Genomic DNA, 64,827 nt, shown 5'->3' with positions numbered 1-64,827 from the left:
AGAGAAAACTCTTCTGGTGGGCATGGGCAGGGGGTCAGCCAACAGGGAAGAGAGGAAAGAGACTGACGTGAGAGTGTGAGATTCTCCTGGAGGAGGACAGCAGAAGAGGGGAGGCCCAGGAGGGAGACTCATGGCCCCCAGGAGTGGGGGACTCCTCACTGCAGCCAGCTGTGCAGACATGGGGGGACCTGGTGTTCGGGTTCCTGCAGCACTCAGAGCCCAGAGCACACATGACAACAGCCCTCAGGACTGCACAACCCTGTGGGCAGAGCTGTCCACACCCTGGAGCCAGCTAGGACTCCCAGAGCCCGAAGGCTGATGCCCTCTCGTGGTCCCCAAGGTAAGAACGAGCAAACTGAGCTGGGCTGGGACACTCAGGGGAAGGCAGCCTTGGAGAAGGCACAGGTCTGCCCCCATGGGGTTTCCACAACCCTTGCCATGCATTCCAGGTAGGTGCCAGCAGGAACCCCCATTTCTTCTCCACATGCAGGGGGTGCACATACTGCTTCCAGCTCCCCGATTCCATCAATAGTTCCTGCTGGGGGGGAGTCTTAGCCTTCCGGCGAGTCAGGCCAGAAACAGACCCTGTAGCAACACCACCACAGCACACCAAGGAAAATTGCACGACACAGCAGGGCCAGGAGGAACAGCACTCCCAACAGAGTCCCCGATGCCTAGTGTTGGCTGTCTTCCTTTATCCTGTAACATAGCGTCAGGTTAGCACGTGGGCCCCGCCCCCTGCCTCACCCCCTTTAGATTCTACCAGGAACATCTGACTGTGTTTCTTGGCTCATGTGGTACCCATTCACCCAGCCATGTATCAGGATGTTTGTGGTGTGCTTTAGAGTCTACGGGAGCAACTGCTCCCTGCTTTCTGGTCCACAGAACCGCATATCCACACCTGAGCATCTGGAGGTCTGTGTCCCAGAGGAGCCCCTGCTTGTAATAATCTTACGATGGCTGCTTTTCAAAGCCAGTCATGAAGGGCAACATCCTACAAAGTGGGAGCTTTCCCTGACTTCATCTGTACACACATGAGGGACCTCCACAGTGCTAAGGATGTGTGGGATGGTCACTGTACACCCCGGCTCACTCCTGGGAGGCTTCTGGAAAAGGAGGGCTCTGAGCTGGCTTTGAAGCATGCAGGAGGCACGGCCCTGTCCAGGCTGGAGGCCCTGTCTGCAGTCCACTCTGCTAGGACTGTCTTGTCTGTCTCTCTCTCTACCCAGGCTCACATCCCCCCTCCGCAGCAACAGGTGAACCCTTGTCCTTGTCTCTCATGCCTTCTGATCCTCACAGCACGTGTGACAATGTGCAATCATATTACAGATGGCGCATGCTTGATAACCATCTGCACCCAGGACTAAGAGGGTCAAGGTGTGAGATGTAGGCCAGGCACCAGTGGTAGCTGGCAGCAGCAACACTACTGGTGTGGGCCTTGGAAGAGGCGTGGGCAAGAAACAGGCTGTTCTGCCCAAGGAGGCAGGAATGAGGCTTGGCAGCAGCTGAAGGGAAGGGTCCGTGCTCACTGGTGCTGATGACCAGGGAGAGGAGTTTAGGAGCCACTGCCTGAGCCATCTTTTACTGGCCTGGATTGAGCACACACACAGACATGATTCACTCCGGCCTCAAAACCACCCAGCAAGCAGGGATGTGAGGAAGATGAGGCTCCTGGAAGATCAGCATTGCCCGAGGCCACACAGGAGTAAGTGGTGCAGGGCAGGGCTCCATCATGGGAGTATATCCTGGCTGGTGTTCTCCGAGGGTGAGACAGCAGACGCCCCTCTTGGCCAAGTGCTTTTTGCAAAGAAGTTTCCGCACATGGTCCCTCTAGGATGTGTGTGCATGTGTGTATGTCTGTGAGTGTGATGGAGAAACAACTGCCTAGCACTGCCAGGAGTACACTGGGGTCCTTCTGTGTGCCAGGTGTGTTTCTAACTCTTCATGGCACTGTTTCAGGTAAACCCGCTCGAGCATGGACATCACTGGTGGTGTGAGCCTGCATGGGCTGGCTCAGGCCTGGGACCACCCCGCCCCAACACACACAAGGGGGCGGAGACATCAGCCAAGGCCTCATGTGCCCATTGTCCAGCTTTTCTTCTCTTCTCCCTCACCTCTGTCATCTCTAACCTTCCAGAGTCTGCTCCCCCGGAGGAGCCATGTTAGCACTTGCATCAGTGCAAGGGCCTCAGTCGGCTCCACCCCACTCAGTCTTCACAATGGTCTGCAAGGCCATCATATCAGACCCCTTTACCTTGATCTCATCCTACTTCCTCCTCCCACCAAATGGTCCTTCCACAGCAGGCCGCTGCCTCAGGCGGTGCCTTTGCCCTGTCCCTCCCCATGCTTGGAATACTCTGCCCCCAGAAATCACCATGACTTGCTATCTCACCTCCTTCACCTCTTAGCTCCCAGGGCACACCCCAAAGAGCCCTTTCCTAACTACCCTATTTTCTTATTTTCCTTATCCTATATATACGTATATATATTTAATAAGGTACTGCATTTCCAAGTGGTGGTGGTTTTTGTTAACACTGGTTAAAAAAATTTTTTTTTTCATTCTTTATCAGCATTTTGAGGGCTGGCAAAGCAGTGCAGAGTGCCGGAGCCCAGCTCCAGTCGAGTTTGGAACTCGAGAAGTGTGCATGGAGTAGGAGTAAAGAGAAAAGAAATGGACCACTACGATTTCATGATAGTAATGGACAGTGGGGGCAGCAGAGACAGAGACAGCATGAATTGTAAAAGGGCCCTTTGCAAGACGTTATCAACAACATCAACTTCCAAGCTCACACTGATAGTAAAAACCAACACCGCAGTGGCAGACAATGCCTCAATAGATTATAGAATTCTCAGTGGGGTGGTCCGGTGTCCATGCAAAGGGAGGTGGAACTGCCTTCAGGTGGTTGCAGAGACATCCGCTGGGTCCTGCCATGCAGCAGGAAATTCCTTGCGGCCCTGCCTGCAATGGAACAATTCTCTTCACACCTTCATGTCCTCCACACCTACTGCACGATTCCAGCAGCAGAGGGTTAAGCTGCTGGCTGAAATGCTAGTATCTCAAGTTTAAGTCTAAATGCTCCACTTCCAATCCAGTTCCCTGCTAATGCACTTGGGAAAGCAGGTGAAGATGACCCCAAGTACTTGGGCCCCTGCCACCCAAGTAGGAGACCCTGATGGAACTCTAAGTGCCTCCCTCTGTTCTGGTCTAGCGCTGCCCATTGCAGCCATTTGGGGAGTGAACCAGTGGCTGAAAGATCTCTTTCTCTCCCTGTCTTTTTTTCTCTCTATCATTCTGCCTTTTAAATAAAATGAAATGAATTTTAAAATCATTGCCATTTGGGGGTTAGTGTTGTGATGTAGTGGGTAAAGCTACCACCTGGGAAACCAGCATCTCATATGGACTCCAGTTTGTATCCGGGCATCTCCACTTCCCATCCAGCTCCCTGCTTGTGGCCTGGGAAAGCAGTCGAGGACAGCCCAGAGCCTTGGGACCCTGCACCTGTGAGGGAGACCTGGAAGAGGTTCCTGGCTCCTGCTGGCCGAGTCATGGCCATTGAGGCCATTCAGATCATCAGAGAGAAAATCTTTGTCTCTCCCTTTCTCTCTCTCTGTAACTTTCCTTTTCAAACAAATAAATATGAAAAACTAAACAACAACAAAAACGACACAACAATGGAAGTCTTTACAATATGTATTTTTTAGAAACTATGATCACCGTTTTCAGGGTGTTTGCAGAAAGCACCCTCCCTTTGGAGCAGACCCCCTGACAGTGCTGTGAGTCAGCAGTCACACTGACTGCTTTTCCTGCTAAGGGAGAAATCAGAATAACAGGATCATTTGCTGAGTTACACAAACTTGCCAACATACAGAATGACCCTAAGGGATCGCAATCAGGAGCTCCTACTACAGACGAGTGGTCTAAGAATGGTGGGAGAAAGAAAACAGGGTCTCTATGCATTACTTCAAACGGAGAAGTGAGAGCAGGACGGCTGTCACTCGATTGGATGCAGAAGTACTAAGCATGATGACAAACGACACGTTACCCCTGTGGGCTGTTTAGATCTGAACCAAGCAGCTGATCTCACTGTAATTATACCTGAGAAAACATCTTCTTTTTTTTAAAAGATTTATTTTTATTACAAAGTCAGATACACAGAGAGGAGGAGAGACAGAGAGGAAGATCTTCTATCCGATGATTCACTCCCCAAGTGAGCCGCAATGGCCGGCGCTGTGCCGATCCGAAGCCGGGAACCAGGAACCTCTTCCGGGTCTCCCACGCTGGTGCAGGGTCCCAAAGCTTTGGGCCATCCTCAACTGCTTTCCCAGGCCACAAGCAGGGAGCTGGACGGGAAACGGAACAGCTGGGATTAGAACCGACGCCCATATGGGATCCCGGTGCGTTCAAGGCGAGGACTTTAGCCGCTAGGCCACACTACCAGGCCCTTCTTCTTTTTTAAAAAGTGTAGCCAGTTTCAAAAGTCACTTCCTTACGAACAAGTCTGTTTCATGCAAAGGAAAGGCTCCTGAGAGGCAATTTTTTTCACACTTGGAAACTGTATGTTACTATCAGGTCAATTCTCCTAGATAGGACGCTGACGACAAACACCAAGAAAACTAACGTCTGACTGCCAATGCTGACTTGGGTTTGGTATTAACAACTACACTTGCCAAACCCCTTTAGCCTTCAGTTCTCTGCTGTCACACAGTGTAGTTGACTCAGCTAACATTTCCTGCTCTGAACTCCACACCAAGCATTTATCACTTTATGGTACTGTCTTGTTGCCCTTAATGGATGGCAAGCCCAGGAACACGCACGCACACACACACACACACACACACACACACACACACACTCTCATTGTTTGGCATAGGAAACTCAAAAACTTGGCTGAAGGGCCTGGCTCAATGCCCTAACTGACTAATCCTTCCCTTGGCAAGTGTTAGGATCCAATATGGGCACTGCTTCATGTCCGGATGCCTCACTTCTCATCAAGCTCCCTGTATGTGGCCTAGGAAGGCAGCAAAGGATGGCCCAAAGCCTTGGGACCATGTGCCTGAGTGGGAGACTTGCAAGAAGCTCCTGGCTTCAGATCAGCTCAGCTCTGGCCATTGCAGCCATTTCTACCAGCAGGTGGAAGAGCTTTCTCTCTGTTTCTCCTTTTCTCTGCAAATCTGCCTTTCCAATACAAAAGGGACAACTTGATGTATACACAGCATGTGTTATATACTACCCCAGGAAAAGTTGTCTACCACGGTCTACACCATACACTTGCATATACTATACATGAATTATACCACTTCAGGGCTCAGGAGATCCAGTAATTATAAGATGATATTTAGCTTCTATGCTGTTGACAACTTCAGTTGCAGTCAAAGAGCTAGAACAAAGCATTATAATTAGAATCAAGAGACAGAACTCACGTCATCCTGCTGTGCCAAGACAGAGCCATCAGTGGAGTGACTCAGCCACCGGATTTCTCCCACTGGTTCCCCACTCTTTAGTAATAATATTTTTACTAAAAGAAAAAGAATTTTAAAAGATTAATTTATTTTATTGGAAAGATTTACATAGAGGAGAGTCAGGGAGGAAGATCTTGCACCTGCTGCTTCACTCTCCAACTGGCCACAATTATTAGAGCTGTGCCGATCTGAAGCCAGGAACAAGGAGCTTCTTCTGGATCTCCCATGCGGGTGCAGGGTCCCAAGGCTTTGGGCCATCCTCAACTGCTTTCCCAGGCCAAAAGCAGGGAGCTGGATGGAAAGTGGAGCAGCCAGTACACAAACTGGAGCCCACATGGGATCCTGGCACATGCTAGGCGAGGACTTTAGCCACTAGACTATCACACTGGGCCTGAAAGGAAATAATTTAAAGTGGGCAAGATTTAGAAGGCGCCAACTCCAATCACTAACAGATAGCTCTACAACTTTTCCTAAAAATTTCCCTTCTGTGGAGTTTGTTGTTGTTAAGATTTATTCTATTTATTGAATGACAGAATTAGAGAGCACGAGGGACAACGACCTCCTGGTTCCCTTCCCAAATGGTGGTAGAGCAGCTGGGATTTGAACCGGCACTCTTTTACGGAATGCTGATGCTGTGAGCCGTGGTTTAGCCTATGGTGCCATGTTGCCACTCCTCTCTCTCACTCCCTCCAAGGAGTCTTTCGGGCTCAGGTGGAGCAGACTGCAGAGGCCCAGTGGCAACCTAGATAGGTTCCCAGTGTGTATAGTAAAAGCTTTTCTCAGGCCTGGTACTGCCGGAGTCCAGCTCCAGCCTGGGTTTCGGAACTCGGGAAGGGTGCGTGGACGAGGCGCAGAAAGAAAGAGACGGACCACTAGGATTCCATGATAATAGTGGACTATGCAATAAAGCCGTCAGTCAAACTCTGGCTCAGACTTTTTACGTCATGATCAAATGGGTGTTGCTAAAGATAATTCTGCCGTTTGTCTCACCTAAGGAAAGCTCAACCAGTAACACATACCTCTTGAATCAGCTAAGGGAGGAATGTGTCCGGGAGGCAGGACCCAAAAGATCAAAGAGAGAAAGAATGGGTTTCCCCTATATCTGGGAAGTTAGCACCCTTGATTAGCATATCGTCAATGGGAGAGGAAAGGCTGTGAACAAGTCCCCGCCACCTGGGGATGGGACACCTTTGATTAACATCGCAATGGTGGCAGCTGTAGCAGCAGTAGATAAAAACCTTTATGCTAAAGGCGAATATCAGTAACATCAACTTCCAAGCTCGCACAGATACCATACATCAACTGTTAACTCCGCAGGGGCAGACAGTGCCTAGGCAGATTACTGAAAACTCAGTGGGGAAGTCCAGCAATGGAAAGCGGGCTGCATTCAGGTGATCAAAACAACGTCCCGCCGGAGCCCTGCTCGACGGGGAGTTCCTTCGCGGCCTTGCCTGCAATGGAAGCAATGTTTCTCACACCTTCCTGTTTCCCTACATCCATCACACGGCCCCCGGCATGGTACGGTATCCTAGTGCCTGCAGTCCTCATCTTGCATATGTCGGGATCACATATGGGCACCAGCTCATGTCCTGGCTGCTCCACTTCCCATCCAGCTCCCTGCTTGTGGCCTAAGAAGGCAGTAGAGGACGGCCCAAAGCCTTGGGACCATGCACCCACGTGGGAGACACAGAAACCCCTTGTTCCTGACTTTGGATCAGCTCAGCTCCAACCATTGGGGAGTGAACCAGTAGATGGAAGATCTCTCTCTCTCCTTCTCTCTGTAAATCTGCCTTTCCAATAAAAAATAACAAACAAGAAAGCTTTTCATATACAATTCTTCCTTTGACTCTAAAGATGGAATTGAGTATTGAATAAAAATGTAATGTTCCTGATCTCTAATCAATTCAGGTGCATAAGAGCAAGGATTTTAGTAAATATTCAGGGAAAGGAAGAAGAGGGACATGAGTAGCCCCTGTAGAGATGGCAAGAGGCAGGCAGATTCTACACATAGCAAAGGAAGGTGAGAAACCACTGGGCGGCCCAAGTCCGCAGTGGTCTGGGAAGTGAGGCATCCCAAATCGGTTCAACGTGGGTGATCACGAGGGGCAAACACAGCGAAGAAACAGGGTGCAGGGCCCGAGAGAGGGAGAGCCCTGGGGTGTGTAAAGGGTCCCTGAGCAGCTCGCAGGTTTGCAAGCCAGAGAGAGAGCCCAAGAAATATGGATCCCCAGGGACTTCCCTAGTAGCCTAAGCCACTAGCGCCATAGCCTGGCATGGCCAGAAGCTGCAGAGACCTTCTGGGGCAACTGCCGGAAACTGACTGTCTTTGAAGATCATTGCGCAAAGATTGGAGATGGTACCCAGTTTGTCTTTTCCTTTATTTTCTTAAAATTATTGATTTGAAAGGCAAAGTTACTTAGACTAAAAGAGAAAGAGATCTTCCATCCACTGGTCCACTCCCCAAACATCTGCAATGGCCAGGGCTGGGCCAGGTTGAAACCAGGAGCCCAGAATGTCACCCAAATCTCCCATAGGAGTGCCAGGGGTGCAACCACTCATGCCATCTCCTGTTGTTTTTTCAGATACATCAGCAGGGAGCTGGATCTGAAGTGGAGTGGCCGGGTTGAATGGAGGTTCATATGGGATGCCGGCATCACAGGTGGTGGCTGAACCCACAGTGCCACAAGGCAGGCCCAAATCTTTTTCTCTTGGGGTGAGCTCTGAACTGTTCAGTGTCTCGACTTGACTCTAATGGACCATGCTGGGGCTGCTGGCATCACCCTGGCCATCCCATTTCAACACTGTCTCTGCCTTTTCTCCTCTCTTCCTTGGCCCCCTGCATTTTCCCTCCCAGTGCTGGTTACTACTTGACACACTTGTGGGATCCTCAGGAGACCGTAAGGGTCCTGTGCTGTGCTCTGTCCCCAGTGCCTGGAACAGATGCTGCACAGAGGAACATGGAAGGCTGCTTTGTTGGGTGAGTGAAGTCGTGGGTAAGACACGAAGACAGACCAGTGGGCCTTGGACATGACGTGGTAGCTCCTGAGTGGTCTCTGTTACCAGGGACAGGAGCAAGAGTGGCAGGTGACATTGGAGAAATAGCTGCTGGGAGTCAGCTGCAGTAGGATCAGGTTTTGATAGCTTTGTTTGTCCTATGTCTGGTGTTCAATCACCCTGGGCCTCAGTCACCCCATCTGGCAAGTGGGAATCAAATGGAACTCTTGAAGTTACAGCGAGGATTAAAGGAAGCTGTGTAAGAGAAAGCCTCCAACATTCTAGTCCATTCACAACAGCTAATTGTGGACCCCATATGAGCCTGCAGCCTTCTCAACAGTGTAAACAATATTAAAGATATTTTTTAAAAAAGAGACAGTTTGTATCACGCATGTAAGTGGAAAGCAAGAATCACTTGCCTGTAGGTAGAAAGCACCAGTGAAACAGTGTACGAAGCAAATGGCTGTATCTCCTCAGAGCTGACTGCAGCTCACACACCCTGCGGCTAAGAAGAAAGAGGTGAGGTTTGACATAAGCATGAAGATGCACTGGATGCCCACGTCCCGTATCAAAGTGCCTGGGTTTGAGTCCCAGTTCTGCTCCCAATTCCCCAGTCAGCTTCCTGCTAATCCTGCAGGGATAATAAGAGAAACTCAAGTGTTTAGGTTCCCGCCACCTGCATGAAGATCCAGACAGAATTTCTGACTTCTGGCTTCAGGAGGGCCCAGCTCCAGATATTGCAGGCACTTGGGGGCATGTACAGCAGATAGAAGATCTCTCTCTTTCTCAATCCTGCAAATAAAATTTCAAAGTACATTTAAAAAAATTAAAAACACAAGCCAGGTGTTTGCGCACACTGGCACACAAATCAAGTCTCCTGAACATAACCTGAAACCTTAAAGGAAAACTGAGAAGAGAGTAAATGTCACACACATTGTTCAAAGCTATGTTCCTCCCAGCTAAATTCTCCCCAGCAGCTCCGCAGTCTGTATGCTGGGAAAAACTGTCTTTGGGCAGGCTTCAGGTTTGTCCCTCATCCCATATGGCTTTCATGCACACCCATGGGTGCTGCAGTTTGGCTCAGCCAGCCCTACCCCCAGACCTGGTCTGCACGTATGCCAACAGGTGCTGCTGTCTTGGGGCTGCCCCCAGCCCTGGCTCTCATAATTACCAATGGGAGCTGCAGCCCAGCAGGGGAGTATCCACAATTCCCCTACCAGGTCCACTCCCAGCCCAAGAACTTGCGCCTGTCAGAGGGCACTGTGGTCTAGCCTGACATGACTTGAATCCAATTCCAGCATTTGCCAGGGGATGGCCACACCCATTCTGGCTCTTGTGTGTGCCAGCAGGTGCAACAACCCAGACCAACCTGGCCTACCCCAAGACCGGTCCACCCCCAGTCCCAGCTGTCACACTCACTGGTAGAAGCAGCAACCTAGGGCCCAATGTAGTAGCTTAGTGGCTAAAGTCCTCACCTTGCACATACTGGTTTGTGCCCCAGTAGCATCACTTCCCACCCAGTCCCTGCTTGTGGTCTGGGAAAGCAGTCAAGGATGGCCCAAAGCTTTGGGACCCTGCACCCGCGTGGGAGACCCAGAAGAAGTTTCTGCCTTTGGATTAGCTCAGTACCCATCATTGTGGCCACTTAGGAAGTGAATCAGTGGATGGAAGATCTTCCTCTCTGTCTCTCCTTCTCTCTGTATATCTGACTTTCCAAAACAAACAAGTAAATCTTAAAAAAAAGTAGCAATAACACAGCAGGGAGTTCCTGAAGTTCCCCTAATAGGCCTGTTCCCAGACTCAGGTCTTGTGTGTGCCAGTGGATACTGTGGTCTAGTCTGAGATAGCTTCCCCAGGTTTTGGCATTTGTCAGCAGGTGCTTCAGCCAGCCTCAGCCTGGGATGCCCTAGTCCCAGCACTGGCTGGCAGCAGCCTAGTCCAGCCAGGCCTACCCTTGACCAGGCTCTCATGTGAACTGGTGGGTGCCATGGACTAGCCTGGATTGTTCCACACCCATCCTGGCTCCTGCTAGGACTAGTGGGTACTGGAGCTTATCCCAGCCCACATACGTGCTGAAGGGTGCTGCAACCTTGCCCAGCCCTGTTCACCCCCAGTTCCAACTCTTTTAGTCACCTGTGGGAGCTGCAAACGAGCAAGTGAGCTGCCAGAATTCTACTAGACCAATTCCCAGCCCTGGATCTTATGCATGCTGGCAAGTGCTTCAACCCAGCCTGGCATGCCCCACTCACAGTTTCAGCTCTTTCTTGTATGTGTTGCAGCCTAGCCCAGCTGGCACAACCCACACCCTGTCCTGGCTCTCGCACATGCCAGCAGGTGCTGTGGCCTGGCCCTGCCCCCAGACTTGGCCCACACACTTGATGATGATGAGCACTGCAGCCTGGCCTGGCCTGGCCTGCCTGCTTCCCCAACTGCTGTGCTCCCCCAGTGGTAAGGTGGTAAGGGAATTCTCCAAATTCCCCTGTCAGAGCCAGGATCTTACATGTGCTTATGGGTGGGGCTGCCCTGCTTGGCATGGTCTGTCTTCAGCGCTGGCCTTTGCATGTGCTCATAGGTGCTGCACCCTAGCCCAGCCTAGACCCCCTCCCAGTCCCACTCCCATTAGGTGAGCTCTTTGTCCATCTTGGCTCAGGCTGTAACCACCTCTAGCTCTGCACAAACCAGGAGTGCTGCACTCCCAAAGAGGCAAGCCCACAAAGCCCCTACAGCATCTGTGCCCGGATTTGGTTGTCTCATGCTCTGGTGGGTGCTGTGGCCCAGCTGGATGTGGCCCAGCCTCTGTTCCATTATGGGCAGGTACTGTAGGCTAACTCAGCCAGGAAAGAAGCTAGACCCAGCTTTTATGTATGGCAGCTGCTAGTGTGGGAGATACTATTTAGCCCAACCCAGGTCTCCCGCATGCTTTGGCCTGACCTAGACATTCTCTCTAGTTTCCTCTCTAAACCACTCTGTCCCAGCTGCCTCACCTGCCTGCATGTGCAGTGATGGAGTCTGAGGAATCCCCCAGAAGCTATTCCTCTCCTGCCAAAAAGGACCTCAATTGTTCCCACTGCAATACATCTCCAGAGCCCTTCCCCAGATAATCTGCAGTCCCACTGCCTGGGGGCCAGGGTTGTATGTCCTGGCCTGGTGTTCCCTGCCTTTTCCACGTATCTATTTTATTCATTAATTCATTTGTATTGAGAAGGCAGATTTACAGAGAGAAGGACAGAAAGAGAGAAAGATCTTCCATCTGTTGGTTCACTCCCTAAGTGGCTATAATGGCTGGAACTGAGCCGATCCAAAGTCAGGAGCAAGGAGTTTCTTCTGGGTCTCCCATGCGGGTGCAGGGTCCCAAGGCTGTGGGACCATCCTCTACTGCTTTCCCAGGCCATAAGCAGGGACTGGAAGGGAGGTGGGGCAACTGGGATACAACCTGGAGCCCACATGGGATCTTGGCACATGCAAAGCAAGGACTTGAGCCACTAGGTTATTGTGCCAGGTCCATTTTCTAGATATCTTAAAAAAAAGTAAAAGAATAGACAACTATGTTGACAAATAGTATAGTTAACACAGATTTGGCATTAACCAAGTCTAAATTGCCCACCACTGCTTTTTTCCCAGCAATGTAACACTTCTCCAGGTAGAAGGCAACCTAGGCAGTTGCCTACATTTGGGGATAAAGTGTTTTTTTTTTTAAATACAGCTTTATTTTATTTTTCTTGGGAAGGCAGATTTACAGAGAGAATGAGAGACAGAGAGAAAGGTCTTCTGTTCACTTGTATACTCCCCAAATAGCTACATTGGCCAGAGCTGAGCCAATCTGAAGCCAGGAGCCAGGAGCTTCTTCTGGGTCTCTCATGCAGGTGCAGGGTCCCAAGGCTTTGGGCCGTGCTCGACTGCTTTCCCAGGCCATAAGCAGGGAAAACATACGAGGGAAGTGGTGGAACAGTTGGGATATGAACCAATGTCCATCTGGAATCCCAGTGCATGTAAGGTGAGGATTTAGCCACTGAGCCATTACGCAGGGCCCAAAGTATCTTCTTAGAACACAAAGTAGGCCAGCTTATTTTTAAAATAAATAAATAAATATTTACTTACTTACTTAGTGTTTGAAGGTGAGTGTTGGAGAGCACCAGCACTGATTCACTCCCCAAATGGCTGCAACAGCCAGGGCTGGGCCAGGCTGAAACTAGCAACAGGAGTTCCATTCAGAGGCCCAAGTACTTGAATCCTCCGCCACTGCTCTCCCAGGCATATCAGCAAGGAGCTGGGTTAAAAGTGGGGCAACTGGGACAAGAACCGGCCCCAACGTATGATACCAGGCACTGCAGGCAGTGACTTAACCCATGGTGCCACAACACAGAGAGATTAAAGACAGAGACTGGACAAGCTGGAGGTGAAAGCTGAGGAGGGGGCTTGGGAGGCAGTCTTGAGTCACGGAGCCCTCTGCTCTGGGCCCCTCCTCTGCCTCATGACCCCATTCTAGGGGAACAAGCTCAGGGACTCAAGTCTCCATCACCAATCCTGGGGGGATCCAGATGTGCTCCTGTAACTCTCTTCACACACAGCCCCAAGAGGAAAAAACCCAGAACCCAATCTATCCAGAGAACAAGCAGGGGCAGGCCTGAGATGCTGGAGTGACAGAGAAGGCCCGGCAGCTGGGGTCACAGAGCAACAAGGGGCTAGCCTCGGCTCTGGGCTCCTCTGAGCACTCACCACGTGCTCTCGGGCCCCAATTTCTCTGTCTCTAAATGGGGTAACCAGAGGGTCAGCCAAGCTTTTAAGTGTTCATTCCTGTGCCAGGTGTATAGAAATCTCTGCGGACTGTCTCAAGGCTGCTATCGTTTTAACCGCCACCACTATCACGTCATTAAGGACGCAGAGACAAAAAAAAACCAAAAAAAAAAAAAAAAACCCAAAAAAACCCCCCAAAAAACTCCGCGGAGAGTCAGAGTTGGTGTTTACATGGGGAGAAGGGCTGGATGTGCAACTGGGGTGCGGGTGTTGGGGTGGAGAGGAAGGCAGGGACTGACTGAGAGACATTGAGAAAGACTGATGGAAACTGCCCCTCCCCAGCGGAGTGATGAATGCAGGTGATACAGGGTGGGGCCAGGTGGGAGGGCCCCAGGGAGCAGAAGCAGCCACGCTGGCCCAGCAGGGAAGAAACCCAGGGAGGATCCGGAGGGGGGCTCTGGGAGAGGGTCACTGGCTCCGGCTGACTCTTGACCTCATGTCCATCCTTCCTCTTCTGCCAGGGCTGCCCTGGCCCCTGAGAGAGACTGGAGGTGGCAGTGGGGGAGCTGGTGCAGTCCCACCCCTCAGGGGCGGCTGGCTATGAGCTCATCCTAGGCACGGTCCCCCTCCAAGGCCAGGTAAACAGGATGGAAGCCTGGGTCAGCCTCTCCCTCTCCTGGCCTTTTCCTCCCACTTGTTCCCTGGGGCAGAAGGCCTGCCCAGCTCCCAGGCTCCCGCCCAGCCTTCCCTGGCCACAGCAGCCTGAATACTACCTGTTGCAGTCTCGGGGTTGGGGTCAGATCCTTGCCTGGTACCTCAGGTCCTCTCGGAGGACCTGCTTGGGATGCTCAGAGCCTTAAGTGTGACCCCTCTCTCTGCAGACGGGCAGGTATTGGGAGCAAGAGGGCAGAGTCACCTTTAGGAGGTTGTATGGGAAGGTAGGAGTAAAGACCTTCTGGGAACAGGCCCGGATGAGGCACCTGTCATGCAGGCTTGCGCCTAGCTGTGTCCTGCTTTTCGGAGCTTCTCTATCCACATGTCTCTGGGGGGCAGGCTAGATCTGGAATTCCTCTCTTGTGTGCCCCAAGCCCCACCTCCAGCAGACATCCACAACCTCAGATGCCCCATCCCCACCCTGCGCCCCAAATTCCTGGGGTTAGGCAATGGAGAGCCCTTTGCACATCCCAGTCCCCCTCCCTGCCTGGTACATGGGCTCCCTCTCTCTCTTTCTCTGTTTCAACACAGACGGGAAGACTCACAATTACAGCTCATTATCCTATCGGGAACTGGCCCTGAGTCACGGGGAGGAACCCGGGGCTGCCCATCCCTGTCACCTTCTTCTAAGCACAGTATAAGGAGTAGTGGCCAGTAGGTGGACTCCGGGCAGGCTGGGGAGTCTGGGGAGGGAGACGGAAGGCTGCAAAACTAGAGGGAGGGAAAGAAGAAGCAGTTGAAAGGAGAGAACCGTGGAGGGCACGCATAGGAAGAGAAAGGACAAGACAGAGAGTTGGGTGGGAAGAAGCCAGGCAGAAGAGCAGGAGGGAGCAAGCCAGCAATGAAGCTTCAGGGGTCTCTGACCTGCCTCCTGCTGGCCCTGTGCTTGGGTAGTGGGGAGGCTGGTCCATTGCCAAATGGAGAGGAGAGTGGTAGCGCAGGTGCCATCAGAGAAGGGATGGGAGATGCCGTTAGCCACGGAGTCAGGGAGGCCGTGGGCCATGGGGCTGGAGAGGCAGCCAACTCTGGAATGAAGGAGGCCCTTGGCCAAGAGGGTGGCAGTGCCGCTAGTGGCCCTGGCTTAGGGGATGCTTTCAGTTACAGGGTCGGGGAAGCAGCAGGGGACCTCGGAAGGTCTGTGGGTGAGGCCGGCAGACAGGCTGAGAACATCGTCCGGCAAGGAATAGATGCCATACGCAGTTCCGGTTCCTGGGTGAGTCTCTGGGAGGCCAGATGTGGAAACTGCAGTGGGGAGGAGGCTGCAAGTAAAGCCTTGGCCTGTGGTGGGTGCCGGTTTGAATCCTGGCTGCTTTGCTTTGGATCCAGCTCCTTGGAAATGTGCCTGGGAAAGCAGTGGGGGATGCCCGAGTGCTTGGGCCCCTGGACCCGTGGGGCAGATGCGGAAGAAGCTCCTGGCTGGAGCTCCTGGCTGTTGTGGCCATCTGGGGAGGGAAACAGTGGACAGATGATCTCTCTCCACTTCTCTGTAACTCTGCCTCTTCAAATAAATTAACAAAAGGGAGGGGAGGAGAGAGATGTGGGGAGCCTGACTGAGACTTTTGGGGACCAGTTGCAAGGATGAAGGATGGAGGGCTCCCTGTTGCTCTCTGAGGCAGCTGCCTCTGTGCTACATCCCTCAACACATTGCTCACAGATTTTCTATTGCGTCCCTGTCTTATGGCTGTGCTGTCTGCCCTCTCCACCATGGGTCAGAGATAGGTCCATTGCAAAACGGAGAGGACCTGCCCTAAGTGCAGGTGCGTTGTTCTGGCAGGGATCGTCGGGTGGCCATGGTGTCTCAGGTCTGGAAAGCTATAGCCGAGGCCACGCTGGAGGACCAGGAACCCCCTGGAATCAAGGCTACCCAGGAGGCTCGGAAGGCAGCTCTGGCACTAACTCTCTGGAAGGCTCCTGGGGTCCTGGGGCCAATGGGGTGCCATCCAACTTTGGGACAGATCCTCAGGTAAGGTTAACCAGCCCAGCCTGATCCCTACCACCTGCCTCCCTCAAGCCCATGCTCTCCACGCCCTCTCCCTTGCTTACCTTTCTAGATCTCACATCCGTTGTCATTCTCTCTCTCCCTGCAGGGAGCAGTGGCCCAGCCTGGTTATGGTTCAGTGAGAGGCAGCAACTCAAACACAGGGGTAAGAGGATGAAGAGGGTGTGTGTGTGTGTGTGTGTGTGTGTGTGTGTGTGTGTGTGTGTGTGTCTGTGAGAGAGAGAGAGAAAATGGGGTCAGACTCAGGGGAAAGAATGATGAGGCAGGGAGAGATGGGAGTAAGGTGAAGAATGCCAGCAAGACAGCTGTAGAGAGGAGGCTGGTGGCAAGGAGCAAGGTGAGAGGGGAGAAAGGCAGGCTGCAGGATCAGGAGCCTCCTGCTGGAAGCTCACCCATCCCCTCTCCTCTGCAGTGCACCAACGCCCCGCCCTCCGGTGCAGGTGGAGGTTCCAGCAACCCTGGGGTAAGAAGGGAGGAGGCAGAAGCTGGTCCCCTGCGACTGGGCTGGAAGGGAGGTGTGGGGGGATTGGAAGGGGTGGAGCAATCCCCGTTCCTGTCTTTGATCTATACACACTCTTGTCCTTCCCCCCCAGGGAAGCAACGGCCATGGCAGCAGCAGCAGCAGCAGCCACGGCGGCGGTAGTAGCAGTGGTAGTGGCAGCCATGGTGGGGGTAGCAATGGCGGCAGCAGCCATGGTGGTGGTAGCAACGGCGGCAGCAGCCATGGTGGCAACAATGGCTACGGCAGCAGCAGCAGCAGCTCTGGGGCCAGCAGGGTGAGTTTTGCTCCTTGGTTGATGGCAGAGGTGGGGTGAGGACCCTGGTGGTCCCTGATGGGCTCAGGGGTTCCCTGGTGTCACTGGAGGCTGACCTCCTGGAGCTCCCTCAGCCCCAGGCCAGCACGGCCTCTGCCCCATATGCTCCCATTTCCCTGCAAGAGTTGCCCTGCCTGGCCCTGCTGACTCTACTCCCTAACCTGCTGGCCCATGACGCAGCGGGGAGAGAGGAGTGGGGAGAGGGGGCGTAGTTTCACCTGCTGTCCAAATCTCCTCCTCCAACAAGTCTGAGTGGAGCTGGGGGTGGCAGAGGGAAGAACAGAGTGGACACAGAAGCCTGGGACATTTGTCCTGGGGCAGGGGGAAGGCAGGATACACAGGGGAGAACTTATGGATGGTACCCACAAGGCTCTGACTAGGTAGGGAGAGGCCCACAGGGGAGCCACGCCAGGGTCGATGGCACCAGGAGAGGGGCTGGGAGCCACTCCTGGCTTTCTGAGGTTGGGAAAGGGATCTTCTGACAAGTCAGTCATCACGTTGGTTATGACAAGTTGGTGCAATTCCTGCTCTGGGTTCCACCCCCTTTTCTCCCATCTAGGAACGACCTCTGGAAAGTTCTAGGGATGTGGACCAAAGTTTCTCAGTTTCCAAGGTAAGGATCCAAGAGATCTTGAGCTGGGACTAGGGTACTGCTGGAGGACAGAGTGGGGGCAGGACCCCACCTGTCCCCCCCTGCCCCCCACCTTTCCCCAACCTGCCCTGGTGGTGAGATCCCAGCCCACTTGCAGAGGAGTGAGGGTGAGGGTGCCTGTGCCCATTGGCTGCTTAGCATTCCCGCACAGGCCAGGCCTTCTGTGTTCACCATCATGTCCCTCGTCCCTCAGTGGCTCACCGGCTCAGGGAGGGGAAAGGTGGTGGTGGAGAGTGTGGGGAACCTCAGAGAGTCGCAGCTACTGCATACCTCGGCAGGGACCTTCTTGGTCCCTGGGGTGCGTTCTGTCAGGACAGCCTGTGACGTCTGCATGTCTTTGCAGGGAACCGATCCCAGCCACTCTTCAGGCAGCAGCGGTGGAAGTGGAGGGGGACACAGACCCGACGTGAGTGGCCATGGGTGCTCCAGCTGCAGCAAGAGGCATGGGCAGAGTCGGGTGGTGGTGGTGGTGGGCTCCCCTAGGTGCTAAGGCCCAGTGCTGGTATGGTGAGTGCTGGCCAGCGGATCAAAGCCTTCTCTCTCCCCACAGTGTGAAAACCCTGGGAATGATGTCCGAGGGGCTGGAGGATCTGGGAACCAGGTGAGAGGTTGCCTGTTTGTCATTGCCCCATCTCAGCCTTATCCCTAAGACTCCTCCCCGACTCCTGCCAATCCAACCCATGAGTGCAACTGTCAATTTCGCAGGAAAAACAGACAAACAAACAAACAAACAAACAAAAAACCCTGAGCATTTACTGCTATAAGGACTAAGAGTCTCCAAAGATGTGATTCTTGGTAAAAGCTCACATCCTGAGCCTGCCTGGAAACCACAACCGGAGCTGCCGGATGCCCTAAGCGGACCAGACAGTCCTGGGACCACACTTGGTGTCCCACATCTGGCCAGGGGACAGGTTTTAGTGAACTCTGACATTCCCTCCAGTTTTTCTGGAACCCTGGGCTCTCTGCCCACCCCTATGGCTCTGACATAATGTGATATTCATGTCCACACTTGTCACCCTTGGGAAAGTGCGGACCGTGACGAGCGGCTCTGGGATGAGACCAGCTCCCCAGGTTGGGCACTGGGGTGGTGCAGCCCACTCGGCGAGGAGCAAGGCCCAATGATAAGGGTGACCATGGCAGTGGGGTTCTGTGGAGTCTACTGCCACTGGGGACACTAGCCCTGCATGGGGACATAGTTTTTAAGATAGGTTCTTCTGGCATGTAGTTCTGTTTCTAGGCTTTTTTATGGCTAGATGGATAGGTAGTAAGAAAAATAATCAGTCATTTTCTCTATGGCTCCTATTCTTGGTGTCATTGCTTTAAATGCCTTTATTTCTACCAGCATTAGAATATTAGGAGTTTCACATTTTCAATACAGCTTTCTGACTTAGCTGAACTTTAGTTTGCTGGACATGGTCTAGTCCCCCTGCTCGAGCTAACCAGGCATACCCTACAAAACATGAGAGGGACAATGAGCTGTAACTAATATCCTACCTGCCTCTCGCCACCCCCATCTCTGAGGAGTTAGCCAGGACTCTGGGCCCGACATCTTGAACCGCTCTCACAATTGATTGAAGATGTTGCTTGTACATGATTTCCTATTCAGAGGACTTCTGCGAGACATGCAGGTGCCACCCTGTTTTATGCACGGAACAGTGCAGAGCGTTAATGTCTGCTGGCACGAGTGCCCCTTTCCATGTTTTCTGATCTATCCGTGGGGCTTTGATTATTCCAAAGGAATTTTGCAGTTATCTTGACAAATTCCAAAATAGAATTCCAGTAGGATTTTTAGAGGCATCTTATTATATTTACACATTCATCTTGGGGGATGGTCCCCGCATCCCAAACAGAAATATGTGTTTCACCATCTCATCACTCCGGGCTCCAGAGGAGGATAAGGAGGGCTCCAGCCCTGGGAACATCAGGACAGGAGTAGAGACTATGACAGTGGCACATGGGGTGGAGGTTGACTGTGTAGTAATGGTCCCAGCAAAGGCCAGTCAGTTCCAGATCGCCGCTGGTCTCCGCATGAGCCCTGGGCATACGGAAATGTTAGGTAGCCCAGGGTGCCACTGAGGCGGCAGGGGACTGGTCCTCTCCTGCTGATTTCGGGCCCTGGGCAGAGGTGGGTCAGAAGAGGGGCCCGCAGACTGTGTCTGTGAGCGGCGGCCAACCTGCAGGCGGCTGTAACAAGTACTGCCCCAGGGGACCTTTTTCGCAGGGCCTGTCTGGGTCGCCATATCCCTCACCTGTGTGCTGCTGTGCTCCCTGCTGACCCTGGCCCCCTTCTTCTGTCTCCCCAGGGAAGCAGAGAGAGCAGTCACCTCCTTGGGGGCTCCCAGAGCAACAGCCATCAGGTGAGCTGGGAGAAGCAGGGCTGCTATCGCGAGAGGGTCTGGAGGAAGCAAAAGCCGTTTCTCCTTGCAGGGTGTCCTGGGCCTGTCCTGGTATCACTGGGAAACCAGGATGGGAATCTGGGATCTCTGTTCCCTCCTTATTCATTCACAGGAGAACTGGCTGGTGGATGTTTTTAAAAACTGTATTTAATACATACGTATATTTAAAGGTTTATTTATTTTTATTGGAAGGCAGATTTTTAGAGAGGAGAGACAGAGAAAGGTCTTCCATCTGCTGGTTCACTCTCCAGGTGTCCCTAATGGCCAGTGCTGAGCCAATCTGAAGCCAGAAGCCAGGAGCTTCTTCTGGGTCTGCCACGCGGGTGCAGGGTCCCAAGGTTTTGGGCCATCCTCGATTGCTTTCCCAGGCCACAAGCAGGGAGCTGGATGGGAAGTGGAGCTGCCAGGACATAAACTCCATCTGTGTCTCCCACATGGGTGTCAAGGGTCCAGATCCTTGGGCCATCTTCCGCTGCCTTCCCAGACACATGAGAAACAGAACAGCTGGGACTTGAACTGATGATGCTCTGGTATGGGCTGCTAACAGTGGCGAGCAGTGGCTTAACCCACTGTGCCACAACCCCAGACCCTAACAACCTTATTTTTAAGAAGACAGTGTTGAGAGGTAGGCAGCTGCCGAACTCTGAAATGACAAAGGCCAAACGTCGGCTCTGTGACTTGTCATCTGTGTCAACCTCTTGACCTTGATCTTTCCGGGTGAAAGTGGGATGTGGAGTGTGACTTAGTCCCCTCCCACACCTGCTGTAGAGCTTTCTATACCCCAACCAGGCGAGGAGGTGCAGAGTTCAGGTGCTGGCACCGGCTGTGGGCTACCTGCCTCCTAGCTTCACTTTCCTCATCTGTAGTGGGGAGCCCTCCCACAGAGGAATAAGGCAGGAGACGCACAGAGCCTGGTGCTGCTCTCACTACCAGTGGTTTTCTGGGGTCAGGAGAGGATGGAGGCAAGAAGATGAACACGATCCCGTGGTTGGGTTGGACCTCCTGGCAGCCAGTCCCTCTGACATGGCTCTTGGAGGTGGGAGCTGGGTGCTGGGCATAGAGGGCAAGTGGCCTTCCGGAGCAGGGCCCAGGTGCTTGAGCCAAAGCACAGGCTGACAGGCAGCTGGCAGGACAGGATGGGCAAGCCGTGGACACTGAGCCCTTTCCTTCCCCCAGGGGCAAGGGTCTGACGGAGACGGCCACAGCCAAGGTGATGCTGTGAATGGACTCAACAACGTGGTGAGTGGGGTTGCTTCGCCTCTCCTGCTAGGCCTCCTGCTCCACCCCTGGCTCGTGGGGTGGGAACCCCTGGCTTGCAGGGTGGGAACCCCTGGCTTGCGGGATGGGAACCCCTGGCTTGCAGGGTGGGAACCCCTGGCTTGCGGGATGGGAACTCCTGGCTTGCGGGATGTGAACCCCTGGCTTGTGGGGTGGGAACTCCTGGCTTGCAGGGTGGGAACTCCTGGCTTGCAGGATGTGAACCCCTGGCTTGCGGGATGGGAACTCCTGGCTTGCAGGGTGGGAACCCCTGGCTTGTGGGGTGGGAACCCCTGGCTCGTGGGTGGGAACCCCTGGCTCGTGGGGTGGGTGCACCATCTCATCCTGTGATCCCTTGGTTCCTTAGAACTCTCCTCAGACAGCTCCTGAGCTCTTCAACTTTGACACTTTCTGGAAGGTGAGTTTTTTTGGGACCACTCCGCTCATTCTGTCCCTGCAGCCTCATGGGCTACCGTCCTCTTTCTTTTCTTTTCAAAATAATTTTTAGAGCACAAATTATTTATTTATGAGGCACATACACACACACACACACACACACACACACACACACACATACATATAGAATTTCCATTACTGCTTTACTCCCCAAATGCCTACAATAGCCAGGGCCAGCGCTATAAACTGGGAGTTCAATCCAGATCTCTTCCTGGGTGACAGAAACCCAACTAACTTGAACTATCACCCCTGTGCTGGCAGGAAGCTACAGCCAGGAGCCGGAGCTGGGGATCAAACCCAGGCATTCCGATAAGGGACGCAGGTGTCTTAACTGCTTGCTTCCCTTCAAGTGCTCTTTCTATACCAGCAGTCAACAGTGGCCCTGTATCTCTGTTGGCTTCAGACCCTGAGCTAACTACATGAGGATTCCATTTGGCCCTTGTTTTCATTTGCAGAACTTTAAATCCAAGCTGGGTTTCATTAACTGGGATGCCATAAACAAGGTAAGGGCTGGAAGGCCGTGTAACCCCAACCCCGTGTAATCCCAAGTGGGAGGGAAGGGGCTGTGGCAAGCAGCTAACCTTTGCTGCCATTAACAATGAAAACCAGCAAAACCCTCAAGAGGGGTGGAGTAGGGAGGGGGACAAATAGATTCGTGAAAAGAGGGAGAATTTGGGAATAGTTGGGAGTTGGGGAGCGGCAAGCAGAAGGAGGGGAAGGGCCCCTGTATTGCCTCAATGTAGAGAACTGATGGGTTCTTGGTCTCCCAGGTTCCATCCGGCCTGGTAGGTCCAGAGAGAAGGGAAAATGCAACAACCATTTGCCAAGGGTCGGGAGGCGGATGGGCACGAGTCTGTCCCTGTCCGTCCATTCAGAATCTGTGCGGGAGGCCCTTAGCCAGGCTGATGGACACCAGAATGATGGCTGCATGTGCAGGGTGGGGGCTGGACTGGAAAGGAGGGATGAGGACAGAAGATCTAGCGAAGTCCCTAGGTGGAGCTGCCTGCCCACGGTTGTGCTGTGTTGGAGTCCTCTCTCTCTCAGGAGTATGAATTAATTGCCGAATTTAAAACCTTGAGAGACTTCACATAATACCCTGGACTTCTGATTTCTTTAGAAAATTCTGACACGCTAGGGCCCTGCTTTCTGCAGGTGTGACAGGTGCAAGCTGAGGGCATCTGCATCCCGCCCCGGGCGCTTGCCCTCCAGTGGCCAGTCGCCCCTGCCCCTCCACAGGTGTTTTAGCTAACTGGCCCCTTGGGAGCAGCAGAGGGGCTGATGCTTCCTGTGAAAGTATACAGACTAGGGTCCCTGCCCTGGAAGATCCTGTGGTCTGTGTGGGAGAAGACCAGTGGCAGAGGTGGGAAGCAGGGGGCAGCAGAGCCCTAACTGCAGGAAAGTCCAAGACTGGCCATTTGGGAGTGAGAGAGGAGGATGTGGAAGGTCCCGTACGGCAGTGGATTTCTGGTTCGAATGACGACAGAACTACTTCCTAGAGGATGATTTCTGATAGGAGCAAGACTCCTAGGGTTGCCCCAGGCTGGGGCAGCTAATCCCTCCATTCCTACCCATCTAGGGGGGGCAGCAAAGGGAGTGACCAGAGGTAGGATTCACACAGGCCAGCTTGCTGCAGTGCCAAGACAGGAGGGTAGGGAATGCAGTGGTGAGGGAAGCTAATGCCTTCGGCTGACTCAGCAGTGGGCAGGGGCTTCGGGTGCTGCGGTGGGGTAGGAGTGGGGTGGGTTAGTGGGGGAGGTTCTTGAGCCACAGCCCGGACATCAGCATCTGTGTGGATGAAAGTGGTGGGGAGAGAAGCCTGCCGGTGATTTCTGGAGCATGTGTCTGCGCGACCCTGACTTTGATGCTGTACTGCCCTCAACTCATGCTCCTCCGGCTGCCTCTTAGAACCTATTTCTTTGCCCAGGATCAGAGGAGCTTTCGCATCCCGTGAACTCCAGACAAGGAGCTACCAGATGGATGAGGGTTCCCCACTCCCTTTTTAGAGCATCACTCTCACCATCAGCCTCAACCCTTGCCCTTGAAATAAACCTTAGCTGGCCCTGACTCTGGTCTCTGCTCCTTTCTTACGTCTCAGTGTTGTTCTGGGAGGGGGTTGGGGGCAGGTGGCTTCAGTCCCACAGCTTGGGAGACAGGATGGAGGTGGCATAGCAGGTGGAAAATTGGAGAAGCTCTGGGGCCAGGGCCAGGTCTGAGATTTTGCTACAGTTACATTTTGCACGAGGCAGGTGGCAACAGGAGAGAGAGAGAGAGAGAGAGAGAGAGAGAGAGAAAGAGAGAGAGAGAGAGAGAGAGAGAGAGAAATACTCTATTCTCACATGTGCTGGGGCAGGGCGGCTGGCCACGGCTCAGAGATCTAGCCCCTCTCTCCATCGACCCACGCAGTTTTCAGGTGTCCCTAATTCTCCCAACTTCCCTCTTTACACCCCTTTCCTCTCAACCCTGAGTTACCATGAAATCCCAAAGGCTGAGACAGAGCAGCAGGAGCCAGGGCTAACCCGCTCCCCACCTTTCATCCACAGGGCCAAATCCCACCCCCCAGCACTCGAGCCCTCCTCTACTTCCGGCGACTCTGGGAGGTAGGAGAACTCTTGCTTTTTGAGTAAATGAAGTGCCCCATTCTGCTGTCCCTACCCAGGACCTCCCTCAAGACAGCCACACTGTGCTCCAGCACCCCACCCCCTAGCCCATCATAAATTCCCTCTTGGAATTTTTGGGTCTCATAATCCTCCCTTAGATTTTATCACCGAAGATACCAGAGACCAGCACAAATTCTGCTGACTTTAACCTCTCATGGGCTTATCTTCACACCACACCCAGCCCTAGTGCCAGAGCCAGACATACTCGCTGCAATCTGGAAAGCTTCCCAGCATACTCACACTTAATGCCCCATGGTGGGTGGGTTTTGGCTTCCTGGGCCCACTCTTCCTTCTCTCCCTCTCCCCTCAGGATTTCAAACACAACACCCCTTTCCTCAACTGGAAAGAAATTATCAAGGTAAGAGAGTGGGCAGCACTTCTCATTTTGGGGAGCTGGGAGTTCCAGGTCCTGGGCTGGCAGCTGGCTGACTTTTGCACCCAGCTTCTGCCCCTCCCTGCAGAGGGAGGTACCTGCCTCCCTTCCACTGCCCTGGCTTTATGCAACCCCCAGCAGAGGTGGGGTGGGAGCAAGAAACTGTGAGTCATGAAGAAGGAACAGAGTGGGAGGTCTGTCCTGAGATAAAAGCCGGGGGCCGAGGGTTGGGGCCTCCACAAGGCACCCAAGCATGAAGCTGACCGCCGTCTCCGCTCTGCTGCTGTTCCTGCTGGGCTTGGCCTGGCTTGGGGGGAGCCACGGCTGGGTGGGTACTGCAGGGTGAATAGGTGGGGGACCAGGATGTGCGGGGGTCAGGGTCAACTCAAAGGTGCTGGGAGGGAGTTGTGGGGGAGGAAAGCTGAAAGGAAATAGGAGGGCAGCAAGTGGAGGGGGTAAGTCATGGTCAAATGCAAGCAGGTGCCAAGGGTCTAGAAAGGATGGGCAGGTCCTCTGGGTCCTGCAGAGGACCACACTGCACTCTGCATGGACAGTGGCCTTGGGGCAGCAGAATTCCTGGACACCAATTGAGGCACCTGAGGCTAGGCAGGGGGTACCATGCAAGATGTAGATCAAGGCCCTCCAGGTGAGTCTATACCTGCATGTATGTAGGTCCCGTGTTGCTAGGAATACTGACTTTTTTTTTTCTTTTTTTCCGTTCTTTTATTATATTTTTGACAATCTTTACATAGTTAATTAGGGTAAAAAGGAATACTGACTTTTCAAAAAAAGCTATAAGTCTTTTTTTTTTTTTAATTGCTCATAACCAACTTAATTTAAAAATGTCTGGAAGCCTGTGGCTACTCAGTCTGTGACCTCAGTATTGAGGCCAATGGTGAAGTTAAGGCTCGGGGTTGAGTGTGGATAGGAAGAGAGTTAAGTCAGAGTAGGACTTAACTTTCAGGCTGTGTGTGTGGTGGGGAGTAGAGGAGTGGGTAAATGGTGTGGGTTCCCAGAGCAGCGGTGACGGCAGGAACTGGCCTTCTTTGCTCACCTGGGTAGCGTATGCTGAGAGCACCTGCAGAGTGTCTTCTGTGGCTGGCAGCTTCCTCCTGTGCCCCGCTCGTTCTTTCCCTGCTCTGACCCAGAGCTGGGCTGATGGCTTCGCTTCTGTAGCAAAGAGTCCATCCAGCCTTCCCACAACTCTGGGGAATGGCAGTTACGCACAGGTGTCCACTCTGTGGGGGTGTGGCTGCAAAAGTGCAGGCAAAGTGGGGCTGGGGTGCTCGGGGTACAAGGGAGCTGTGTGGGTCTTACTGGTTCTATCTAGCGTGGACTCAGGCCAGTGTTGTAGGTAGATGGGGTGAGGTGCTGTTGCCACACCCCATTCTCTGCTCTCATCCCCCAGCCCTGAGTGTGGAAATGTGTGTCCTCCATCTTTCTGGGCCATCACTTTCCTGCAGGCTCCGGGCACTCAGCATGCACCACTGAGAAGGGTGGGGCAGGGTGTGTGTGTGGGTGATCCTGGGCAGAGCCTGGCTGGCCAGGCCTGCAGCACCGCAGTGCAGGGCAGAGCCTGGGCAGGGGCAGGCTGGCCAGGAGGCCTGGAGTGCCACAGTGACGCTACTCATGGTTGCTCTCTGTCGTTCAGGGTGCAGATGTGTCATCATTGCAGAAGAGGGCAGGTGGCGCTGACCCGGTGAGTCTTGCTGCCCTCAGAGCATCCCTCTCCATCGCCCTGCACCCCAGGGTGGGGGGCCTTTGGTGCCTGGGCTCACCCGGCTGAAAGGCTCTTTTCTACTCGCCCATTCCATAGTTCCCTCAGTTTGGCACAGAGAGGCCAGCTGTGACTATCCACTATCAGCCACCTGAGCTCAGGAGGGAGACTCTAGTTCTTTCCTGGGTCTCCTGTCCAAATAACATTTGAGTTGGCGGGGGGATGGTCCCGAGGGGAGGAGGAGGAGGCAGCAGGCCATTTGGGCTGGACAGTCAAAGGTGGTGAGCAGGTGGGCTCGGGCTGGCTGGAGGAGAGCTGGTCAAGAAAGTCACATGTGGACACAGGCAGGGGAAGCGTTAAGAAACATCTGATTTGGGCAGGGACCTGGGGTGTTTATTCCAGAACAAATGCCTTGCTCCCTCTCTTTCCTCCTCTCACCACCACTGCCCCACTCCCTCTTTGTCTCTCAGAACTACAGTTATAACCAGCAGGCATATCCTACCGCCTATGCACAGTACCCACCCAAGACGCCTGCAAAGGTAAGACTGGTGGCTGACCTGCTTTCCCACGGGGGTCTCTGTCTGAGGGAGAAAGAGAAAGGTGCTTTCTGTCAGGGTCCTCTCTGTTGGTTAGCCAAGCCTACACTCTATTTACCTGGAAAGTCAGAATTCCTGCGCCTTTTAAATTAAAGACAGATGACAGAGAGAGAGAAAGAGAGAGATTGAGAGAGAGAGAGATAACCTATGCTCTGATTCACTCCCTGAATGACCGCCGTAGCTGGGGCTGGGCCAGGCTGAAGCCAGCAGCTAAAACTCCATCTGGGTCTCCCACATGGACAGCCTGAGGCCCTCCAGGGGTTGGGAACCCGACGTGGAGACAGGATTCAAACCCAGGCATTCAGTATGGCAAACCTCAGATGGTGTCTTCTGCCTGTGCCCTCCTCCTCATTTGTAAGGGAGACTGAGGAATATTCTGCAGGTGAACAGAAGGTTCAAGGCTCCGCTAGCCATCCATCCAGAGGAAGTCCACAGGGAGTTGCCACGGTGTCAGATGCAATAGAGAAAAAACCAGAAACCAGAGTCCTCTCAAGGAGGACATCATCTGATGACGTGGCGAAAGGCAGCTTTAGTGCAAGGTCATTGTTCTCTGCCCACCTTTATTCGGAAGGTGGAGTGGTGGGGAGGCGAGTGGACTAGCTCTTAGAAGCCACTAACTGAGGGGTTGGCACTGTGGCACAGCGTGTTAAACCACGGACTCAGATGCTGATATCCCATTTGAGTACTGGTTCAAGTCCTGGCTGCCTCATTTCCAATCCAGCTTCCTACCAATGTGCCCGGGGAAGCTGTAGCAGATGTGCTTGGGCCTCTGTCGTCTGGAAGATCTCTCAATCTCTCTCTTCCTGTAACTCTGCCTTTCAAATAAATTTTTTTAAAAAAGCCCAGAAGGGAAAAGAAATGCTTGAACATTTTTGTTTCATTCAGTTGCAAATTAAGCAACATTATATAATAGTAAATTGAATCTGCTCAGTACTATTTAAATCGGCAAAGGAAAATGAGGCCTGCATTTCCCTGCATGTCCCTGAACAACAGCTTCTTTCTGTGGGGAGAGGACCTTCTAGAAGGGGATGAAAAGCCCTCCCCATGCTAATGAGCAAGACGTGGGAGATGTGCTTAAGCTTCCCCGCGCTGTCCGCTTTGCCAGCCGTTGGTGGCCAGGCCACAGACGGGATCGCTCCCCTCTTTTAATTCCCCTGGGTCAGCGGGTGCAGGGAACATGTCCCATGTCACCTGCAGAGCATGGACGCAGGATGACTCATCTGCTGGAAACCAGTTCTAGTGACTGAGTATCCATAGTCAGACCCAAGGACCTTAGCGAGGAGCAGGTGTGAGCCGCCCTGGCCTGGGGGTCCCGTGAGAACCCTTGGTAGTGGCAGAAGGCCTGCTGAACCCCACATCACCTCCTCTGTTCTTCTTTTTCCAGGGTGGAGTCACGCCATCTTCCTCGGTGAGTATAGGGGCTGGGGAAACCATGGCTGGACAGAGTCGGGGCCGGACATGGCCGGTGGGCAGGGGACAGCATGCTGCCCTGGCTGACCGTCTCCTGCTTGTGCCTGTAGGCTTCCAGGGTGCAACCTGGCTTGCTGCAGTGGATGAAGTTTTGGTAGGTGAGTGTCAGCGCCACCTGCCTGGTGGGCGGGGCTGGATCCTGGCATTTCCTTAGCCTTCAGAGCCACTCAAGGTCAGGTTGGCTCGGAGTGGACGTGCAAAGGGACCGAGAAGGAGGAGACCCCAATGTGGGATGATGGCGGAGGACACTTGGCAACCACCCAATGGGCAAAGGGCTGAGAAGCAGTGGGGCTGCGGGGCGAGTGGGAGACTGAGGTGCTAGGTGGAGGGCAGGCAGACAGATCTGGCAGAGTACACAGTTTGTTCTGGGGAGGAGTCCAAGCAGGGCAAACAGGAAAGCAGAAGGGTTGCTGGGACCTTGGAGCTGGATGTGAGGGTGTCCAGGCTTGGCCAACTTAGCAGGTGCCATGTTCTGCCATTTGATCTTTCAGAGAATTCCTCCCCATCAATACCGAGGCCCTGGCAACTACTGACCGGCGAGGAGACAGATCTCCAGCCCACACTGGCCCTGCCCGGGGCACTGACATCCCATTGGCTGTGCTGGGGACCTGGCGATTCTGTTCCTGCATTCTTCCCACTCCGGATGGTGTCCCCACCTGACACCTTCTTCGATAAGCCACCTGTCTTCACCTGCTCCGTTTGTGATCTGAAGTCGCCATGACAATTCTGCAAGAGGCCTTTCCTACTTTTGAGTTCGCTGTAGAAATAAAACCTGATTCCTGCTTCCATATGACTTTGTCTAAGTTTATGTTTTCATGCTGCACCTTGCTGGCCTGGACCAGGGAGGAAGAGAAGGATTTAGTGGTATGCAATAAAGGAAGGGTATGTGTGTGTATGGGTACTGAGAGAGAGGAAACCTGGCTCTCAGCCAGCCCTGACCAGCAGCCATGAGTGGATGGCACCGTGCCTCAGTTTCCTCATTTGTGACTTATTTTGTGGAGCCTACCTCTGGATACTGCGCTTTGTGCACTCAAGGTCGTCACAGGTGTTTCGGCAGCCTGAAAAAAAAAAAAAAACAACAGAAACTGCTCATATCGGATTGTGACAGCAAAGAGGTTGTTAGAGTGAGCCCATCATTCCCTGGGGGCTAAAGGAGAAGATTGGGGGAAACAGGAGCACTGGAGTGGGGGAGAAGGGGCCCCGGGGCCGTGGGAACCAGCTGAAGTGTGGGTGAGGAGTATGGCTGTGCCGATGTGGACAGGAAGCTGGCTGGGCTCTTTTGCTGCTGCTCTGTGTTACCTGGATGTAGAGTGAGTGAGGCAGAGTGTCTGTGCTACTGACATAGCCCACGAGAGATGCAGGGGTTCCCAGGCTGCTCACACGCTGAGGAGCCCTCAGACCAGGCTGAGAGTCTGAGTTAGAGTCTCAGGCCCAGCAAGCTGGTAGCGCGCCCACATTCAGGTGCCCTCACCACTGCCATCCACCCAGGGATATAAAATGAGGACATGATGCAGCACTGTGACAGCCTAAGGACACCTTTTAGGAATGCAGGCTCCCTGAGGCTGCAACCCCTGGCCACCTCTGGCACTGATCTAGCCCCAGGCTTAGGAGAGGGCTCCTCAGGGTTTGACAAGTCAATGGGAGAAGCCAAAGTGATCAAACCCACAAGACAAGCTGGAAGCCTAGGGCTGGGTGGGGATGGCTCCTGGTTTGTTTCTTGATCTGGCTCAGCTCTGGAGAAAGGCCTTGCAGTAACCTCTCGCGGCCACATGGAGGCACACGCGGGGCTGCCTTGTGATGAGAATTCCAGCTGCTGACTGCTGGCCAGCTCCTCTGTGTGGACGTTTGGGTGTGAGGAGGTCGGAGAGTGAGCGGAGTGAGAAAGTGTGTGTGTGTGTGTGTGTGTGTGTGTGTGTGTGTGTGTGTTGGGGGGGACTAGAAAAGTGGGAGAGGGGTTGGCAGGCCACTTCTATCCCTTGTGGACCTCTGCTACCCTCTTGGAGTCTGAATTGCCATTTTGTCTCCTTATGACCAACCAGCTCTCCTCTGACAGCCAGGGCAAATGCCCTGCTCGGATCCTTCCACACCCTCTCAGGAGCCCTCAACAGAAGCCCGGCTCCTCCTGGGGGTTATGTGCCCTTGCCACAGTCATCAAGGACCTGCTAGGAAAGGCACTCAGGGGCAACCCTGGCCCTGGACCTCAGGATCTTCAAGTTCTGCCAGATCTAAATTCTGCCGCCCCTCCCGGTCACCAAAGGACCTGCCCAGTCACCCTCTCAGCACCTGTCACTCTGAAGCTATTGTGCCTGCATATGCATGCTTCATTCATCAGGATCTGCCTCAACTCCACAGGGCAGGCGCCTCGTCTGTCTTGAATTCCCAGCAGCAGTTGCCAAACCGACTGCCCCCGAAGACTATTTATATGGCAGGAGGGATGGTGATTAATTCAGGACGTCTTCCTGGGAAGAAGTGCAAGCCAAGTGCCCACCGCGTGGGTGGCAGAGGAAGAACCCAGACCTGCTCGAAGCAGTGCCTACTCTCCCTGGCAGAGGGAGGAAGCGATGGGACAGATTGCCTGAAATTCTTTCCCTTAACATCCCACACGCAGCCCCCTTTCTCTCCAGTATTCTAGGTTTTTTTCACTTAAACGTCTACCAAGGCCCTGAGGACCCAGTGCTCATTCTTTCAACCCCTCATTCTTGCCTATAATTTCACATAGCTGGTGCCCAACCCCTAGGTGTGACTGTTGTGTAGCAATCTGGGCTGGGCCTTACCCACACTCATGTTCTGGCACATTTGGGGAGGCATAAGGGCAGGCCTGTGGGAAAACGGGAGTTTGTATTCTTAAACAGGGAGCTAGGCATCAACCATCCGGATGTGGGGTGTTGCACAGCCAGTCTCAGCTTCCGCCTGACTCCTTGGCCTTTGGGTGGACTCCCCTGCCACCTACCTGAGTGGCTGTGACCTCCCAGTGAGAGCTTCTCCACCTCCCCTCACCTGCCCAAACACCTGCCTTTGAACCATCAGGAAGCACTGACTCTCCGAGGCAGTGTGGGGCTGGGAAGGCGTGCGGAGAGATGGCAACTTCAAAAGTTAGTGCTGACCACAAGAATCACCCAAGAAGAAATGACCCCTGGAAGAAAGAAGTCTGCTAGGAAAGAGCCGAGTGGAATTAAATCACAAATTCAGCCCAGCCAGTTTCTTTTTCCTGTGTAGAAACAGAATGTGTCTGGCTTCATCTACGGTGTGTTTGGCTTGCATTCAGAGGTATTAAACAGAACGAGCCTACCTTCAACTCCTAGAACGCATGCACTAGAACACTGGAGCTCACCTGGGCGTGATGAGATGTTGGGCTGTAGGAGGGCCTGGAAAGGAGCGGCAGTCACAGGCTCATTTTGTTTTTTAAGATTTATTTATTTTCATTGGAAAGGCAGATGTACAGAGACGAGGAGAGACAGAGAGGAAGATTTCTGTCCGATGATTCACTCCCCAAGTGGTTGCAACGGCCGGTGTTGAGCCAATCTGAAGCCAGGAGCCAGGGACTTCTTTCTGGGTCTCCCACGTGGGTGCAGGGTCCCAATGCCTTGGGCAGTCCTCGACCGCTTTCCCAGGCCACAAGCAGGGAGCTAGATGGGAAGTGGAGCAGCTGGGATTAGAACCGGCGACCATATGGGATCCTGGTGCATTCAAGACGCGGACCTTAACCACTACGCTATCGTGCCAGGCCCCTGCAGGCTCATTCTTGGGGCATATACGCACCCAGAGCCTTCAACCTCAGGGTTCTTTGATTTTGTCCCTCCGAGGGTTGAGCTCATTTGAATTCATGGACACACATGTGCAGCTGTCCTCTGAGCCAAGGTAGGCTGCACAGTGCCACAGGACACCTGATCATAGAGGCTGGTGGGGTCTGGCCCCCACAGTCAAAGCCTGAGTCTAATTCACACAAGGTGCTGGACAAGCAGTCTCCATAGTGGAGACAAGGAACAAAACAGGTTCAGGCTCTGGAATCCTGGGGTTCTGGTGGTGTCCCTGCCGCCCACTGGTGGAATGACCCTGCATAAGTGCTTTAGCCTCCCTGTGTGCTGTGGTTCCCCTGCCCACAGTTGGTAGATACTTATAGTACCTACGCACAGAGTCACTGTGCTATTGCATTGAGATCATGCATTGAGAGCACTTGGCACAAGGTGTGCCACATTGTAAGCTCCCAATAAATTGCTAACGTTATTATCAGTACCATTGGGTGGAAAGAAAAACGCGGAGGTCAATATGTTATAAAAGACCAATCGCGGGGAAAATGGAGGGCCAAAGAGATGTCCGAGTTTGGGTTATGTAGTGCTGCATTCCCTCAGCCAGAAATGGACACCGGCTTCCTCCCTTGGCGTCTCCATGGGAGCTGATTACATAACATTGGTTCCCCTCCATCTTATTCTTGGTTCTCTCTACCCCATAATTGATATCCCACGCTGATTCCATCACGGCCAATGAGCTGTTTCATTCATTGCTCATTAATTGGTAAGAATTCATTGAACACATAAAAAAAACCAGAAAAAACAAACAAAACACACACACACACACACACACACACAAGAATTCATTGCACAGAAATTTGTGGCCTACAGAAAACCTTTTGGGAGATGTTCTATCCACCTCGTCCTTTTCTTACTTGTAATCCTCTGCAATAGTAGTACCACTTACACAATGCCCACTGACCCATGGTTGGCTACCTGCGCCCTGTGAGTGTTCCTCAAGTGCTATCCCCACAAACAGTTCTGCAAAGGGGGAAATGCCATCCCAAAGACAGCGAGGCTTTCTGAGGCTACAGAAGGGCAGGTGGGCCTAGAAAAGGAACAGTGTGGACTGAAGTGCCCAGTTCTGAGGGGTTCCTCTTCAGATGGCTCATGAATGGCACCTGGCATTCCCGCTTGCCATCCAGGTGTGCTATATCAGGCTGGGGCAGAGAAGCCCACTTTTCAATAAGGTCTGCTTTGCCATGGCAGAACCTGCTATGTGCCAGCATCTCCCAATTACACCAGAAACTGGTTGGGCCACTTGAACCTCATTGTGGAGCAGGTTGCTTCAGGAGAGTGTTTCGTCACTTGGAGGTGCTCTAACTCCCAAGCGAGGGGTGGGGTGAGAAGTGGGATAAGCTCAAATGAAATGCAGTGGGCTAAGTTTAGGATCTCCTCCCAGTGGCTAGCTTTAAGACCTGTTCTTTTTTATGTTTTTGTTTTTTTGGTTTCATATTCCCTGTCTTAGCTCAAGACAATCATCAGTTGGAAGACCCACGAGTAAAAGAGGGATGGCTACTGGGAGGGGCCCAAACCCCACAAAAGAAAGGGTTCCACTTATTAGAAAGATGCTTCTATATAGCAATTCCAGCACAACCCACCTACATTCTCAGTGAGGCACCATGCTAGGGGGATAGAAAAGTGACTAAGATACAGTTCTTAAGTTCAACATGCTTCATATTCTAAGCAGAACTGATGTTAAAATTAACATGCTAAGAGAGAAACATACATTAACCTAGGCACAATGCCAGATTCAAATGAACTGATATGACAATTCTGAGAAATGATGGATGAGTGTGTGGAAGCGGAGGTGGGGGTATGCAACTGGGAGATAGTGGGAGGCATCGAGAAGCTCTGATCAAGGATGTTGGGTCCTGAGATTAGTAAGAAGCTATGGGCCTAGCGCATGGCTTAATGGCTGAATCCTCACCTTGCAAGCGCTGAGATCCCATGTGGGTGCTGGTTCATGTCCCATTCAGCTCCTGCTCGTGGCCTGGGAAAGAAGCAGATGATGCTCTAAAGCCTTGGGACCCTGCACCCATGTGGGAGACCCAGAAGAGGCTCCTGGCTTTGGATCAGCTCTGCTCCAGCTGTTGCAGCCATTTAGGGAGTGAGCCAGAGGATAGAAGATCTTTCTCTTTGTCTCTCCTTCTATCTGTAAATCTAATTCGTCTTTCCAATAAAAATAAACAATTATTTTTAAAAAAAGAAACAATAAATAATATGACTAGGAGCCTGGAGGAAAGAATAACAGGGTGTGTTCGATAAGGTGTCCAGTTTGGCCAGGAGGTGAAGGTTCGTACAAAGTGTGTAAAAGAAGACAAAGTTAGGAAGGCAAGGAGAGAATCCAGGGCTCGGAAAGGCATCCACGGTGGTCTGAAGAGTGTAGACAGAGGTTATTGGCATGGAGGAGGGGAGGGAGTCTGAATTAGAAGAGAGGAATGAGGCATTAGAGGAAGAGACCAAGGAGCGGCTGCTTGGGTGACACTGACAACCCAGGGACAGGTCTAACCTGTCTGCAGGCCTCCCCCATTTGCATGAACAAACCCATCATGGTTGTCCCCTCCGAGGGCCTGAGGCAGAATGTGAATTGAGAAATCCAAGGCAGAGGGGGACTGGTCCATGCCTCTCCCTTCCAGGGCCCCAGGGGTGGGCGACAGCATCTGGGTGTGAGTCACCCGGGTGGGGACCCCATTTCTGCTTGAGAATATAAAGGGCAAGTTCGCCAGGCCCCGCCTCAGAGCACCCCAAACTTGACACCATGAAGATCCCAGTTCTTCCAGCTGCGGTTCTTCTCTCCCTCCTGGCGCTCCACTCTGCCCAGGGGGCTGCCCTGGGGAGTTCGGAGGTGAGCAGGTCACCTGTGGGGTTCTCAGCTATCTATTTTCCATCTGCCTGCCAGGTTCTCGGCTTCTATCCTTTCTGGATTAGTGGCTTAAATCTGTGGACAGTGGCAAGACTGCTTGTGAAGCTGGGGTCCCAAGGAAGAGTGGAGTGGGGGAGGGGAACAGAGCGCCTCTGGGAAGACATTAGGAGCAATGATGCTTGCTTTTCTGGAAGGGACAGTCAAGCATGGAGGTGGTGGCTGATGTACTGACGCCTGAGAGGAGAGGGGGCCAAAGTGGGTCATCTAGGGGCAGCTTAACCTTACCTCCTTTGTAGCCCTGAGAACAATTTCCAGGTGACCCGAAGTTCCCTGTTCTCCCGGGAGCCTAGGCCACAGCAAGGATCCTTACCACCTAGTTCCCCAGCAGGAGCAGACACAGGGGACCCCTGCAGCCCCCTCCTGCCCCGGAATGCAGGGAAGGGTGTCTAGTCTGCACTGAAAAGCCTAAGACAAGGGTTCCCGACTCAACTGCTGAGAACCCAAGCAAGTGAACAAGCAGTGGCAGTGAAGGGGGAGTTGCTGTGGGGCCTTAGCTGAAGCGGGGGCGAACCTGCCCATCAGAAGGGGGTGCACTTTACTCCACGTGACTGCTGTTACAGGCAGTAGGAAAACATAGCCCGGTATGGCCAGAGTTTTAAATCATTTGGGAGAAATTGGAAATGCGTATTATTTGTTACTAATCCAGATTGCTTAACTCAACTTCAACAATAAACACACCAACTACTCTGTGAGCCAAGGGTCAGAATCGAGCGGTGTGTGACCTCTGCTGAGGGCAGGAGTAGGGCAGTTGACGGGGAAGTGCCACCCTTGGTGGCTGGGCATTCCCAGAGCAGGCCGACCTCAATCAGCCTGGCTCCAACCTGCATGGTAATTCCCCCGCTCCAGCTTCAAGGGCCAATCATGGGTACCTTTGGAATACCCTAAGTCAATTCAACTGCAGAGCCAGACAGCTGCGCTTCCTGGGGAGGCGGCCTGTCTTGCCACCCCTTCAACCCTCTGCTCACATGGATGCGGGCTGGGGTTCCAACATCTCTATCTCACACGTGGGACTGGACTGCCATCCTGCTGTCCCTCTCCCTATGTGTCGGTGCCAGCATGCCTTACTAGAAGAGAGAGCCCCACTCCCATGGTGCGCACCAGGTAGTAGGCCAGCAGAGGAGGGCAGAGCTGTCAGAGAGGGGCAGGGCAGAGGGACCTGCCACCATCCTTGGTCTCCTATTCCTCCCCTCCTTACAGGAAGAAACCACCATCGGCAATTACGCAGCAGGAGCTCAGGTAAGTGGTAAGTTTAGTTTTCTGGTACATCCTAGTTCGAGGTTGGCCCTTCTCTGCCCTCCTCTGCAGGTGTCTTAACACCCTGTTTTTTTCTTGTGTGTGTGTGTGTGTGTGCGTCCAGGCCTTTCACACTCCATTCCTGAACATCGACAAGTTACGCACTGTAAGTACAACCCTTTGGGGGCTGCCCACTCTCCCCGTGGATGGACACACGGACCCTGGGTCTAAGCACCGGAGGAGAGAGAACTTGCGAAGCTGTCATGCCCTTTTGCAGAGGGCTGGGCTCAGCCTCGACTTTCCCAGGAACTGACTTACCTTCTGGTTCCTCTTTTTTCTCAGGCTTTTAAGACGGATGAATTCCTGAACTGGCATGCCCTGTTTGAGGTAGGAGCTGGGGTGCCTTCTCTTTGGGGTCTGCTGCCTTCCAGGGTCGTGGTAGCACGTTTTCATGTTAGAAACCACTAACAACCATTTGGTGGTTGTTGTGAAGTTTCTAGGGGTGGGGGGCCCTGCCCTGCCTGCATGCTGCTCAGTTTATTATCAAAGTCTCCCTTCTTGGCAATCACTAACTGTACTCTATTTGCTTTAGTTGCTAGCTGGGCCAAGAGATGTTTCCAGAAGGGGAACAAGTCAATATTTTACTTGAATTTCCCCATCCTTTCTAGATAAACTCTTACTCCGTGAAGAGTGAGGTCCCCAAACTTAGAAGCCAAGTCAGTGACAGAGCATGCTCCTGGAGCCTCCATCTCAGACTCTGCCCTGACTCTACTGGACCACACACAAATAGCTTTGCTCCCCAGGGCTCAGTTTCCTTACCTGTACTGTGAGAGTGAGGACAGCCCAGCCTGTCCTTTTCATTCCTTGGAGGGATTCTGTGATGACCACATGCAATCACGCCCCTGGGCAGGAAGGACAAGGCAGACTCAGGCCTCGGGAGAACTAGGCTCTCTGGACTGACAACACAGCACTCTCCTTCTCTCTTTTCCCCTTAGTCTATCAAAAGGAAACTTCCATTCCTCAACTGGGATGCCTTTCCTAAGGTAAGAGGAGGTGGGCATTGCAAGGGAAGAAGCCAAGGGTCTGGCGAGGAGGGGAGGTAGTGGAAGGAGGATGAGGTCACTTAACTTTCCACATGACCTCATGCTTCTCTCCAAAGTCAAGGCGAAACTCAGCTGCTGCCTATACAGAATGGGAACTTGGGCTATCAGCACCCCATGCCTCCTTAGGGGACTCCAGTCCCCGGAGGAGCCCTGTCTGACCTTGCCTCCTCTCCCTCCAGCTGAAAGGAATGAGGAGCGCAGCTCCGGATTCTCAGTAACCACTGCCTTCGAGACCTAGCACAGCTGAACCCCAGTGGAAGAGGAGGGGCTGGCATGGGCTCTGCTCTCACCGGATGAAAACTCTTGCCTGGCTCAACAACTCCAATAAAATGGTCTCAGTCCAAACAGCTCCTGCATCTGTCTCTGTCCTTATCCTACTGAACTCTAGAAAGGAATGGGATGCGCTCCAAGGCTGACAGGCAGAAATCTTGACTTTGGGGAGGAGAGTAAGCGGAGGGATGGGAAGAAACAGGAAGGATATACCAAGATGGCAAAAGACCCCCACGTCTTAGATTTTCAGGACTGGCTGACTTCTTGAGGAGAATGAAGCTATGCCCAAGAAATCACACTCCTTCCCTGACCTGCTAGAACCCTCCTCTGACCTGCCTTTTGAAAACTTGATTCCTTTTTAGTGACCATTTTCACACAACAGAGCTTTCTGGAATCCACGGTTCAGATGCAGGTGGAATCATGTGAGCCCATCCCAAATCCTTTCTTTTCTCTTTGTTTAATTAGGTGGGCTATCACAAAGGATCGGTGACGTGACCCTTGTCCTTCCTTAGCCCTTGCTTTTTCATCTGTGAAATGAATATGTAAATAAATGAGAACAGTAATACTTATCTTGTGGTGTTATTATGAAGGTCAAATAAGATAGGGAAAGCCACTTGCACAGGGTCAACTATTCAGAAGACACTCAACAGTTGTTTGTTCTTTCCACTGTTCCAGTGATCACATTGCTGCTACGATGACTCGGGCTCATTCATTCACCCACTCATCTAAACCCACTGATCATCCCTCCATCCATCCACTAACTACAAGGACACTGAAACATGGGACGGACCCAGCTCTGGGTTCTGCCGATGTATTCTACATAGCCTACTCCACATACTTAAAATACTGAATTAGTTGGGCTTATCTCTGGTTTCTCTTGAAAAACGAGAAAATTGCAGAGTAATGGACTCTGATTGACATAAAGAAAAGTAGTTGCTGCTTTCTTTATACAAGGCATGGCCTCCAATGCAACTAAGTGTGAATAGTCTTCTGTAGTTGGAAGTTTTATTTCTTCAAAGGGAGGGAGGGAGAGAAGGAGAGAGAGAAAGAGGGAGAGAGAGAAAGGAGAGAGAGCGAGAGAGAGATTTTCCATCTGCTGGTTCAGTCTCCAAATACTTGCATCAGCTGAGGCTGAACCAGGCCGAAGTCAGGAGCCAGGATGTCCATGCTGGTTCCCCACACAGGTGGCAGAACCCCAAGCATTTGGTCCGTTATCTTCTGTCTGCCAGCCGCTTCTTCAGGAAACTAGAGGAAGCAGAAGCAAGACTAGATCCTAGGCACTCTGATAAGGGTCGTGGGTGTCCCAAGTGGCAATTTAACCTACCACACCAGAACACCCACCCCTCTATTATCTTTGGGTCGTTATAATCAACTATGACCCGAAGCTTCATGGAGGAAGTGGACTATAAGAGAAATGAAATTGGCTCCCACATTTAAGGAACTTACAAACTGGATACAGAGGACCTGTTAATATTTATATTCTTCCTTCTGATTAAGTAACATTAAGACACACAATGGTGAGGGACATGCTGAATGAAGTGACCAACAGTGAAGAAAAAAGGGTGCCATCATCAGTTAAAACATCCATCAAAGACAGAACACTCACAGATTGGATGACAGGAAATGGAGGAGAGGAAGAAGGGGGTGAGGTCTGGATGACGTTTACTCACTCAGCAGGTTTTAGGGGAGCACTGAAGACTCCACAGAGGACGAAGGGTCATCCCATAAAGTTAAGAGCATCTCTGAGATACAACAGTCGTTTTCACAGTGTGGTCCTGGGCCGACAGCATCAATGCCACCTGGAACTTAGAAGGATCACAAATTTTGGGGTCCTATTCCAAACCTACTAAATCAGAAACTGGGGTTGAGACCCAGCAATCTGCATTTGTTTATTTGTTGTTTAATGACAGCGACAGAGGGGCAGACCCAGAGAAAAGAAAGTGAGAGAGAACGTTCCCATTTGTGCCAGCTACCCATGATGGCTGTAAATGGCCAAGACTGGTTTAGTCCATAGGCAGGAGCCAGGGACTCAATCCAGGCTCCCCAACTACTGGAGCCATCACCTTCTGCTTCCCAGGGTCTGCATTAGCAGGAAGCTGGAATGGGGGTTGTTGGAATACTTCCAACAGGATAGTTGGGACAGCAGAGGCCTGTGGTATCTTGTTGAGAAGAGGTTCCAGAAAAGAGGATGGGGAAGGCCAGAGTGCACTCTTGCCCCCAGTGAGTCCTTGGATGTGCTTTTGTGCTTCCCTGATACATGGCAGACATCTGTTCTCTAGTTAGCCAATTATCTTAGATCAAAGCAGTGCTCCTTATCAATATCTCACACCAATAGTGTTTTGACCCTGGTGCCTTGGTAGCTGTCCTAGAACTCGCTGTTTGCACACGTATGACACGAGTTGTATATCAAACCCAGTGATTGTAACCGATGTCTGAGCTGAACTATGTTTGAAGTGTTTCTTTGCTGAATGCGTGTAAACTAGTACCCTGGAAATAAACTCAGTCAGTTGCCTAAGAAAGCACTGTCCCCCCCTTTCTTTTTGGTCGCATCTCTTCTCTAGAAACCCACAGGGTAAACTTGCAGGGGTAAAATCCAGGAATTCTGGTACTGGAAGCGGATGCCTTTGACTAAATACCTGCCCAGGCGATCTGTTTTAGCAAGACCCTCTTGAGGAGTCTGACGCATTTGAGACCGAGAATCACTGAGAGAAGGAACAGCTAGAAAATGCAGGAAAGAATAACCCCCTTAGGGAAGGGAGCCCCGTTAGAGTGCACTTGAGGGGTGAGGAGGGAGATGGCATCTACCTGCAGTGTTCCATATTCTTAACACCACTGGGCTTCTCTATGAGGGTTCTGCATCCATGGATTAAATATAATACAGCTTGAAAGTATCTGGAAACAAAACTGGGTCTGTACTATTTACATACCATTTACATTGTATTAAGCATTTTAAATAATCTAGGGATGATTCAAAGTACGTGGGAGGCTGTGCACAAACGATAGGGACATACTATGCCATTGTACATAAGGGACCTGAGTGTCTGCAGATTTTGGTATCTGTAGGGAGGGCAAGGGACTGGGAACCAAACGTCCACAGACTCTGAGGGTCACTATTCATGCAACCTGTACACATTTACATGTGATATATTTCACAATCATATATTATTAAAACATGAGAAAACTTAACTTCTTAGTGCCAAAAGCACACAGGGTAAATAAACAGGGTCTAAGAAAACTGGAATCCGAAAAAAAATAAGTATAAATATACTATGTGATGGGGTCTGACATCACGGTATTGCTTGCTAAGCTTCTGCCTGTGCTGCCAGCATCCTACATGGGCCCTGGATCGAGTCCTGGCTGCTCCGCTTCTGATCCAGCTCTCTGCTAAGGCACCTGGGAAAGCAGTTGAGGATGGACCAAAGCCTTGAGACCCTGTACCTACGCAATGTGGGAGACCTGGAAGATCCTGGTTTTGGATCAGCTCACCTCCAGGTGCTGTGGTCATTTGGGCAGTGAATTAGCATGTGGAAGGTCTCTCTCTCTCATTCTCTCTGTAATCCTGCTTTTCAACCAAACAAACCGATAAATCTAAAAAAAAAAAATAACATGTGAATAAATGCTAGGTGCTTGCTGGATCAAATGAAACCAACAAAAAGGCACTGGCATGGGTCAGGCAATTCAGAAGATTCAAATTAAAAATGCAAAGCAAGAACAGGGAAACATAGTTTGAGGAAGAAGTGAAGCATTGGACATCTTCTGCTGGATGCTGTCTGAACCAGAGACACAGGCAGCTTGTGCGCCTACTACACCACAGGTGAACAGGACCTAGACTATGTGGAACAGTCGCTGAGCTATAACCAAACGCAGGAAAGTGGCAGAGAAGTATGTCACCAAGTAGCTAAAAAATAACGGAGTATGTACTGTGGAGGGACATTCCAGGCACTTTGCGGCCTGAAGAAAGTCCCTGACTGAGAGTGGTGCAGACTCCCCGGCTCTAGTCAGAAAGGCAAATTATCCAACTGGGGAAGCCTGCTGGACCACAGGAAAGCTCGCCCTGGGCATAAAGAAGCTGTCACTGTCAGTACAGTGGGGAGGGGCAGCACTCAGCCGCTGGCTCGCCCTTGCAGCAGGTGCAATACATCCAACTCTGCTCACTCCAAGATGCCAGCCTCAATGTGTAACCTCCTGCAAAATTTTGGTGGTCCACACGGTGCCCATCTCCAATGTGTGGTGCAGTAGTATTGGCACAATGTGGCCAAGAGCAAACCATACAGGAATTCTTCTTGTCTTCTCCAGGTCGGGCACTCCTTCCTCCCAGGGTTATAAAAAATCTTCGTCTTGGCCTGGGGAGACTTTACAGTTGAATGTTAATGTGAGGATAAGGGCAAGGTGGACCACCTGCAATCCAACTGCAAGGCTCCATTAGGAGAAACAATTACACTGTGTGCCAGTTAGCCAAGTTTGTAAGTAGACAGCAGGTGTCTTTCTAATATTCTGGCCCCATGTATGCATCCCTAACTGAACACCTGTTTTCCTGCTTGCCCTGAGACTCAAGCAGACTTACAGGACCTGACAAAATGGACCCCATTTTGAATTTTTGGGCTATTGCAATGTTGCCCCTTGTTGGGTCATTTTGAAGAGGACAGCTGCCTTCCATCTTCACAAATCTGCTTCATCTTTCTTGTACTTTATTCAGAGAATCTCTGTTTTCTCTGCAGTCTTTGTTCACCATGGCTATTGTAGGTTTTTCATACGATCCTTCTTTAAAAATATTTGCTATCAGATTCGTCGAGAAGACCCTAATAAGACCCTGACAGCTTAAGAATCAGTGGATAAGTCAGAATTTCCAGAACTCTGAGGGGCGAAAATGTAACTCTGCCATGGACTGGCATTTCAACTTGGAGTGTTTTCTGAATCTGACTTGTGTTATTGTGCATTATGATAGTCAAGCAACAAACTTGGGGAGTGAACTAGCAGATGGAAAATCTTTCTCTCTGTCTCTCCTTCTCTCTGTATATCTACCTTTAAGAGTCAAGCCTGGGCAGATGAGCCAACGCGTGTCCAAAGGTCTCCCTTGGATCTCGGACCTCTGGCTGACACCCTACAAGCCCTCAGGCGGTCAATCAGAAGCGAAGGCACTGCAGGTGTCACCGGAATCAAAGCGCACCACTTGTCGAGTTTCCTTGTCCTGACTCACAGCCTGAGTAAGTCTTTAGAATCTGGATGTAACTACCCATCTGCAGGACAGAAGGGTCCCAAGGGCATCTTGTAAATGATTCAATTAGTAAAATCTCCTTGGCATTTCCTATAAGAAATTCTAGAACTCTGATAACCAAGCTTCTTCATCAGAAGTTATCAGAAAAAAAAAATAAATTATAAGAGAAATGAACAAGGGACCTAGAGATTAAAAAAATAATTTAAGAGGCCTATCAATTCAGTACTATCTATATGCATTCTGTCTGTTTGTTTATTTCAGCAAAACTGGGATAGAAAAAGATCTGTGAGATGATGAAGGAAAAAAGAAAGCTGCCAAGAAATCTTGGAAGTTTTTTAGATGTGAATATGTTATTGTAGTTATGTTTCAAAAATTTCTGGAAGAAGTTGTTGAGTGATTAAGATGTATGCATCCAAGCCTGGCATGTCAGCTCAATTAGCTAATTTGTGCCTTGCATGTGCTGGTATCCCAAATGGGTACCGGCTCTAAACCCGGCAGCTCCACTTCCCATCCAGCTCCCTGCTTGTGGCCTGGGAAAGCAGTAGAGGACGGCCCAAAGCCTTGGAACCCTGTACCCACGTGAAAGACCCCGAGAGGGCTCCTGGCTCCTGGCTTCAGATCAGCTCAGCTCTGGCCATTGCGACCATTTGGGGAGTGAAGCAGCGGATGGAAGATCATTTTCGCCTTTTCTCACTTCTCTCTCTGTAAATCTGCCTTTCCAGTAGGAATGACTAGATCTTAGCAACAACAATAACGAAATGCATGCATCTCACGTCAGGGTAGCTGGATTTGATTCCCAGCTCTGTCTCCAGGCGCCAGCTTCTTGCTATGGTAGACCGGGAGAGTGATGGCTGAGGTCCTGCCACCCATGTGGGAAGTGGGGTTGCAGTGTCTACTCCTGCCTTCAGTCCCAGCTGTTACGGGCATTTGGGGAGTGAAGCAACAGATGAGATCTCTGTCTCTCAAATAAAAACATGAAAATTAAAAAGAAAAATTAAGAAGAGAGTCTATCTTAGAGGCACACAGATGAAATGATGAGTTGCTTGGAATTGGCTTCGAAATAACCTAGTGGAATGACAAGGTTCGGATGTCAGTTGGGTAAATTACCAAAGCCAATTAATAAAATTTTTACAAGATTGCTAAAAAAATTTAGAGCAGGTTTTTGTAACAGGCAAGGGAGGGAGGCAGAGCAAAAACAGAACTGGTCGTGCAGGATACTACTGCACTGGGAACAGTGCCGTTCCCCTGGGCTCTGGCGTAGGTGGTGAAGGCTGGAAAGGCAGGTTGGGTGAGACGCTGGCAGGCCACGAATGCAAGCCGGAGAAATGCTCCCTCCATCCTGTGGTCAGTGAGGTGTCCTGAAGGTGGTCACCATGACAGACAAGCTGCCACAGCAGCTGCCCTTACTACACGCCAGGGTTTATGCCAGGGCCTGTGTGTCTATTATCTCAGTTGGTCCATCTAACAACCCTGTTAGATTAGCATCACTGGCCCCATCTTACTGAAATTCAGAGATGAAGTAATCCGCTCAGGCTCACACAGCCAGGATACAACTTGTGTCTGGGATCCTACTCAGTCTTCACCTGGAGTAGTTTTTCCTTTCATTTGTTTTGTGACCTGGGGCTTCATTTAAGATTTTATTTGATAAAAAGAAAAAGCTTCTATTCCTTAAAAAAAAAAAAACCAGTTTGCAGATCTCTGTTGAAGATAATGTGCAACATCTGAAGGCGTGAAGCGCAACAAAACCTAGTGATTAGACATCATTTGGGGGGCAGCACCACGGTGCATCAGGCTAAGCCTCTGTTTGTGGCACCGGCATCCTATATGGGCTCTGGTTCGAGTCCTGGCTGCTCTACTTCCAATCCAGATCCTTGCTAACGTATATGGGAAAAACAGCAGAAGATGGCTCACGTGTGTAGGGACCCCCACATTCATGTGCGAGACTTGGAGGAGGCTTCTGGCTTCAGACTGGCCCAGCTTTGGCCACTGTGGCCATTTGGGGAGTGAACCAGCAAATAAAAGATCTCTTTGTCTCTCTAACTCTGCCTTTCAAGTAAAATTAAAATAAGTAACTAAATGAAAGGGAAATCGCTTTTACCTTCAGAACAGGTTTCAAAGTCTGTTCCTACTACTTTGCGGTGTAATCTTTGGGTGGCCGGTCTGTCAGGGGTTTAGTGCCATCCCTCATCAAATGGGAGTAACACCAATACCTCATACACCCTTAATAAGCACAGGCCTGGTTTTCGTCACACTAACACACTGTTGCTGCTGTTGTTATGTTTCTGTAGAAATCCAGTCCAAGTCCAACCGAGATTCCTACTCAGGGAACAAATAACCACAACTGCACTCACAATTCCTTTTTCTATGATGAAGAAATGGGGCTATAAAGGAACCCACAGAGGAAATAGCAGAGTCAGGTTCTGTTGGCCTTCAATGCCATACAATTTTTAAAGACACATTTTGATTTCTGGTCTCCCCTGGCTGTAAAGAACTCTCAGGTCTGAAGCACCCACAATGTGCAAAAGAATGGCTTAAAAAGAACTTTCCCTTCATGATTTCCTTTCATTTGGAATATCTTCCTGAAGTAGCTGGTATTATCATGTCCATTAAAAAAGATTTATTTATTTTTATTGGAAAATTAAATATACAGAGAGGAGGAGAGACAGAGGGGAAGACCTTCCATCTACTGATTCACTCCCCAAGTGGCTGCATTGGCCAGAGCTGAGCCGATCTAAAGCCAGGAGCCAGGAGCTTCTTTCAGGTCGCTCATGTGGATGCAGGGTCCCAAAGCCTCGGGCTGTCCTCCACTGCTTTCCCAGGCCACAAACAGGGAGCTGGATGAGAAATGGGACAGCTAAGTTTAAAACCAGTGCCCATATGGGATCCTGGCAAGTGAAAGGCGAGGATTTTAACCGTGAGGCTACTGCACTGGGCCCTGTCATGCACAATTTACAAGCAGGTAGAGAGGACTCAAAGCGGGTGAAGCAAGGCTGGTTTTCAGCGTCTCATCAGATTTCGGAGTGATCGAATCGAAATCGCAGAACAAAGATGTGGATGAGGACACCTCAGCAACTACCCCCCTCCTCATACACTGGAGAGACACTCTTGCATAAATGCTAACGAGCAGGCATAGATAGTTCCAGATAAATAAGGCTTGCAATGGCTCCAGCTTAGAAACCACCTAAATGTCCATCGCTTGGTCCAAAGCAGGTGCCGTGGGAAGAACCAGGGTGCTCCATGCGCTCTTCTAACGAGTCTGCACATCACAACGCTATATGAAAACAGCCAAGTTCTAAAGGGATACGCTCAAAGCTCAGCAAATATTCAGAGTGAGGCTATCATGTTTGTGGGGAAAATGCGCATCCATGGCTGGGAAAGAGCTCTGTTCCCTGGAGGACTGTGCTGCGTCTGAGGCGGGCAGAATCCAGGGTCAGGAACGACAGAACCAGGGGCTGCAGCCCCACACGTCATGCTGTGTTGCTTAACAACCAAGCTGAAGCAAACAGACCAGACTATTAGGACACACTGAAACTGAGGGATGTGTACAGCAGGCTTCTGATCATGTATTTTTCATTTGTCTGAAACATTTTGCAACATACTATTTTAAAGCAACCTGCCCATGACACCCTCCTCCCCTTGTTATATTGCAATTGTCCAGAAGCCATTCAGCTGCGGATGCCACACCGGGGGATTCTGGACTCACACAGTGCTCTTGCCACCTCACACCGAGCCCAGAGGACCTGGTGTGCTGAAACACAACCGCCACCACGCGGCCCTGGGCAAACAACACAGTGGATTGTCCTGGATGCCATTACAACCTGTTATTCTTGATGGTTGTCCTCCCACGAGGCCTCCCACTGTGTGGCCTGACACCCAAGTGGTAAACCTACAGGTGCGCCCTGCCTGATCCCACGGCAGTCCAAACAAACAAGCCATCAGGCCTCGCCACCAACAGAACTCCAGCTTCCTCCGAGGCCGAGGAAAGGTTTGGCAACAGCCCTCAGGGACCCACGGCATCTCCTACAGCTGTCCTCCATGGAGGCCCCATCGCACACGGCACACCCAGTCTCTTTTCTGCTTCTCCAAGAGCCCTGCATACCGTGCAAGCACTCCTCCCGTGGTCTTGTAGCACTCCTGGGAGAAAACTGTGACCCTTTCGTGCTAGACCCTGCCCCTGCACACAGGCTGAGCCTGTTCCCTCCGCCCGCATGAGTCACTCTCGCCTTTACTTCTCCCTAGAACCAGACCAGCACCCTCACGGTGCCAGATCTCACTTCCTGTGCAAGGCACCCCTCATCCACTCACTCCCCAGGCAGCATTAGCCCAGCCTCAGAGCCTAGCAGCCAACCCAGTGTCCCCAGTAATCAAACATCCCTGCCCCCTTGCAGCTTCATTTCAGAGAAGCCCCCCTCAAATAGAACACCTGGGGCTCCTCCTCAATGGGGGTAGGCCCCGAGAAGACTAACTTTCTCCTCCTCCTAGCTAAACTGACACATTAAGTCTTCAATAGCAAATCCTTACCCAGCCAAATTGGCCTGGGTACGGTCCTGAATGATTCATTCAATGTGAACATGGACAACACGGCACAGCATGTGCTGCCAAGTGCTGCGTGGGCATCTAGTCGTTTATCTCCGCACACAGATGAATCCTCACAAGGTCTCCGGGGACCCAGACAAACCTTGTCCAGCTGGCTCCCAGCAAAGCCCAGGCCGCCAATCAAACCTCCGCAAAGCTCAAACTCAAGGTTGCTACTCAACTTACACTTCTATTTTGGTTTCCAGGCCCAACACTAACTGCTCTGGCTCTCCCTGTCCTGAGGCCTGGGCAGGATGCCCGGATTGTCCCTCTTGTCCCATCGCTATCTTCTCAACAGCCGCCTCGGCACCTCTTCCGGGCTTTGGTTAGAGATTGGTGCATACATCTTCGCCCCCAACTTTGGGCGACTGGTGTTTTGCCCTCCACCGTGGGGGAAGACCTTCCCCAGTGGTGCCATCCCTGCTGGGTTCTGTAGCATGTCTGTTTTGCTAAGTGCTTGTATTGGATGGAGGCACACATACACATTTACATATGGAAATAATATTTTGAACATACTGTGATAAATAAAATACCAATATTACCTCCATCACTTTTAATGTGGCTATTGCAGAATTAAATTTTTAAAATAAGGGCCTGGTGCGATATTGCTCAATTGGCTAATCCTCCCCTTGCAAAAATCGGGATCCCATATGGGTACTGGTTCATGTCCCGCAGCTCCACTTCCCATCCAGCTCCCTGCTTGTTGCCTGGGAAAGCAGTGGAGGATGACCCAAAGCCTTGGGACCCTGCACCCACGTGGGAGACCTGGAGGGGGATCCTGGCTTCTGGCTCTGGGTTGGCTCAGGTCTTGGTGGCCATTTAGGGAGTGAACCAGCCGATGGAAGATCTTTCTCTCAGTCTTTCCTTCTCTATAAATCTGCCTTTCCAATAAAAATAAATAAAATCTTAAAAAAAAAAAAAGACCCTGAGAAAAACTGTGTGACAAAAATTTTAGCAAAGTATTTAACCACCGCTCTGAGGTGTGATGGGTGGACAGGCTAGGGACAAAAGGCAGAGAGGGAGTGTGGGAGACCAAGGGTGTGTCTTTTGTGATATTCCAGTTGAGAGAGGGCAGTGGCATCCATTGGAACTTAGTTAGAGAGTAAAACGTGGATAAGTATTTTGCAAACCTGAGCCAACTGAAACCACTAGATTGGCACTGGGGAGGCACAAGAGAGGAATGAGTCAAGGGTGACTACTGAGACTTTGGTCGGAGCACCTGGCTGGGTGAGTCCTGGTTCTGCTGAGTGAGCATGGTAGGTAAACTGCTTTCTTGCTATGTGGAGCCTTAGTTTCTCTACCTGTAAACAGGGATTGCCATACGGATTTGATGACATCGTACACAAAAAGCACACGTCTGACACTTACTGAGATCTGACACTGCTGGGCCTGGCGTGGTAGCCCAGTGGCTAAACTCTCGCCTTGCATGTGGTGGGATCCCATGTGGCCACCAATTCATTCCCAGCTGCTCTACTTCCCATCCAGCTCCCTGCTTGTGGTCTGGGAAAGTAGTTAAGGATAACCCAAAGCCTTGGGACCCTGCAGCCATATGGAAGACCTGGAGGAAGCTCCTGGCTCCTGGCTTTGGATTGGCTCAGTTCCGGCCATTGTGGCCACTTGGGGAGTGAACCAGCAGATGGAAGATCTTTCTCTCTGTCTCTCCTTCTCCCTGTAAACTTTCCTTTCAAATAAAAATAAATATATCTTTAAACAAATAAAGAGAACTGGCACTGCTGTTGTTATCACAGTCTGCCCCACAGTCATACTGAAGCAGGTAAAAGCTTGGGCTCAGAAACATGTCAAGTCTGAGTTGAGTCACTTGAATGTGATGACCTTGGAACGGTCAGTTCACACCTCTGGAGTCTCAGGTGCCTGGTCTGTAGAGGGAGTTAATGAATAAAACCGTCTGACTTCATGAAGTTGGGGGGCTCTGTGAAGTCTTGGATGCGAAGTCCAGAGCAACTGGTGCAGAACACACTGGTGTGAACTCACACTCGAATGCGAGTTTCAGTTTTCTTCCATGTGTGTGCTTGCTAAGCCACATCTACTTAATATGTCTTTGCATGTTAGTGTAAAATTTTAGGCGCTCATGAGAAAAATGAGTCATATGCAGTCACACACAGTGGAAAAGGACAGCTAGCCTGCTTCCCCCTCCCTGTGGTTCCCGGAGCAACCACTGTTGACAGCTGCCTGACCTTTCAGAGTTTCACAGAGGCACAGGTGCACACACAGTATTGGGCAAATTACTTAACACCCTAAGTGATCATCAAGCAATCATTCTATTTCCCTTTTCTTGTAAAAGAAAGGTCATTACCAAGAAGTTAGTGAAGAGTGCAGGCAGAGGTTAAATCTGTGCTCACACATAGTAAGATCTTAAAGCCATTCAACTGCTCCCATTGTAGCAACTTTTTTTAAGATTATAGACAGTAAGGGCCCGGCACAGTAGCCTAGTGGCTAAAGTCTTCGCCCTGCACATGCCGGGATCCCATATGGGCACCGGTTCTAATCCTGGCAGCTCCACTTCCCATCCAGCTCCCTGCTTGTGGCCTGGGAAAGCAGTCGAGGATGGCCCAAAGCCTTGGGACCCTGTACCCATGTGGGAGACCCAGAAGAAGATCCTGGCTAGTGGCTTTGGATTGGCTCAGCACCAGCCATTGCAGCCACTTGGGGAGTGAATTAGCGGATGGAAGATTTTCCTCTCTCTTTCCTACTCTCTGTAAATCTGCCTTTCTGATAAAAATAAACAAAGCTTTTTTTTAAAAAAGGTTATAAATAATACTCAAATTATGAATCATATACTACTATAGTTTTAATGCTTTTGTGACCATTTAAAAATCTATAAGGATGAAGCTGAGCATATCATTGGATTGTTGTTTATAGCCCCTACCTATTTTCTTGATTAACCAGGGTCTCCGTTTTATTTGTTGAACTCCTTATTTGGTGGTGCATGAAGCGTGTGACTACGACGAGATGTACAGTCTATATGCTGTCACACACCTACTTTGGCAGCTTACAAAGATGTCTCCGATTACTTTCTAAACTAGGCTGAACTTTGCCCTGGTGCAGGGTTCAGGAGATGGGTACTCTGCTCACTCCTCATCTAGGTTTCCACTTTCAGGAGGTTCCCTGGAGCCAGATGAGAGTCTCGGGGCCACAGCCTGCAGGGCACCCAGCCTCCCAGTTTTGGGAGGTGAGTAATAGCCTGGCCCGCCCAGGAGGTGGCAGGCAGAACCCCAGCGAGTAGCACTGGACAGTGTGTGAGGCTCCGTTGCAGCCTCTTAGCACTGGGACCTGAGCTCTGGGGATCTGCTGCGGTTGCTGAGGTTGCCTGTTATATTCCTGGAGGGGTCCATGTCCCCTACTTTTCACAGGGAGTCTGAAGGCAGAGATCCCAGGAATTCAATGTAGTTGTTTTAGGGAACCTGCTGTCTCGAATACTTTGTAACCAGTTTTATGGGTATGGAAGAGTTGCTTTTTTGAGGGAGTCTACCGAGGATGTGGAATTGTTATTTTCATTCTATTTTTTAAGGAAATCGAGGGCTTTTATTTCCTAAAACAAAGGTCATACCATGGCCCCAAACCCACTTCCCACCCTGCAATTTTTAAATGTTTTTCACTCTAAGAGACCCAGCCACCCCCTTCACGACCTTTTAAAGACCACTGAGCTGGGGAATTCTGCCCCTTCTCAGATAGATAACATTACTTACAGGATTCGTTTTACATAGAAAGCAAAAACAATACCAATTTTTCAGTTAACGTATCTCTTTGGAGCATAAATTTGAGGAGAGAGTAACATGCAGAGTTAAGGGACAGGCAGAAATTCCAGAGAAAGATAAGAACATTCTGAGTACCAAGAAAATGAGTACCGGAAGTCATCGTGAGGATGTTTGGCAATGAAATCGAAGCACACCACATACATACTGATCTTTGGTTCTGGGCTTGCTCCCCTTCCTTCCAGGGTCTAAGACCTCCTGCCTACCCCTCCCACCCAGTCCCAATCTTTGTGCTCTTCTAACTCTGGGTCCCATGTCCCCTCTTCTCCCCCACCCCCAGATACCTTATCCAAGGTCTTTGGATGACTTGCTCCGATTTGTACCTGTTCTCTCTATGTGAGAGCTGCTTTTAGATTCCTAAGGATGTTTCTGTGGGAGGCAAAACCCTGAAAAGGAGTGTGTGCAGAGGAAGGGAAGGGAGGGCCCACCCGGAAGGCAGCAGGTGTGAGATGAAAGACCAGGAATGAGTAAGGTGGTTTGTTTGACCTCGGAACATTCTTGGCCAGAGCGTCACTTTATTAAGGACCATCATGATCCTTTTCCTATCTGTCCCCTGGGCTGTTGTCAGGATCAAATGAGATAATATTTCTGAAGCCACTTTGTAGTGTGTAGAATGATTTATGGTCTGCTGGGTATCATTAACTAGTGAAGCAGCCTCACCCCACCCATGCTATGGCAGGAAGGGCTCTGTCTGTAAGCCAGGAGACAGGGTCGTGAGGCAAATCTCCTCCTCCAACAAACTGATGTGCCCAGCATGGTTCTGGCTGCCAGGATGCATAGGTGAGCAAAATAGATAAGCTATCTTAGAACCTGTGTTCAGCAGATAAATAAACAGCAATAGAGGAAAACACAGGAGCTTAAAAAGAGCTCATTGAGTACGTGAATCTGTGCCCTGAAATTTTTATTTCAATAAAATTTTATTCCAATAAAAATATTTTTAAAAGGATTTATTTACTTTTATTGGAAAGTCAGATTTACAGAGAGAAGGAGAGAGCCAAGTGGCTGAGCCGATCTGAAGTCAGGAGCCAAGAGCCTCCTCTGGGTTTCCCATATGGGTACAAGTTTTGCGTCATCCTCTACTGCTTTCCCGGACCACAAGCAGGGAGCTGAGAGCGAAGTACAGCAGCCTGGGTGTGAACCAGTGCCCATATGGGATCCCGTCATGCCAGGCAAGGTGAGGACTTTAGCCACTAGGCTACTGTGCCAGGCCCAACAAACACTTATTAAAAGTGCTTTTAAAATAAAATAAATCTATTTTATATTATAAAATATTATAATATAATTTATTTTTAATAAATATCATAGGTATCATATAACATAATATATAATAAATATATATTTATTTTATTTTTCATGGTGTTTACATAGTTGGGAAGGATGTATCCCATGTGGACCACCGATTAGGGTGGGAAGGGTCGAGAAATGGGGGAAAGTGGATGAGACAACTGCTTCCAATCTGCTTTTTACTTCCTGTATCTGGGGAAAGTGGGAGGAGCAGGGGAGGGCCACTCACTCCCAGCAGCCCAAGCACCATTAGCACTCAGGAGTGAGGGACGGTCACCCGATGTCATCCCAGGGTCCCCAGTGTGGAGCATGTTTCTGAGGGTACGGCTTCATGAACACTTCTAAAATGGGGGCAAAGGGCAAGCTTGCACAAAGCAGAAATGGTTGGAAATTTCTTTAGTAAGACTACTCAGATCTCTTCCCCAGTTCCCCAGTGCTGGGCAACTGCTGCTCGCCCAGAAAAAGACTGGAGCTGTCTTCCCAGGAGAGAGGAGCACAGAGCTTTGCGGTGTGGGACACCAGGCACACTTGGCAACGCAGCTGTGTGATGTAAACTGGAGGTCAGAGAGCGCCGGGCTGTTGCAGGAGCTGGGCTGCTTCCTCGCTGGGTTCCCAATGCCAGGCTGGCTCATGCTCACCCTCCAGTTGGGAGACCAGGAGATTCCCCCCCCTTCCGGAAAATGTGATTAGCCCAAGAAGAAAACCCTGAAGTATGGATATGACAGATTTCCCCAACTACAAGGTCTGGTTGAATTTCCATGCAGGGAGGCCTTGTTCATGTCTCCCAGCTCCCGTTCAGGGTGTTGTACCCCCAGACTGCTTTCTGTCCTGCCCTCTCTAGCTTTCGTGCTTGGTGACTTCAGGAAGTGGCAGCCACCTGCTAAGCTGTCAGCTGTCTACAGAAAGGCCCATATGGCCAGAACTAGAAGGAGGCCATTGACCAGCAGCCAGCGTTCTGTCCAGCAGCCCAGGAGGAGCTGAGTCCCTCCATTGAGCACAGTTTCATTGTGACAATTGTACACGTGACCACCTCTCTGTTACTCCAAATCAAGTCTTGTTTTGCCAAATGGGCTTCTTCTGGTTCCTATCTTTCTCTTTTCTGTTTTTAAAGCCAATGTCATATTACTCCTATACTTTTTTCTGAGCAGACAGATTGCCACGTATAGGATGACAGCTTCTGGCACAAGGCAGAAACCAAGACCAAAAAGGGTAGCTTCGGGCCTGGCATGAGGCTCAGTGATTAAAGCCTCACTCTGCAATCGCTGGGATCCCATATGGGCGCCGGTTCTAATCCCAGCCGCTCCACTTTCCATCCAGCTCCCTGCTTGTGGCCTGGGAAAGCAGTCGAGGATGACCCAAAGCCTTGGGACCCTGCACCGATGTGAAAGATCCGGAAGAAGTTCCTGGCTCCTGGCTTCAGATTGGCTCAGCTCGGTCATTGCAGCTATTTGAGGAATGACCAGCAGATGGAAGATCTCTTTCTCTTTAAATATTCCCTTTCAATAAAAAAAAGTTAATTTTTTAAAAGGCAACTTTGAGGAGGGAGAAGAGGATTTCTCAGTGAGATGCATTGGAGTGGATGCTGTGGCCATGACAAGCATAAAACATTAGAGACAAAAAAAAAAAGTGGTTGGAAAAGCAAGATCATAGCAACAAGAAAAATCCATGAAAATAACAGGGCTGAAAGAGAACTTTATGAAGTACATAGAAAGTAGACCAAAACACATGGAAAGACAGGAAATGGTGGAGAAGGAAAAAGCTAGAGGGCCAGTGTGTTAGGTCCAAAATCCTCCACATCATGGGAGTTTAAGAAGTGGAGGAGACCAGAAGCAAATGCAGGCAGCTGTCACAAAGGGTCGCAGGGCTCTGATTTCACGGGGTGAATGAGTCCATCAGTGCCCAGCACAGTGGATGGCATTTTTGAATACTCTGGAGAAAGCTAAGTAGCGTTCAGCCTTCCAGAAAGAAAAAGACAGGACACATGCAAAGAATAGGAGTCGGAATGTCTTAGGACATTAGCTACGACTGAAGCTGAAGCGTACAGCGCAACATCTTTAAAGCTTTACTAAAGGAACTTTGAAAGAAATCTGTATGTGTGTGCGTGTGTGCGTGTGTGCGTGTGTGCGTGTGTGCGTGTGTGCGTGTGTGCGTGCGCGCGTGCGCGTGTGCGTGTGTGCGTGTGTGCGTGTGTGTGTGTGTGTGTGTGTGTGTGTGTAGGAGAAAGAGACGCAGAGAGAGAGACATTGATTTCCCATCTGCTGGTTCACTCTCCGAATGTCTGCCAGGGCCAGGGCTGGGTTGAGCTCAATCAGTTCTCCTACCAGGGACTCAACTCCATGAACCCTTGAATTGCTTCGCAGAGTCTGCGCTAACTGGGAGCTGTCATCAGGCTCTGGAGCCGGATATGGAACTTAGGCTACAGTTTAATGTGGGATGCAGGCATCTGAACTGGCACTTTAACTCCTTACTTAATTTAAGGAAAAATGATTTGCACAGTCTAGAATTCTACACCTGCTCCAGTATGAACTCATTGTCAAGCAGTGAAGGAGACGGACAGTTTTCAACACATGGAAGTTTCCAAACATCTACTTTCTCTGAAAGTTGCCAGATGGTCTACAGTCAGTTGGCAAAGAAATTGGGATAGCATGAGTGATTAGTGAGTAACACACTCAGCCACAGGAAAGAGGAAAAAAAAAAACACCATAGGGCAATAATTACTTTTAGGTGATGGGGGAGAAAGTTGTGCAAGACAGAAAAAGTGGCCGTGGTTTATTATTATAGGGATTTGGCTTGTAATGATCTCAGGCATTTTGGACCCAACCGCCGTCTAGCCTTGTGGTTGACCCTGGGGTCATCTCAAGCCCCATGATTGGGTAAACAAAGTTGTTAAGATAACCCTTGGCTCTGCTCTTATCTGATGCCCAGATGCTTCCTATCTGATATCTGAAATGATTCCTCTGAGTGAATATTTCCTGAAAAAGTCCAGGTGCATTCCGCTTAGCCCTGGTCACTTCCATCTACAAAACCTTCTTTCTCCTGCCTCACAGAGTGGAGACGGCGAGTCTGGGGGCTTCTGGGGAGACCTCACGGCTGTCTGTAAGTCCCCCTAATAAATTACACTCTGAATAATCTTAGCTTTCTTCCTCTCTTTTTCAGTCTTTCCTGGCTTTAATGACTGGCTCTTATACCTCGGGGTTTTTCCAAAAACAACGATGGTATGAACTGTGTTTATGTAGCCATGATAATGGGAACATTGAGTGTTGGTCGAGCCTAATTACAGGGTAAGCAAATCAGGACGATGCAGGTGCGTGGTGGGGCAGGTGCGTGCATGCTCTGAGCACTGGGAGAGAGAGCTCCCAGTTCAGCAGCTTTTTCTGCCAAGGGCGAAGTTGACACATAAAAAAACTGACATGGAAAAGCCGAGAAGGAAACATAGTAAATTCTTTGCAGACACAGAGGAGAGATGGCAGTTGTTGTCTCCAGCATGGAGGAAGGGGTGAAGGATGCTAATTTACACGTCCAATCATTTTTGCTCAGGAAAGTCTGCTCCCCTGTAACTTTTTCAAAAATAACAAGTGAGACAAAAATAGATGACATCAGCCGGTGATAACCATAGTGAAGTCAGTATCGGAGAGTGGCAACTTCAGAGTGGCTGGAAGGGAGTGAAATTTGGGTCCTGGTGGCATGACGCTCAGTCACAGGAGAATCTGGGGACAGGGGACGAGGAATAGGAAATTGGTGAGTACAAAGGGGCCAAGGCGGAGTGAGGCTAGTGAGCTGGCAGTAGCTAAAGGGCTGAAGGAAGTGAGGAGGAGCAGAGTGTGGAAGGAACAAGAAGGGAGCAGGGCAGACGGACAAGTGCCAGGTCCTGCAGCACCTTGCTGGCTCTGGGGAGCGCTGGGCATTTGCTCCTAAGCCACTGAGGAGGCTGGAGGCCTTTAAGCAGAGGAGAAGAGCTAGAGCATGCTAGTTTTTGTTTTTTTTTTTCAAAAATTTATTTTGGTTTATTTGAAAGACAGTTGAGAAAGGGACACAGGCAAAAAGAGAAAGAAAGAGAAAGTGAGAGAGAACTCTTGCTTTCTCTGGTTCACACCCAAAGTGGCCACAATGGCCAGGACTGTGCCACGACTGAAGCCTCTTCCAGATCTTCTACAGGGTCTCAAGCACTTGGGTCATCGTCTGCTGGTTTCCCAGGCACATTGGCAAGGAACTGGATTGAAAATGGAGCAGCCGGGACTCGAACTGACACACACATGGGATGCTGGTGCTGTAGGCAGTGGCTTAACCCACAATGCCACAGTGTGGCCCACCTCACTCCAGTCATATTTTAGGAGATTCCCATGTATTCACGTAGGGTGCCAGATGCTGTCCCGAGGTCTCGACGGATTAAGCCCTCTTAGTGATGTGATGATGATAGGTGCTATGACCTCCCTAAATCCTCCCCTCCTCCCTGACCTTGGTAATGGGAAACCAAAGCACAGAGAATCCAGGACCTGAACCCAAGACGTGCTACTTGCTGCCTGCCTGGAGACCCTGCAGGCTCCCCCAGTGAAGGGTCAGGTCTAGGCACACCAATCTTTCACATCACACTTCACAAACGCCTGGAGAGCAGCAGAAAAAAGGAAGCGCTCAAATGCACTGGTGTTTTTAGGAACTTTGCAGATGGTCATGTAACGTAGCCAGAGGTGAGAAGCTTGGGGTGGGAAGCCTTCTGCATCCCCTCACCGCTGGAGCCCCGCCCTGATGCTTCTACTGTAAGCCAGGGGTTCCCCGGGCAGCATGGGCTGGCCAGTGACTCCTCCTCAGCTTCCCGCCCCCTTGCAGGACTCAGGCAGTTTGTGTGTCCCAACCACTGCTCCCTCCCTCCCCTCAACCCAGATTTCCCACCACATTTCCTCCGCATGTCCGTCTCCACCTGCCTCCGCAAGGGTCTATGCAGAACCACTGCCCGCGGCTGCCTGTGTCTCGCTACTCGCTCTCCTTTCTTCCTGTGTGGGCACAGTTTGTGAGAGAGAAAGGAAGTGTGTACGTGCACCTGGCTCAGCGAGAGAGGTGCCCAGAACCAGTGACCAGAAGACGGCCTGGATGGGAATATGTGCGTGACATCTTCATGTCTCGGAGCCTCAGCCTTTCTTGCTGTTCATGGCACGTGTGCCCCTTAGTGGAAGTCTTAGACACCTACTATGGCTTGGCACTTGTCAGCTCCTCGCAGTGTCCGTGCACGCCACCCTCCAACCCCCGGCTTTTCTCTTCTGGCACAGGTACAGGATGTGTGGGCATGCACTGGCCCAGAACGTTTTGCTTGCAGTGTTTCTCCTCCCTTGCTTGTGCTTTCGTGATTCCTTCTTATCACTTTATTCACAGTTCTAGATGAGCTTTTCTGGGCCACTCGTCTCAAAATAGCCAGTTGGGGGCTGAATCACTTGGCCTAGCTATTAGGGGTGTGGCTGCATCCCACATCTGAGGACCTGGGGTTGGAACCCTAGCTCCAGCTCCTGAATCCAGCTCCCTGCAGCAACCGTAGACCCCGGGAGGCAACAGGGATGTCTCAAGTCATTGGGTTCCTGTGTGGAATTCCCACCTCCCAGCTTAAGCGCCTGACTGCTGTAGGCACCAGGGAGTCCGAGTGGGTGGGAATTCCGTCTCACTCATAAATAAAAATAAACACATGACAATGACCCACTTGCTCTTCTCCCTACAGTCCCCTCCGTCCCTGTTTCTGCCTTCCTGCCTTCTCAGTACCTCGCCTGCCCCCAAGCACCTTGGCTTAGGGCCAGCCTTGTCTGCCTCTCCCACTGTAAAGTGAGCTGCCAGGGAGGGAGCCGGCCCTGTCGGCTGCTGTGCTTTTAGCTCCTGGAACAGAGCCTCGCACCTGCTAGATCTCAATCCATGTTTGGAGAGGAACGATGCCTACCCCTGTGGAAAAAATGCGAATGGCCCAGTGTTTGTCCCTGCTCACTTGAAATTATCCACTGCTCCTGCCCGTGGGTGGGCTTCTCACATTAAACATCTTCATTTGGCAGCTGAGTGTTTATTTTCCGAACTCTTTCCTTGAGGTTGGTGGCAGTTCGGGATCCGGATGGCAAGGCCCAGGATCTGAGGGTGGGGAGAGAGAGCGGGAACTTGAGACAGAACTGTGGGCAGTCTCTCCTTGGGTAAGCTGCTGGTGGACAGCCGACCTGGGCCAGTGTTTGTACCGTAGCTCCCCACCCCGACTCCCTGCGCTCCCGTCTTTGCCCTTAGCAGACAATGAAGCTGTGTCCAATGGATCCGTGGCTGCCAGTTTGGAGACGTTTGACCCAGTTTCCTGGCTGAATGTACAGGGAGTAAGCAAGAAACGTCCTCGTTTCCTGGGGCCAGGGGAAAAGGCTTGCAAAGAAATGGAGCAAAAGGATATAACTGTAAGAGGTAGAATGAGATGAAAACAGTCTCAACAGAGAGTGGAGCAAAGAGGCAGGGAAGTTCAAGGGAGGGGAGTGAAGAGCTTGGTAATGCTTCCTGCCAGACTCTCCATAGCCACCTGCCCTTGCCTTCTGTAGCCACAGCCGTCACAGCAAAATTGCACAACCTGTAAGCTGTGGCTTGCGGGGTCAGGTGAGAATCTTGGAGGCGGGGAGGGGGCACAGCACCCTGTCCAGAGAGGGGGGCATGAACGAGCCTGCTTTTCTCTCTTCCTGCTGGCTGGGCCCCCATGTGGGCTGGAGCCAGCTCCCTCTGCTCTTGTTTCCTGGTAGCAGCTCGAGGTTGCCTTGCATGTTACTCATTAACTAGGCACTAATATTTCTGTTTGCCCATCTGTCATCCTGCTTCAGAGACGGGCATTCGGATGAGCCCCACAACCCAATCGCCAACCGATGCCCTTGGACCTGAGCCCAGCCAGTCACATTCAGCGTGTGTTTATTGTGTCAGGAGCCCTGGGTGGAAGTTCAGTGCTCTGTGTAACCAGGGAAAGGGCACGTTTTTCCCCCAGGAAGATGAGATCTGTTTGCCATTTAAGTGGATACTTTGTCAGGTGTATACAGTGCTGTGCTTGGTCTGGCTGACTGCAGTGACTTCTGCCCATGTGCAGTGTCTTTGTGTTGGCTAAAGCTGGCCCTGCTGGGAGCGTATAAGCCACAGAAATTAGCAAATGCTGCATACCAATCAGGGCCATTCCTACCCCTGCCCTCCCGCTGAGATCTTACTTGCTACCCTTCCCTCCTCCTGCCCCAAGTGCTGGCTCTTACACACTTGCCATTGGACACACACATTGACGAGGGAGCTGTGGTGTGATGCATAAAGCTCCCTTCCTGGCTGCCTTGTCTTTGCACAGCCGATTCTAATGGAAGAGACGACAGCCTTTCTTTTGGGGAGCTGCTGGCCTGTGGAAACTCTGTGTGTTTGGACAGTCCTCCGGGGTTTCACAACCGTCACGGGCACCATCTCCTGTATCCCAACAATCGTTGCCCTCCAGGAGTAGGCACTGCTGTCCAAATGAATTTCTAAGTGGAAGAGAGCTCCTAGACTAATATCAAGCTCCCTTCTGTGGCTTCAGTCACTTTTCGTGGTCTGTTCCCTGCTGGTCTCCTCTGTCACTCTCGTGTGGTTCCTGAACCAATAACATCAACATCATCTGGGAACTTGCTGGACATGCACCCCAAGTCAACTCTTATTGTTCACTATCAGGATTTATTTCTTCATTAAAAAAGGCAGAGTGACACAGAGAGACAGACAGACAGAGAGAGCTTCTGTCCACTGGTTCACTCCCCAAATGCCTGAAATGCCTGGACTGAGCTGATCCAAAGCCAGGAGCTAGGAGGCTCTTTTACATCTCCCATATGAGTGCAGGATCCCAAATACTTGGGCCATCCTCCGTTGATTTCCTAGACACATTGGCAGGAAGCTGGATCAAAAGTGGAGGAGCTAGGATTCGACCTGGTGCCTATATGGGATGCTGATGGCATAGGTAGAGGCTTAACTACTGCAGTGCCAGCTCCCTAATGGCTAATTTTTGATGGGACTGCGGAGTGGCCAGATTTTTGGCTACACATTATTTTTAAGATTTATTAATTTTTATTGGAAAGGAATATTTATAAAGAGAAGGAGAGACACACAGGGAAAATTCTTCTAACAACTGATTTACTCCCCAAGTAGGAGCTGGATGGGAAGTGGAACAGCTGGGGCGAACTGGTGCCCATGTGGGATGCTGGCACTTGCAGGTGGAGGATTAGTCATTTGAGCCATCACAGCAGCCTCTTGGCCACACATTATTTCTGGGTGTGTCTGTGAGGTTGTTTCTGGGGAGATGGATGTTCAGATCAATAGTCAAGGAAGGCAGAGTACGCTTTGGATATGGGAGGCATCATCCAGGCGGCTGCAGGCCTGAGCAGAAACCAAAAGGCAGAGGAAGGCTGCATTTGCTCTCTGATAGCTTCACCAATGTGCTGGCTCTGTAGCCCAACACAAGCTTTCCTGGGTGGCCAGCTTGCAAATGGCACATCGTGGGACTTCTCAGGCTCAGAAACTGTACTAGATAATTCACCACAATCTCTCTCTTTCTCTCTTCCTTCCACCCCTCTCTCTCCCTCTCTCCTTCTCCCTCTCTCCCTCCCTTCTTCTTCTCCTCGCTCTTCTTCCCACTCCTCCTCTCCCTTCCTCTGTCTATCCTTCCCCCTTCTCTCCCTCACTCCCTCCTTCTCACTTCCTCCCTCTTTCCTCCTTCTCTCTTTCTACCTCTCCTTCCCTTTCTCTCCCTCTTTCTCCTCCCTCCCTCCCCTCCGATGCACCTGCTGATTCTGAACCCTGGGGAGGGGATGATAACAGCCTTTCCATCCGCAAGCCCTCCCGGTGATTCCAATCCCAGCTTCCAACCCAGGCAGGGCTCCAGGCAGGCCTTCCCTCTGGCCTTGAGATGACAAGCTTTCCCTGTCCTCTGTGTTACGGCATCAGCAGTTCCCTTTCCAGAACACTTTTCCCATGGCCTTTGTAGGGCAGCAACTACCTTTCATTGTTCAGGGATTGGCATGGCATCACTGACCTGGGAGTGTTGTAAACCCCCCATCCTTTGTTGTATTTTTTCCTGCAGCCCCGCTTTGGTAACTTGGGAGCTAGTGTCCACTGGCCGCATTCTGAAAGGACCTTGCTTTATGGTTTGTTCTGTCTTGTCTCTCATATATTCGGCAACCCCACCCCTAAGTAAAATGGCTGGTCTACACAGGCAGTCCCTGAGCTGCACTGCTTCAATTTATGATTTGGAATTTTTGGTTTTGTTTTTTGATGGTGCCAACTTTGGATGATTGCACTTTCCTGACTGGCAATGTGCAACTTTGTAATGCCGGGCAGTTGCTGCCAGGCCCAGCTTCCGCTCAGCCCCAAGCTCATGTGGGTTGCCAAGCTCAAGTGTTTGGAAGCCTCAGAGTATTCAGTGCATTGTTAGCTCACATTCAGACACAAGCCCAGGAGTTCACCCATGCGTGCTGTTGAAGGAGTTAAACACTCATTTCCTAAGGAGGCAGATCTATCAATTGACTTGCTGAGGGCCAACTACTGGGAAAGGAGTAGCTAAGATTTGAACCCGAATGTCTTAGGACAGGTCCAGCGATTTTCTTAGAATCCCATGAAAAAAAGCAAAGGACTTCCTCCTTCTAGACCTTATTGGTGAGTGAGACCAGCCGTGTCCCCAGAGGACAAGAAGGGGCTGGCAGCTTGCTAACTGAGCCCTCATCAGAGAGCGTGTGCTCTCAGTGCCTGGCAGGAGTGTTCTTGCATCTCCTGCTTCTACATTCCTGCAGGTGCCGACTTTCTGAAGTCCTTTGGTTCTGGTTACACAGGATAGGCCTGCCCATCCTGGCCCGTCCTTTGTGCTGCTGCCCTGGGGAGAGGCATGGTGGGGTGGGGGCTGCATAGAAAGCATCATTTGTAAATGGACCTTGCCTTGTCCAAGCCCCATAGCCATCTTCCTTCTCCTGTGTCTGAAAAAGGCCAGCACTGTGGCATTCAGGGAGACTGCATTCGACCTCTCCCCCACTGACCTTGGAAGTTTCCTAATGCTCTTGGCCTCCTGTGCTCAAGCCCTCACAACACCTTGCTATTTTATTAGTGCTATTTTTCTGTGCTTTTGTAAAGCTTTATTTATTCACTTCTTTGGGAGGTAGAGCGATGGAAGGAGTAGGGAGAGACAAAGAGAGAGAGAGAGAGACAAGAGAGAGGGAGACACTCAGAGAGAGAGGGAGAGAATTTATCTATTGATTCACTCTCCCTACTCCACTCTCCCCGCCTCCTGCCCAGTGGCCACAACAGCCAGATCTGGGGCCAGGCTGAGCCAGAAGCCAGGAGTTCCTTCCAGTTCTCCCATGTGGGTGCAGGGAGCCAAACGCTTGGGCCTCCCTCTGCTGCCTTCCCAGGTGCATTAGCAGGGAGTGGATTGGAAGTAGAGCAGCAGGCACTCAGACCCCGATGTGGGATGCCAGCCCTGCAGTCTTCGCCTTCTGTCTCACAATAGCAGCCGCTAGCATTTGCTTTCAAAGTTTCAATTTTGGTTGATTTGGGGTGAGGGTGGGGAGCTTGATTCCCTGATGTTAGTGTCCTAATTACTTTTTTTTATTTTTATGATTTGTTTTATTTTTATTGGAAAGGCAGATTTACAGAGGAGGAGAAACAGAGAGAAAAATCTTCCATCTTCAGGTTCATTATCCAAATGGCCACAATGGCTGGAGTTGAACTGATCTGAAATCAGAAGTCAGGAGTTTCCTGACTTCCCACATGGATACAGGGCTTTGGGCCTTCCTCCACTGCTTTCCCAGGCAGGAAGTTGGATGGAAAAAGGAGTGGCCAGGACATGAACCGGTGCCCACGTGGGATCTCGCCACGTGCAAGGTGACGATTCAGCCACTGAGCCATTGTGCTGTTCCTGTTAGTGTCCTTCTTAACCACGTGTGGCTCAGTGCTGGGTGTGCTACTGATTAGACCTAAGTGGGGTGGGGCCATTATCAGCGTGTGTGGACTCCATTTGTTTTATGACCCTTCACACCAAATTAGTCCCTCTGGCACCTGTAATGCATCACAGATTCTCAGGATGTCTGTAGTCAGCCGAAATTCCCAGGACTTTTCTTACGGATTACTCCCCAACCCCCTGACACATGTTGAACACATGATTTCCTCTCTAACTTCTACATGTCGTGTTTCTTTGAAGTAGGGGTACACCTGTATTGCACATGGATTGAGATCACAGTGTGAAGCTGTGAAATGATATTCCATTCTTTCTCAGCAATTTAATATCTAAAGCCATGATTTAATCCTTGGCATCACCTTAGGAGTTTATATGCACTTTCAAAAGATGATTGAAAAGTGGAATTAAAAATAGGGTTTTTTTTTTAAAGATTTATTTATTTTTATTGCAAAGTCAGATATACAGAGAGGAGTAGAGACAGACAGGAAAATTTTCTGTCCAATGATTCACTCCCCAAGTGGCCGCAATGGCTGGAGCTAAGCCAATCCAAAGTCAGGAGCCTGTTGCCTCTTCTGGGTCTCCCACACAGGTGCAGGGTCCCAAGGTTTTTTTGGGCTGTCCTCGACTACTTTCCGAGGCCACAAGCAGGGAGCTGGATGGAAGCGGGGCTGCCGGGATTAGAACTGGAGCCCATATGGGATCCCGGGTGTTCAAGGCAAGGACCTTAACCACTATGCTATCACACCAGGCCCGGCCTTTTTTCATTATATACATTTGCACAAACATTTTGAAGATCCATCCTATGCATTTTTTTCCTATAGAATAAGTAATTTTTTCATTCTGTTTTCCCATGTACATTCTGGGTATCTGATAGTTCCTCATTATCAGTTTATTAAAGATCTCCTGATTTATTTGAAAGCCAGAGTTACAAAAAGAGAAGGAAAAAGGTCTTCCATCTGCTGATTCACTCTTTAAATGGCTGCGATGGTTGGAGCTGGGCCAGTCCAAAACCAGGGTCCAGGAACTTCTGGATCTCCCAAACCGGTGTAGGGACCCAAGGACTTGAGCCATCCTCCACTGCCTTTCCAGGCCATTAGAAAGCTGGTTCGGAAGTGGAGCAGCTGGGATTCAAACTAGCACCCATATGAGATGCCAGTACTGCAGACAGAAGCTTAGCTTGTTATACCTTGGCGGTATCCCCCACCATGTTATCTGTTTTTGGATTTGTCCTGGGTCAATGAAGCTAAGAAGCCAGGGCTCTTCCCATACCAGTGCCAAAGGAGAAAAGAGAGTTTTCCATTGGGTGGGGATCATCAGGAAAACTTCCTGGAGAAGGCAACTGTGAGTGGGATTTGTGGACAAGGAGGGCATGGGCAACCAAAGGCTGAGGAGAGAGGGACTGTACAAGCAGGAGAGGTCTCCACAGGACAGCAGTCTGGACGG

The 64,827-nt window shown here is 51.0% G+C and overlaps 1 protein-coding gene across 1 annotated transcript; it reads left to right on the top strand.

The window, feature by feature from the left end:
• Positions 1-14,598: 14,598 nt before the first annotated feature.
• On the top strand, positions 14,599-29,080 carry DMKN (dermokine). Its single transcript, XM_058674855.1, has 19 exons — positions 14,599-15,115; positions 15,677-15,865; positions 15,990-16,046; positions 16,314-16,364; positions 16,495-16,677; positions 17,276-17,329; positions 17,712-17,774; positions 17,919-17,969; positions 19,672-19,725; positions 20,941-21,003; positions 21,389-21,439; positions 21,933-21,980; positions 24,018-24,074; positions 24,445-24,492; positions 26,159-26,206; positions 26,695-26,763; positions 28,205-28,228; positions 28,341-28,388; positions 28,782-29,080. Exons 1-18 carry the CDS (start codon positions 14,744-14,746, stop codon positions 28,386-28,388), a joined length of 1,530 nt encoding a protein of 509 aa, XP_058530838.1. The 5' UTR covers positions 14,599-14,743; the 3' UTR covers positions 28,782-29,080.
• Positions 29,081-64,827: the final 35,747 nt, after the last annotated feature.

This window comes from Ochotona princeps, chromosome 16 (genome assembly GCF_030435755.1).
Source record: "Ochotona princeps isolate mOchPri1 chromosome 16, mOchPri1.hap1, whole genome shotgun sequence".
Classification (NCBI taxonomy): Eukaryota; Metazoa; Chordata; class Mammalia; order Lagomorpha; family Ochotonidae; genus Ochotona; species Ochotona princeps.
Note: the sequence above shows the minus strand (reverse complement) of the source record. Positions and strands in the feature narration are given on the sequence as shown.

Excerpts from the sequence above, each read along its gene's own strand:
- DMKN (XM_058674855.1), top strand. The coding sequence starts at position 14,744 with ATGAAGCTTCAGGGGTCTCTGACCTGCCTCCTGCTGGCCCTGTGCTTG. Across the intron at positions 16,365-16,494 it reads GAGGTTCCAGCAACCCTGGG|GGAAGCAACGGCCATGGCAG; the intron begins GTAAGAAGGGAG and ends CTTCCCCCCCAG. Across the intron at positions 26,764-28,204 it reads CACCCAAGACGCCTGCAAAG|GGTGGAGTCACGCCATCTTC; the intron begins GTAAGACTGGTG and ends TTCTTTTTCCAG.